Genomic DNA, 57,753 nt, shown 5'->3' on the forward strand with positions numbered 1-57,753 from the left:
TGCTATTGAGTTTTTTTAATGTATTTATTTTTGGGGGGCGCTTTGAGATCCACAAGCAGAGTGTGGATCTCAAGAAGGCAGACATTGGAGAGAAGGCAGACATCTCTACACCCAATATCTCCATCACTTTGCAACTCACATGACAACAATGTTTATTGATAAACAGCACTACAGGTAAGAGCAGGGTGAATTGTCCCTTTAATCACTTTATATATTTAGAAATCTGTTAACCAAACCTCATGTGGAATGAAGCTTCCTCATTGTTTCTTTGTCTGTGCAGCCATAGTGTTTCTGACTGCCCATTCTAAGGTGAAGAAGTATGAATATTCAGTCTTTGTGTCAGAGGTTTGCAGAATATTAAAATGTCCTTTGCTGTCACTGCCATGCAGCTGCTACAACCACCGTTGCTCTTACGTCATCAGCTGTCATGCATGTGTGTAGTTATTATAAGTAGATTGGAAGCTTTACTTTAACCTTCAAATCCAAGCAAATATCAACGCAGATGCAAATTCCTGCTGAAGTCAAATCCAAAGTCAAACTTTTCAGTTAAGTGGGTGAATATCATTTTTTGTTTATGTGATCAAACACATCATAGATTTGGGCTTTAACCATTGGTGCTTCTATTTCACATTGAGTTAGATGGAATAATGCTGACTCACTAAACCTACCGACCTTTATTTTGACCCGTATTCATAACACGCCAGCCACATGTTGTTATGAGGGAGAACACAGAAGAGGTCTGGCTTTCCAGAAACTGTATGTACAGTAAGCACATTTGTAATCCTGTAAAAACACAACTCAGCCATGTGTTCAAAAATACATTGTGAAATCCACAGGGGAAAGAATCTCTGTGATTCTCAGTCATAAAAGGCGACCAGTCGACTGTGGTTGAGCGTTTAGCATGGGTTAGAAGGGCGGCAGCAGCAATCTTGTTTTGACAGTAAATGACGTGACGTGAAACTGCATTTAATGACACGAGGTATATTACAGCTCCAACTCTGTTTTATGTTTTATTTGGCGTTGGATGATTGTTTTTGAACTGACCTTGAGGGACAATTTCTGTGATATTCAGAGAGACAAAACGTGTTTTATGTCTCAAACAGAACAAATTTCTGTTGACAGGGCTAATTGTTAAGTGTGTGGTTGCTGATCTCAAGGCCAAAGAACCACTTTTGGTCGTTCCACTGAAATTTGTATAACTTACACAGAACCACAAGGTTTTTCTCTACATTGACGCTGCTTTTCTTGTCATACTGTATCCATTGTGCACAGTTTGAGCGTGCTGGGATTTTCTAATAATAGAATATAAACTACTTGGCAATGGAAGATTCCACCTCCTCCTGAAAAGGGGCTGGGCCGTGCAAAAGGGAATCCTATGTTTCATTTTGAAGTTATTGGTCCAGTTCCAAGACCATCTAGCCTCCAATGATCAAAGGTTGAGTCAGAGAAAAGCCTAGCGGGAGGCTTATGCAAAATGTCGTCTCCTTATTGCGAATCGGCCGACACGTTGGAAACCATCGGCGCTCGTTTAAATGTCAATATAACCAGATGCAGTTTGGCTGTGCTTGGTCAAGTTTGAAGTATGTGGATGAAAAAAAAAAGAAAAAAAAGAAAAGCTTCTCACTCGCATTAATAGAATTTGGAGGGTTTCAAAAGTTGCATTGATTAAATTCCTTGACGGAGGCTGATTTATACTCCCAGTCCTTCAGAACACCAAAGTAGACAGTGATGCATGAGACAACACTTTAGCAATTTAAACAGAAAAGAATGTCCTAAAAGTTTTTATTTCTACTTTGTTACAACACATTAAAATACATATTCACGTTTGTGAATTGCCGTTTTTTGCAGCAAATCTTCTTTTCCTCTCAATAACATAATCAATGTTATACAGAATGAATAATAAACAGTTAAAAAGAGATAATGACAAGATAAAGGGACATTCCTTGACATCCTGCAGTCATCTGAGCTTCTTCCCCCATTTCTCCCCCTCCCCAGACATGCAGGACCGTCAGCGCTGATCCATTATGTTAATGTTGAATTACTGGGTCACACATCAAGCACTATGTTTCCACCTTTTAAAAGCAGACCAGACGTCCAAAATCCCATGACGGAACGGGGGACTTCTGGGTCCGTTGGAGGTAACTACCGGAGTGGAGGGGGGGCTGATAGCATCGCTAGGAATTTAAACAAAAGTATTTTTTTTTTCTCCCCCAAAGCCGCCATCTTTCAGTCTGACGGTTACTGTAAACATCATTCCAGCACACGGCATTATAAGACATGCTACTCCACATTCCTTTAGCGCTTTTTACAAAGATGGAAAAAATTTCTAAAATATTGTGTGTTTACTGGTCTGGAGGATGGATCTTCAACATGAAAGTGAGTTGTGTTCTAAGTGCTCAGAGGTCAGCAAAGGTACATCTCAGATCATCCTCTTATATCTCAACAGATAATATGAATTTTATGTTTTTGGGGGATTGTTAATTTTTTTGCCACTCAATTAGGCACTGATGTGGTTAATGATGCAATATTAAATCCCATTTTATTAATACATTTGTATCTGAAAAAAAGAAGCAATACAAAGATAAAAATGATAACTTTCTTTTTACCAAAAATACTTTATATAATTCTGTTATGATATCAGTGTTTAAAAAAAGCACAAGCTGTCCTTTGCTGGGATATAAAAAGCATTCAGAGATGTTGCAATAGGCCTTTCTCAATATAAAAAGCACTGACCTTAAAAGCAGTCCTCACACTTTGGGTTTGTATATAAAAATGCATACCTTGGCAGTATGCAGAGAAGGGAATGTACTCTATGTCCAACCAATCGCTACCTGCAGAATTTCTCTTTTAGGCAGTATGATATTCAACGTGCACATCAGAAAATTCCAGTCTGAACCAGGACATAGAAGCGCTTTTCTCCACAATGCAATAAAGACGTAAAATAGTTCTTTTTTTAAAATATAGTCCTCATTTTATTAACAGAGGCCAAATAAAACTCATCACATTTTATTTACAAAGGGAGGCAATAAATATCTTAATAATAGTCATAAAATTATTTTTGCTTACATTTGTTTAAAAAAAAAAAAAAGATCATAAATGTGTCATGTTGTTAGTAGCGACTCATACAAAAAAACCTGCCAGTGGACAGGTGATTACATACTACAGGTGAAAAGAGGCTGGAGTTGGTCGTCAGTGAGAGAAGGAATGATTGAAGCACAGACTTTTCCCTTTTTTTTTTTTTTTTTTTTTTTTTAACGATTCAGACACAAACTCGTGTCGTTGAAAATGTTCCTGTAATCCGGGACAAGTTGGTCATCTGGATTTCTGGGGAGAAGTCTTAAATTGTCAAAATGTGGAGTCATGAAGTGATCAGGGGTCGTCAAAGCGACAGTATTCCTGTCTGTGGATCACTGATCTGAAACAAGCACAGTGATAAGCTTTCCCCAGAGAGCATCTTTGAGACTTTCATCCAGTGAGAGTGAAATGGAGCAAAGATGAGCTCAAAGTCAAAAGATGATTGTGGAAGAGAGAAGAAAAAAAACAAAACAGAAGAGCTGAGTTCAGCTCAGCGTCGTGTCGACTGAAAGGTTCTTGAGATTAACTGAACACAGACAGTCAGACTAGGTGAAGATAAACAAAAAAAAGAACAAGGAGGTAGAGGAAGTCTGCATCACCCGCCCCGAAATATCAGCGAGCTCACACTCGAAAGAATCAAGGCATCCTTTTCTGGAGCGACTTTAAAAAAACACGTGTGAGGAAGAGCGTGAATCCAAGGGGACACGAGAGGGATTAACATCCGTCTCCAAAATGTGATGAAGCTGGAAGACTTTGTGGAATTCTGAATCACATGAGCTGTAATATTTTTGTTTGTATTGTTTTTCTTTTTTTTGTCTTTTTTAAGGTGTTTAAACAAGAATAAAGCCACGGCTGGTGCCCGACTAGTCAAAGCATGTCGTGTTTTAGCTGAATCACACGCTGCATGGAAATGTCAAGGAAATCACACACAGCACTTGGGAGGCTTCGGCGCATTCCAGGAGCCACGAGTGGAGCTGAGAGACATATGGAAAGAAAAAATGAAAAAAAAAAAGAAAGAGAGAGAGAGAGGAAGAGAAAGAGAAAGAGAGAGACCTGTAAAATATTGCACTCAAAGCTACACAGTTATCCCGGCAGCACAGTGTCACCTGCGAACTGCCACCTCTCTCCGTTTCATCTCCATGGTGTCCGATTCCAGTGGAAAGTATGGGGTCCTCGTTGTCAGGGGCAACACAAACAAAAAACCGACAGGTATTCCAAGAAATCTCTAGTTGGCTGATTTTTATAACGTTGCGTCAGCTTTGCACTTCAGCCCCCATTGTCAAAAAAAAGAAAGAAGGCCTTCAGGCTGCAGTTCAAAACGTAGCTGAGGACGACGGCGACAGGAAGTTCTCTCAGAGGTCCTTTAGTTTATCCAGTATAAATAACATGACAGACACGTTAGCACAATGACATCAACCCAGAAGAATCCAAGAGTTAGGAAATATTCAGTCATCCTGAAATACAAAAATAAAAACATCTTTGACTTTTTTTTTTTGTTCTTTTTTGTCCGTCTTTCTTTAACAGAAGTGAAGTCTTTAAGGTGATTCTTTTAAGACAAGAAGCTTGAGATTTTTCAGTTACAGTTTTTTTTTTGTTTTGTCACCCCCCCCCCACCCGCCCCAGCCCTCTCTCCCCACGAGGACTATTAGTGCTGTCCCATTGGTCCCATCAGTTCCTCTGGGGGTTGAGTTTTAACCGCCGAGCCCTTCGTGTCCGCTTAGTCACTGGGGTGAACCGGAATTCCTCCAGCGGGTCCAGCCTGCCCTTCGGCGGGCGCTTCATGAAGTGGACTTCCTGTTGCCTCTGCGTGGTCCGCGAGCCTTTCTTGGGCCGCCCCTTCCTGTTGAAGCCGAGGTACCATCCTTTGTACTTGGCCGACACCAGAGCCGTGTAGTTGTTCTCCAGGAATTCCTCGACGAAGACGCACTCCTGCTTCCTTCCATCGGGCTGGGAGAAGGGAGGAAGTAGGACATTAATTAATTAGTAACACAGCAGCACGACCTCTAACTAACAGTCAGATTTATTTCCTGTTTATCAGGGTGTTCAGGCTCACACTGGTTTGCTTTTAAGGTGTTGTTTTTTCTAGTTTAGTGGAACAGCAGTAAAAAGTTAAGTGTTAAGAACATGTTTTTAATACTGAAAAGGTAACATGCATTTAGGGCAACATGTCATTGAAGGATAGCATGAAGTTTGAATAATGATTGAAAAACAAAAACGGTTTAATAGAAAAGGTTAATACTAAACTAAAGTTAAATATATTTCACATGACTAGTGCCCTCACCTGCACGCCTTTACTCTTTACTGCACTAATACACTCCTGTAATATGAAACTACTTCCTGTCTAGTTGTTCCTTTTCACGGTCCTTCACTATTGTACCACTGGTACCACATTACAGTAGTGGATGTAAAGGAATAGTTTGACATTGTAGATTCCATGTCTGCATGCTAACTATGTAGCGAGAGCAAGGAGACAGTTAGCTTAGCTTAGCATAAAGACTTGATTCTTAGTTAACTGAATGCAAAAGGAGTGGTATCGATCTTCTCATCTTACTCTCAGCAAGAAAGCGAGTCTAACCATTTGTCAAACTATTGCTTAAAGTAACTGAGCTATATATTTATGAAAATTAGAAAGATCTAGCTTTTTTTTTTTAAACATGCTGGTGACGAGTGAAATATAAAAAATCTAGAGGACTTTGAGCAAACTGGTCTGTACTATAGTCCCAGCGTACTGTTTATAAAGATAAAAACTAGAGATGTCATGTGATTCTACTACTGAATTTTCTTTGGAAGAAAGTAGTTCCACTGAAATGTCTTCACAGTGAGGTCTGTTGATGATCCGAGTTAACAGCACGGTGCTGCTGAACTTTTCAAATCGGGAGGTAGTATCTATCGCAGAATAATATCTCAAAAGATGGACCAATAAAAAACAAAGTATTTGCATGTCTTCGTAGCAATAGGGGGTAAGTCAGAAAAAAAAAAAAAAAAAGATTTTTAAATCTTGATGCCAACAGTTCAATTTATGTTTATCATTAAACAAGAGGAACACCGCCAGCGATCCATAATTCAAACATAATTTAATCCGATTGTTAAAATAATCCTTCGGTGGTTTAAAGGAGGAAGTCAAAGATCATTATTTTAAACAAATGAGGCCTCAACAACTAAAACGAGAAAATTAAATTCATGTTCCTAACAGATGACCTCGATGAGAGAGTGAAAACTTGTGTGTGAATGTCTGCAGCCCCTCGGATGCCGACAGTGTGAGTTATTAATGCAGACCGGTCACACGTGTGCTTTCGCAAATATCAACTTCTTTTCCATATCGCGAGCGGCCGTCCGCAGAGTCGCATGCAGTCATCCCGCGCTTGTGGCCACCTGGTGTGACTGAGTGATATAATTGCAATGGCATTCCTCCTAAGTGACCATTAGTCTCTCAATGCATTGTGGTGATTGCAGTCCGTAATTGACTGATCGAGTGTCAAAGGAGTAGGCCGATTACGTAATGGAAGAAGGGCTGCGAGTTATCAAAGGGGTTTTGTTAGGGTGTACAAAAACAGCAGGAGAAAGCAGATCTGAGGCCGCGTTCAATTCAGCCGGGATTAAGAGCTCCATTTAAAATATTCATTCTGATATTAAAGAGGCACTTTTATTCTTGCCAGTGAAATTATTGAGTCTTTTTTTTACAATATTCCTTAAAGTAAAACCAAAAGTTACTCACCCTTCCGACTATTTTGCCCTTATCGTTCATGCAAATGTAATGGTCGCTCTCTTTTCCTTTTATTCGAATGTGGCTCCCGAAGGTTTCCGTCTCGACAACGAGAAGAGCTGGAAAAGAGAAGAAAAAGTAGATCCTGTTAAGGGCAAGTCTTTACACTCACATACACATGCTTTAAGGATCCTCATACATTTTAACATATCTGGTAAGTTTATCTTACTTATGGTCAACATTGTCCGGTACTTTATTCAATACTGAATTTTTTGAGTTCCCACAAATTCAAAACCTAACAATCATTGTGTTTAATTTCTCGTCCTGTAAAACTCGGATAATAATAAATGAAAACTTGGATAATAAGCTATAATGATGATTGACTAATAAGTTACTATATTTCTTCATATATACCACCAGAAAACAGTCAACCACCAATATTGGTTTTACTGGAGATTAGATTCATTTTTATCACATCAAGGTTTATGGGAAATAATTTATTTTAATAGCTGAAAATACCAACCAAATACCAACCAAATTCTGGAAGATTCTGTACATATTAATTTTGGGCTGTATAAATGAATTGACTTGACACACACTTTAAATCATCTATTTTACATCATTTAAGCATCATTATTTCTGTGAATCTGAAAAAAATACGATGTTATGGCCTATATTTTTCGTACAAAGAATGAGCAAAAATAGATGAATTATTGGTCTCCAGAGCACAGAATTATTTTCAAGGTATATTAAGTGTATAACTTTCTTTACACAATACCATATATGCACCAAAGCAACAATGCCACGGCCACTTCAGCCTGACACAGCAGTAATCCACTCTCGAGACGCATCCCGGCGGCTCTTTTATCCCCCCCCCCATCTCTCCCCCCCCCCCTCCTCCTCCTCCTCCTCCTCCAAAATGTTAACCCCTGCGAGGTCACCTTTGTCTCTGCTCGCCCCTCGACCAGCCGAGAGATCTGCCAAACATTTGTGCAGCGGTTATGTGCCCCTCAGGATTAGGTTTCAAGTTCCCTTTAGTCTGTGCTCACTCAATCAAAAAGTTAAGATGATCCATTTGTTTAACACACAGGGCCATTCAGTGGCGCTCAAGGGAGCAGAGGAAGAATAGGCGAAGGGGATGGGACGGGCTGGAGGGCAGAAGTAACTCCCCCCCTCCCCCTCCTCCTCCTCCTCCTCCTCCTCCCTCACCCAAAAATCCAACCTTGGGAGGAAAGTGGTGGGAAGGAAACCTGTCTCAAAGGTAAACTTTAGAAGCTACTCCTTCTCTTGTTTTGAGAGATTTCTTTTTGTACGCCAAGATCAATCCGGACCTTTTCTTTTAGAGTCCTTGTGAAGGGAAAAAAATTGGATGTTTAAAAAAGATACTTCAGCTCTGCAAGTCAAATCAGGAGTCATTTGACGACACTTTGGCCTTCTCACCCTTTGCTGGTTTTGCACGGTGACCCAAAATGTAACCTCAGCTATGAAGCCTCGACCTCAGAACATCAGATAAAACAACATTTTCCTCCCTACTGTAAGTTATTCTCCATCTGTGACCCCTGATGGTAAAATAACAACAAGGAAATGGAGTAATTTCATTTTATCGGAACAACATCCACAAGGAAATATCTTCAGGAGTCAGAGAGTGGTCACCGTGATGTTTTGTATATTAACTCTGGGTGTTTTTCTCAGGCTCCGGACTCCGTTGGCAGCTATAGCTGGCATATAAAAATGAAAAAAATCAATTTTTTTTGAATATCTGATCAATGTTTTGACATTAAATACCAGTTGCAGTGAACTCTTAACCAGTGAAGTGTTTTTTCCTTCCTCGTTGCTGTATAAACAAGGGGCCACAGGCTTTTTTTAACCTCAGCATGGGGTCACCTGTCAAAATAGCTGAAACTCTCTTCTTTAATTCCACATTGCAGCATTCATCAGTTTAAAAGCCTTTTAAGTGACCCGCGGGGTCTGCTCCGAGTGGACAACAGGCATCAGTTATGACTGATTGTTCTGGAAAAGGATTGTTCTAGTCCCTTAAAAGTAATGAATATGCTACACTAATACCTAAGAAGAATGATAACACCTGCACTTTGGCTGCACAGATACAGACTTAGGGGTCATGAAGCTAAACATCCAAGCAATATATTTCTTCTGTGGTGTTTTGTGGAGCTCTCCGCCGTGAAGCTGCAGGGACTGAGAGTGGATCCGAGCGAGCGAGCAGAGTGTCTTCCCGAGCGTTAATAGTGAGTGCAAAGGAGTTCACAGGTGCCAGGTACTGCAGCTGGATGGGGAGGAGGAGGAGGAGGAGGAGGAAGAGGAGCGGGACGGGAGAAGGAGGGGCGGAGGGTAGAATTGGCAAGGGCTCATGGGAAAAAATTGGATCTGCTTCCACTCAAGCTCTAACAAGCAGTGAGGAAACTTCGCCTCGGCGCATCTGCGACTGAACACACTAACTTGGAGGCATTCAAGACCCGCAATTTCAGAGCCGTGAGTCAGCTGTTGTGAGCAATATCTGCAGGAAAAGCTCAAAACAAGTCCTGTTGTTTGTGCCGCCGCATCAAAGAGCGCTTCACCGGCCACACAAAGAGGATAAAGTTCATGATAGGAACAAAGCTGAAAATGAAAAAAACTAAATCTGTCCATTTTTTATGCTTAACATTGAATGTGACAATGACCGTCAAACCACTGTGGAGTTTAGAAAATGAAACATCATACATTTAACTTTCTCTTGCCCGTTCAGATTCAAGGACAATAAAGTTTTGGGACTTCACTTATTTCCGTTTCCAAATATGGACCTTCCCAATCCCATTCCTTGTGAATAACACCAACATGTTCTGATAAATTAAGAGACAGTAAAGTTGAGTAAAGCCAATAGTAAAGATATATATAAATATATATTATATAATAAACCAACAACTATTTAAGTTTTTAGTCAGGTTTTGGTCCATATTAGTCATCTGGCAAAATTCTCACCATTGGCCTATAAATCCATCAAAGTAAACATAGACTTGCTCTTGATACCCATATGCTTCAGTAAACATAATTTGCAAGGTCAGCCATTTCAAAATGTTTCCAGCCACCCCAACCAGTACTTGGTGGCTTACAAAAGGCACCATCCACTTTGCCCAAGCCAAAACACAGAGCATGGAAACCAACCTCCACACAATGGTTAGTAAACAGCCAAAGTGTCTGGAGGAGCGAGGGAAGTAAATCTAAAGAAGCACCAACATCTGGCAGGAAGGTGGCGCTGCTTTCTCATCCGCTTATAACAAACTAGCTAACGTGTCGGGTGAGATGCACAGGAGTTCTCCCATACCATACTTGCCCCCATCATCTCCGTTGGCGTTGACTTTCTTCCCCAAGATCTGGACGTGTTTTCCCGTGGTCCTGCTGTAGAGCTGGTAGATCCGGACCTGCTTGCGGCTCAGGTCGTCCGGGTTCCTCGTGTGGTTCTCGATGTAAAACCTGAAATCAGCAGTGGTCTGCTGGGATTCCTGCACAGAGGTGTGAGACAAGAGGAAACAGAGAGAGAAAGAGAGACGGAAAGACAAGACAGTGAGAGATCGTCCCGGCACAGGTGTTGATAGTAGTGTGTGCTGGAGCTTTTATGGGCCCTGTGTCAAAAATTTCAATTGTGCCTCTGGGGCTTAAAAACTGAGATACCAACCGGGAAATTGTGGATGATGCATTTTAGTGTTTTCCCTTCTCGCTTTTAACTGGCACACTTTTTATGCCTTGCATTTACAAGCTGATAACTATGTACGAGGTGTCTTAATGAAGTCACCGTAACCCACAGAACAAGTGCAGGGCCCACAGTGCAACCTTCTGTTGCTTCACACTGAGACAGCCGTATACTATGTGCCCCCAGCGATATTGGGAAACCTTTACTCCATTTCCACAAGCAAGCAAGCCACTAGCAATTATACACCTGAAGCATCCAGACCTGTTGCACTATCATCAAACAAATATCTGCCTGCAGGCCATGTAGGGTCCATAAATTAGGAAACGCAGCAGGCGGAAAGACAAGACTGAGAGGTGGCAAGAGGCACCCTGAACCACAAAAAACGCATTTTTAGGAGGACTTTCTGATCAATCCGTCCAAATCCACCTCTCAGAATTCCCTCGCCTGCTGTTTACAAGTCACCTTAGACCCGACCATAAAAAGAAAGGAAATCGCAGACGTCGACGGCATGTCAGGAAAGCAACCGTGTCACCCAACACGTGGAAGTGCGAGAGGGAAACGTATACTTTCAGAAGCCCTGGAATCTCTGTTCACGCCAAGATCCCATTTCCCCAGCTGTATGGCGTGGTAATTGCACAGTAATGGCTTTTTATGTGGCTGTTCTCAGGTGGCTAATTATATACACATTACATACCCCAAGTCCTTGTTATTCTAACTTCGGTGAATTAATGACATGTAGCAAACATGATGGGAAAATGTGGCTTTGGAAGAACAAATCCTTAAACTTAGAGAGAGAGGTGTCATACAATAATCCTCGGAAGAACAACGTCCGCGAAGATGAGTCCTTCAGGTACGACCTACGTGGCGCCCAACAAGCAATAGTTTGGATGTCAACTCGAGGACTTTGCTCTTGAATGCCTCATAGATTGTGAGATATAGGCAGCATTTCTGGGCGGAAGGACTTGTTGGCTCACCATGACGTAATCGGCCTAGAAATGTGGCCCCTCGGAGGAGCCAGCCCCCGAACTGGGACACAGCTTCTGTATCTTGACATTTAAGGAAACACGCCCATAATGTTACTTTTGGCATCAGGCGGTGTGGAAAATGAGAGGCTGGATATCGCAATGCATTACCTACTGATGCAACTAATTTGTGCTGTTAATATTGACTGCAAGGCATCAAAACCTACGAGCTGTGATGACTTTATATCACGCAATGGGATTTTATTTTGTCCAGTAAGCTATTCCTTAAAGCAAAAGTATCAGAATTTGCTGAAGCTCTGTTGGCTCATTTTTTTTACCCCCTTTGGTTTCAGCCCAACAACTTCTCTCTTAAGATAGGTCACTTTCATTTTTAATTTTCTCTAAGGAAGTCTTCCAACATGCAACACAACTTGCATGAAACTGCTCAGCATTGACAACCATGACGTAACATTGTCCTTTTATACATTAGTTTGACTACAGTGAACACAATATTGAAAAAAATGATTCAAGACCACAACTTTGTGGAGCCCTATAAAGATAACCTTATACCTAAAGTCGCCCTCAACCAGTTCCTTAATCCTATAAACTCAACCCAGACATAGAGATTTACAGTTTTAGCATCTTAACATTGGACCAGGGAACTGTTAACCCAATGCAACCAATTCAAGGAACTGTCAAGTCAATACACCAGTGTTCAGAACAATGCACGTCTGTGTCACCTCAAACTTAACTTAAACTGTATTTTTATCGTCACTTACATAAAGTTTGACCTCTGCATTTAACCCATCCTAAACCTTTAGGAGCAGTAGGATGATGTGTTGGGTTTTTAAGAGTCTCCCTCAAGGACACTTCAACATGCCGACAGGACGAGCCGGGGAATCGAACCGCAAATGACCCGCTACGTTTCCTGGACATTGAAATGAAATGGATTTTATTGGAGACAACGTTTTAACTTTTGCTCCAAACAGAGATTCACAGAAGCTTTCACATTTTATGCTCTAAACATTCAGTGTCATGTTAAATGCTCCCAATGGAAGCTCCAGAAAACGAGGAGCAGTTAGCACCTACAGCACTTTTTATCCAAGGAATAAAGACTCTAAATGGATGAAGTTATCACCGTCCTTCACAGAGTACTACTACAACGCTTGGAACCAAAGATGTTACTACAAAGACGCTGGATTACCACTGAACACATGCCGGTTTAAAAATAAACACTCATGCAACAGCAAAGTTCTCATTCAGAACTGCACACAAATGTGTTGAAAATGATGAATCCTTTTCAAAAGCCAAACATCAGCATTTGTCAACTTTCTCTCAGAATGAACCTCAAAGCTGACGAGCAAGAAAAGAAAAAAAACTAAAAAAAAAAACTGAACACACAACAAAACTTGGCCTAACTGGGCTGCTGAGGGATTTATCCCAAATCTCCCCCATCTCTAAACAAACATAAAGGTGTGTTTGGTAGACAGTTGCATTTTGCATCAAGGGAAAGGCAAGCCTAAGCACATGGCCGGGGCTAACGCTAGCGACAACAGTTTTTTTTTTTTGTTTTTTTTATCACGCTGTCTCCTTTCTTCAAAGACACAGCATGAAAACGGATATGGTTGAAACTTCAAAAGTCTGGCACTCATCTTCACCCAGGAAGCGGAGTTGTCGCATCCATCTAAGATACACCTTGCTATCTGCTCGACACACAAACAGGGTCACACACACACACACAACTAGGGAGAAACACACACTCCCATGCTGGCAGTGCATTGAAAGTTTCCTTCCAACTGTGGTCGCTTCTGTTGTCTTTCCTCGTGAAAATCACAACCACAGCATGACATGTAAGAGCCATTAGCCGTACGTAGCGGCGCTGAGAAGCAGAGTGGGCCAACAATACGGAGAGGCAAAGAGAAAGGAGGGCAGTAAAGGGCTATTCCTGCATTTCTTTAGTTTGATCTTTATCCTGGAAGCACTCAAGAGAGCCACGATGCATTTCCTTTGTCTGATAAATGCTTTAATCTAATCTGAATTTTTCTCTAAGCCACAACAAACATGGAAATCACATCTGAAAAAAAACATAAAACCTCATTCATCAGTGCACCTCATAGGTCTGTTGGGCCACACTGTGCATGAGGTTGATCCTCTCTGCATGTGAGGAGCGGTCAGTCGACACTATATCTTTGTTTGTGCCAGCTCTGTTGGAATAATCAGAGCACATAGACTTATATAACGTTGCAGTTTTTTTAGTTTTTTGGGGAGGTTTCAGGGTTTTATATTTTGTCTCTGAGACATTATTTTTTTTAAAAAGTCAGAGTCAGACTTGTAATTTTGTTGCTGAGAGCTACTGGCTCCCCGACCAGGACATGCTCATCCAAGCAGCTCTGAAGTAGTAAAATATCTGAACTGTGCAACCAATTAAATGTGTTTTATATTTGTCTACAAACAAACTTTCCATCAAACAAGGTCAAATGTCATTTTTCTTTTTATATGTTTTTGTAATCTATTAAAGATATAAATACATAAAAACTAGAATCAGCATGTTACATACTGTTGGATGCTTTTGTAGGGGAGGAAAAAAAAATGCATCCCAGAAGTGGATGAGAGATGAAAACATAACCTTCTCTTTTTTTCTTTCTCATTCAGTCAATGCTGTTTTAATATTCAAGATAAGAGAGCATAATCTGAAACAACAGCACGTGGGACATTACGATCAAACACGTCATAGGGCCATAAAGTGATCAGATGGCTTTATGGGGTTAGGAGCGTGCTCTCCGCATCTTATCTGAATCACAGCGCGCAATTAGGTGAGTGGAAGCCTGCAAATCATTACTGTTCAAAGTGAGACGCGACTCATAAAAGAAACCAAAGGCAACCAGCGCCAAACCAGCCCATCTGTTCAGAGAACAACTCCTAACCCCGGGGATCTAAACATTTACTACACTATTCTGTTGTAAAACACCGAACCTGCTACTTGAAGTCCAGATTAAAAACAACTGGTTTTAATTAATATCTGCCAGATTGATGGTAGCCTTCTGATCGGAGGTATTTATTGATTCGTCTGGATGCAAAGCAGCTGATAGTCTGCAGATCAGAGTCGAAAATCCCCTCTGATATTTATGTATCAGTGCAGGTTGTATTATTTTTTGCATTAGTCATTTTAAAGGGGAATTGCATTTATATCTCGCGATGTTCCTGCTGTAATATAAATCAAAGTGCTTAATATTGAGTGTGGTAAATTGTTCTTACATTTGTGGGACCTTTCCCCATTCTGTATCTCTATAATAGCACTATGACTTCACATCTCTTCAGTTCATTTACTTATTTTTTTGCAATATTCTTTTTGATTTTAATAGTTGATTTTCTGCAAAGCAAATGCTTTCCTAAAACATCATAGGCCGATTTCTTAGCTCCTCATTAATATGAATGAATATGGATTCAATACAAGCAGGTCAATCCTGAATTTGTTGGGGACGACATTGTAAATAACCCCTAACCCATCATCAGCACTATTCACAGACATCAGAAGAGGAAAAAAATAAATAAACTGCACAGTGACATGCAAACACACACATACAAAAGGAGACCATCGAGGGGGTAAACATACCTGTAGCTGGAAATAGAGTACCAGAAAATGTAAACACCTATGTGGAGAGAGAAACACAGAGAAGGCAGAAGGAAGGGAGTGAATCAAACAGGCAATTACATGAGCAAAACACAGCCTACCTGGATGAAACCAGCGCGTAAACATGGAGCTTTTTGGCGACTTCTATTGGTAAGAATGCATGATCTGATGTGGAGCAAGAGAAGAGAAAACGGAGAACACTTACAGGTATATGAACCTCGAAGGCAGCACAGACATCTTGACTCGCAGAAATACACCTGCTTCCACAGATTTAAGAGCCCCAAAGGAAAGGTTGGCGAGGTCGCCCCCCCTCTCTTTCGCTCCCCTGCGCGTCCTTTACGCACACAACTCCGGGGGTAAGTAGGAGATTGAATCCCAGCGTGAGGATAGATCACTGGAGAGCAGCAGCAGAGTCATGGAGTGCAACATTAGGTGTTTCCTTGTTGGGGGTGGAGGGGGGTGGTGTGGGGAATTATCCAGAAGATTATTATTATATTATTTCTTTTTTTTTTCTCAGCTCAGTTTTTCTCCTGCGCTCCCCCGAAATCCCGAAACGTCTCCAATCGGTGCCAAGTGTGTGTGTTTTGGGGAGAGGAGGGGGGGGGGGCAAAATTGGAAAAAATTGAAAAATTCAACCTAATCTAGAGGAAAAAAAAGAAATAAAATCTCCTCGCAACAAAAAAAAAAAAAAAAAAAAAAATATCCTTAAGAGTTTTTGCGCCCCCAAGAACCGAACCAAGTTCCCCCACAATCCCAGTCAGTGCTCCGGAGATCACAGGCTCCTCAGCTCCGTCCGTACCTGCGGGGGTTTCTACACCTTGCATGGGTCATTTTTTTTTTTTTTTTTTTATTCTACTCAAGCACTGAATAACCAAACGCTTCTTTTTCTTTTTTTTTTCTCTCTCCACCAAGACATACAAGTCGCTTTAAAAGTGGACAAAACAAACTTCCAGACATACACACCAAATTACAAAAAAAAAAAAAAAAAAAAAAAAAAAAAAAAAAGAAAAAGCAAGTGTGGAAGAATCGCAGCGGATCCCTGGAGAGGCTCTGGGGGCTGGTGATGGCGCAGCAGTGCCTGTCAGTGGTGTTTGTGCGTCTGCGGCTTGAGATTTGGGCACAGAGAGGCTTTTTTGTTGTTGGTGGGTGGAAACATGTCAGCGGTTTGCACCTGATAGGGTAATCTTGGAGAGACCATCAGCTTGCTTTTTTTTTTTTTTTTTTTTTTTTGTTCTTCCTTCTGTCGGAGGGCAAAGCGCAGCGCAGAAGGAGATGAAGAACACCAGACAAGATGCGTTTAGAAATTAATAACACATTTTTATTTTTATTATTTTTTTTTTTTGTAAAGTAAGTTTGGGAAATTATTTATTGGTTTTCGGATATGAACAAAGACTACGTCTAATTGGAGGCATGGGGTGATATAAATACGCCAAAAAAATGAGTTTTTTTATTAGATCATTAATTTATTTATCTTGATTTTAACACAAAGCACATTTTCAGTGTCTATTACTTGACAGGCCTTTATAATATATTATAATGATGCACACACTAACACGTATTGGTATTGTCACTATGAGCAGAGCTGCTGTGTGGAACAGCTACAGAAACTGTCTCTGCCTCTCTGTTATTCCTGCTTTTTAAACTGCTGCTATGTGTATTGGCCTCGGCTCCTCCAGACACCATTCAAATGCAGGTTGTTGTCGACCTCGATTTCTTTCTTTTTTTTTTTTTTTTTTTTTTTTTTTTTTTTTTTTTTTTTTCAATAATGTGCTATAACTTATCCCGCATTTAAATGAAAGAGAGGTGTGAATGCGTTTACGAGCTGGCAGCAGTAAAGCGAGCCCACATCCCCGCTGCCATTAAACAAAAAAAAAAAAAAAGAGGGTTTGCCTTTATTGTCCCATTAAAACTGGATCCTCGGCATTCCTGTCCCATTGATATTCAAAATAAATCTAAATGATTACATAGAAAACTTCCCATGTTGGGGATTTCAAAGGGCCTCCTGCAGTGACTTCAGTGGGGAATGAAAGGGAGTGTTTGACTAAGAGCTCCAGCTGCAGATCAACATCAGCAAAACAGAACCCCAAATCAACAAAAATCTGTTATTTATCCGGAAAAATAAAATGAAATTATGGCTTTTCTTAAAGAAGACTTAATCTGAGTGTTTATGATTTACACCAACAGGTTAAAGCGTTTGTGTTGCGAGCAGCAAATGTGGATAAAGTGGGTTGATGTGGGTTTACCCAGTGATTCATGGCCGTCTGCCTAACAAGAAGGCTTGATCCTGTCAACCACAGTGCTCTCTAATAAGCCCTGTAACACAACCGATGTATAATGTCAATTCAAGCATGACTAATTTTCTCTGCCTAAGGGAGGGAAATCACAGCAAAAAAAGTTGTGGTAAATAGTAATTATCGAGGAAGATAATTTGACGATTTCTTGACAAAACGTAAAATGCTCTCGGTTCCGTTTGATCAAATGTGGCTTACATTAGCTGCCGCTCGCCACCGAGCAAAGAAATGAAAAAAAAAAATGGAAATAAAAGCACCTGACAACTGATTTAAAGAAAACAGCGCGATAAACAGCAATTACCACACTGACTGTGATGGAGCCAGCACTGTGGAGTCACTCAACGCCTCTTAAGCACATGTTTGTGACAAAACTTCTCGGAGCATGACTGTAAATCCACAACTGAGGAAAGAGCGCGCAGCAGCAGGCTTGATGTTGCCACCTGTGAGTCACCAGGAGGAGGAAACGTATCTCTGCTCGTGGCAACAGTTGTTTTCAAGAGGACTTTTGTCAGTGTATCGGTCTAAGGAGTATGGGAAATAAGCAATGGCTACAGGCCAAATCTTGGATGGTTTCTGCCATGCACTTGTCTGGACAACCAGTCACTGTTGGCAGTCGGCCAATCAGGAGCCAGAGGGACAGATTTATTCTAGAAATGTAAACTTATATGTGGCACTAAAGTAAGCAAAGTGGTCTAAGAAACACTTTCCTGCCTGGAACATAAACCTGACTATAATAATGACTTAAACTAAAGGACTTTATTTGCTATGTCATGCAATGTCCACTTCTATGTCTACCACTTCTATCACCATCTATATCTTTCTCTGTTTCATTTTTAAGCTGCTGAAGTTTCTGCACCAAATCCACCAGAGGAAACCTCCTGTGTGAGTGTTGCATCTGGAGAGAAAAGTGACACGGGGTCTAATGCAAGGTGCAAGTAAATAAACATCATCTGTAGGACATACTGCAGAGTTGAAGGGTCGGTTCACATAATTTATATATAAACATTTTTTTTTTTTTAGAAATCAGCTAGACTGTTTTATTTACTAGTTTTTTTAACTTTACAATATACAAGTATTTCTAGAGTAAGTGGGACTCTGTTTTTGCTGTTGAATTCTTTTGAAATGTATTATTTAAATTCCATTGACCTCAATTAAAATGGTGTGGTGGCAAAAAATCTTAAAACCTAAGCAACTAAAAGCCAAACTATCTGAACGAAATGATACTGTCTGAAGTAACTGACAAAATTCAAAATGTATTTATTGATATATACACACACATTTTTGAATTTGGGTGAAGTGACCCTTTAAAAAGGAGCGCCCTAACATGTGGATTGAAAACTACATTTTCACACCATCAGTCAAAAGAGTTGGTGCTCAGACAAATTGCCCGCTGACACTATATGAAAAAGTAAAAGAGATAAAACAGCAAGAATCAATCAAGTGCAGTTTGCTGCTGGTCGAGCAATAACAAGAGTGAGCTTTATGAATGGGGAGAGCTGTTTCACAGTCCAGTTTCTGAGGCTCGGAGGAGGGGACGAGTGGGTGGGGGGTCGGGGGTGGGGGCAGCCACTCAAGAGTTGGGATAAGGTTACCCACAGAGATTAGCTGACAGGAGTGAGGGAGTGAGAAAAAACAAGCAAGCAAGTTAAAGGTCTTAGTTTACCTGGCTGGCTGTGCTTGGCAGCCAATGAAAGTGCTTTGGAAACCGCAGATTCAAACGGGGCCCGAAACGATCCTCCGCCGCCACATTCACCCATTCAATTTCAATTTGGATGAAAACAAATTTCACTTTTAAGTCGAGTCGGCGAATGATTTTATTTGGACGGCTCCCGGGCCTTCCTTTCAAGCCCCCTTTTGAACTCGAACCTCGACCGCGTCCCCGTGCAGCTATGCGTGTCTTTTCCGCAGCGACGGGACTGTGGGAACGTCACCGAGGATATCTCATCGGGGCCGAAGGAGGAGGCATCTGAAGGCGGGCGAGCGCTCGGCGGTTCAAAGGGCCCTAGCAGGCATTTAGGGCTTGACAAAAGAACTTGGCAGATCAGTAAGTGAAGCCCAATGTACTACATTAGTGTCAGGACCCCCTCCGCGTCCCTCCCACTTTGCACTTTCATCTCTGACACGGACATATTGACTTAAAGGAAAGGAGGGGTGCCAGGGCCGCCGAGGGGGTGGGTAGTTGGGGTGTGTGTGTCGGAGGGGGTATATGTGTGTATGTGTGTGTGTGTGTGTGTCCCATTCAATTCCCAAGGTGAGGCGATTGAAGCAGAGGGGTGACCACCGACTCATATAAAGCCACCCAGAAGCCCCCTTTTTTTTTTTTTTTTTTTTTTTTTAACTAGAAGTCACAGGCCGACAAGCGTGTGAGACCTAAACGGGACGGCCCTCTTCCTCTCCTCTCACTGGAATCAGCCTCACCCCATTAGGATATGCTGACCCCGCACCCCCTCCCCCCTCCTTCCTCCAAACACACATCCCTTTTCACACTGCGGGCCGTGCCCTTCTGCTGGCTACTGAAGTCCAACGGCTAACGTGGGGTTTGGGTCGTAACGGGGTCGCGACACCTTGACATTGTGGAGGGGTGACAGAGAGAGGAGCCAGAGGAGGGAGGGAGGGAGGGAGGGAGGGAGGGGGAGGGTGAAGCTACAGACGGCTACTTCGGAGACCTTTCAAGTGTCACCTGAAGAAGAAGAAGGAAAAAAAAGCGGGGAAGTGTTTTGGTAATTTGTCCCCCGTCACACGTTGTTTGCATGGAGTCATTAAGGGCCATTTAGGTTTTGCCTCGCAGGGAGGAGGCCAGAGAATTTGGGTGCGGGAGCTCTTTTTTTGGGGGGGGGGTGGTAGGGGGAGGCCGTGGGAGTGAAGGGTGAAAATGAAAGCGTCGCTCTTCGACAAATCATCCCAGAGCGTCGGGGCTGCATGCAGAACATATTAACGTTTCCCACTGAATCCAGTCGCCTGTTTGACATTAATGACGACTTCGCTCCGTCCCGGTCCAGCGGGGAGTCGAGAGTTGTTGCTCTCTTGTTGCTAGTTGCTAACACGTGAAATAACTTTGTGACTGCATGCATTTTGAAGACATCGCTAAACTATTCTTGCTTGGACGAATTCTTTGGCCGTCGCTCAATGGTGAGAAAACTGCCAGAATGTGTCACAGTGCAACAAGTGAATAACAACCAGCCGACGGACCCCATGTGTTCCAGGTTTTTTGGCCCGTGGTTGACAGATAAATGTCAGGTCCCTTGGACGAGCCGAGGTAATCAAAAAGTCTTTGCTTCTCAGACTTTTGCTGAACAATGTGAGGGCCTTAATGACATAATAAGCCTTCAGAGCTGGGTGGACTGGTGGTGAAAGACTGGGAAGTCAAATGATGTAAGTGTTTTTTTGTCAGCTCTTTAATTTGTTTTTCCTCCCTGAATTGAACGACCCCGTAATTGTTTTCTTGGATTGCCATAATTACCTAATTAAGGGGCTGGTTGTTTGCTATGTGGCATTAAATTGCTCTGAGACTCACAAACTGGCCAGAAGGTTTGACTCATTCACACAAAATGTTTGATTATTTGACAACTTATGTTATTAACACAACACCTAGCTGCACTGCTGCGTTTCTTTTACATGCATCTTCAGCCCTTGATGAATGGCACTTTACAGATCTCATTAATGAGCACAAAGGCCGGCGGTAAATTAAAAAACGGCTTAAAACCAGCTTTGAAAAGGTGATGCTTTGCAATCAAAAGGATGTTGAAGCCCACCAAGAGTGTGACCCGGACTCACCCACATAATTTGATGAGGACTTTGATTTTAAGTCATTACCCTTCATGTTAGGGGTGAGAAGTACTAAGTGAGTGTTCAAAGGCGAAACCTGTCAGGCTAATGTTTATCTGATTACTGAGCTGTCTGAAAAGCACTTCCTCAGGTGCGACTGGTCTGTTGTGCGCTTGTTGTGGCAACACGCGAGAGATTGGTCTCATCTTGTGCAACTCTATCAAAATCGGGAACATTTTAATAATAACAATTGCATTTTGATAATTGTGGGAGACCTGTATTGTTTAAGTAAACACATCATTCTATCGTTATAACGACACCTTTTTGGACTTAATCCCATCATTTTTTCTCCTTTTTGTTCAAAACTTGTGTTGCATTTGAAAAAACATTTTTCTTATACCTATATTTCAGACTACAGTCTATGTTTTTAAAGCCAGATTCAGCAAGTTTGAGGCATTTTTTGGGGGGGGAAATTAGAAAAAGGAAATAGCATAAATAACCCCCCACTGCTTTTGCTTCTAATAAATCACTTCCTGTTTGCAGAACGCAGCCTCATTAATTAGGCAGTGAGGTGTTTTGCTTCACTGCTGGTCCTCTTCTTGTTTAAGGCTAAAATGTGCCGCTTTATGTTTGCTTTAAGGTTATAATGAGCATTTTACACCAAATTAAAGACAGAGGTTTCTGTTCTGCTTCATCTGGACCGAGGGACAACCCAAATCCAGAGCAATTCAACGATTCAGTCCACCTCCCTCTTAAACTCCCGATGCTCTCCCTTACAATTTAACCTCAACAATAAGTCGCACTGGAGTGCAGCTGCCGCACACAAGTCCTCTTTTTCCCAGTCACGAAAGGTCCCACAGCAGTTGGAGTGGAGTCCCTCCTTGAGCGGTCTCTGCTCTGGTAAAGCTAGCCTGAACCTGCAGTTCCACTCATCCTAATCGCTGAGCCCAATCCATTCCCCTGTCTAGCACCTCTTCAGAGGCCGCTCGCCCCTTTGTTCTGACAATACACAAACGACCATTCAAATGGAAGGACTCTGTAATCAGTGAAATACTAGCCTCTGGGCTTTGTAGAATAGAAAAAAAAGGGAGGGAGAGAGGAACATAGAAAGAGAGGAGAGAGAGAGAGAGAGAGAAAATCCATCCATGACCAATCAACTCTAACTACCTGTCTGGGTTTTTAGCTGCAGATGTTATTTGGAAAAAGAGGGGAAAAAATGTGCCCGTTCCAGATGTAAGATGTACAAAGGGAAGGCAGGCTGGTACCTCCACCCACCGAGAAAAAGGCTGGACCCGTCCACACCCATCCAGCTTTTGATATGGCTGATGTTGTTTTTGCTCTTGCCTACGCCATTTCCTTCAAAGAACTATGTGATGAATTGCGTCACCTCACACTAAATTTAGACAGTATGAAAGATAAAGTAAAATATGATTGATGCAATCTCACTGTCAAAGCATGCTGAGATCTTACTGGAATATTTGGGGCTGAACTTCACCTGGGAATGTTTCTGGAATTATTCCTGTAAAACAAGAATATAAATATTCATATGAATGAGTTTATAGTGGGTAGAATCCATTTCTTTTAATGATTCAGAGCAATTTGTGAACTCTGAAATGTTATTTCCTTTTTTGGATCAAAATGTCTTAAGAAAACAAATCAAAGGTTTGCTTTAAATATTATTATATGTGTTTTTCTTTAAATCTTGAGCTGCCGCTCTCATCTAGAGCTACTTATAAGTGCAAACGCAGAACAAGCTTCAAGTGATGCATTACAATGCAATAGCCAGAAAAAGAAGCCGTTGCTCTGAACCAGGTGTGGAATAGTTTACTTTGTTGTATTTGTGTATTTGGTTCATTTAGTTTCACTCTGCACCACAATAAACAAACCATGGCCTGTAAACAAAACTCATTGGGTCAGTCATGCAGGTTGTTTATTGTGCAGAGCTTTCGTAACCTAACAGGGTGTTGTCGTCTGCAAAGAAACAGGTTTTTGCTTTTAATTGTAGGCCAGCAATTTAAAATCCTTATTGACGAATCAATGTGCCTTGATATTGAGTATGTGGTGATGTCTTAAGAATATCCCTGTTATCTTTTTCCCTAAAGAACTGAACATGTTTAAGGTTGTTAACGTTAAAGGGACCCTATTTTCCCATGGTTTTATATCTAAGTGACTAATGGGGACAACAATAAATGGGCTCCAATGTAACCCTTCCGTAAGTATCAGACATTATGGAAAGGACCCTATGGAGAAATATATTTTTTCTTTACCCTTCGTTGGTATCTGAAAATGTGTTAACTGGACTACCTGGTGGACTAGTGGACAGTTTTTATTGACAATTTGTGTCTCCTCATAATTGGTAGGATTAATAAATAAATTAAGAAAATAAAAAAGGAGTAGCTTAGTCAAATGAAAGCAGTTAAACCAGTAAATCAGGTTGAAGCCCAGAGTTGCCTTGTGTGGTAGGTCAAGAAATGCATCAGCCTAACCCAAATTAAGTGTGGGGTGTTTTGCATTGCCATTTGTATGTCTTCCCTCCTCCGCACTCCTCTTGTGAAATCCCTTTGTAAAAGTGAATCATAATTGTCTGTAGCCCTGCAGCTTTGCCTACCTGTGAGGGGGAGGAACACATGATTGAGTTTATGTGTGTGTTTTTTTCAAGAGGCACTTAGAACTTCTATAGGTTCAGACATTTATAGTGAAGTAACATCCTTTCCCTGAACTTCCTCCTACATTTGCAGATAAGGACTCAGTGACAATAGTTTGTGATGTATTACTTTATATTTATTGTTTCCCCCTTAAATTAATCAAGCATTGTAGTTAGGGTTAGCTTAAATGGAAGCCTACACCTTATTAAAATATTGTAGAGATTAAGGGAAGCTGGAGAAACGATGTCAAGTGAGAAAACATGCAAGGTGCATAACGGCCTCACACAGAGCTCCGGGGCTAAAGTCATTACAAGATATCAGCTTTTTGAAGTTTGGGGACTGACAAATTACCTTGTTGAACCACACTGGTGTGAGTGAGGCATGTCTGTCAAATATATGATAGAAGGGCTGCCTAAGGCTGCTGCTGATCTCGGACAGATAAGTGTGAAACAGATAAACGTGTGTTCGGTAAAGTAAACTTGTGTTGTAGTGTTGTAGTGGTATATTCAAATGTAAGATTAATTGAAATTTCTAGGTCCCCAAAAGGTAGCGGAAAATACATTTGTCAATCAGTACTATTAAGTAGAAAACATGTAACTCACCCCTCAATTGCTGGCAACTTGGGGTGCAGCGAAATTTGTTTGGTTGAAGTCCTTTATGGCAATAGGAGCAGTTGACGCTCAGACAGATTGCAGATTAACCCTACACATCAAAAATGTATGTTACAGATACATCAATAATGATTTAATTGACATATTGATCTAATATTGAACATTACTCATCTTGGTCCCAGTCATAGTGGTAGCAGGGTTAGCAAGGTGGCCAAGTCACGGCCTGCACCGTCTCTTGGAGGGGCAATCGACCATTGTAAACTCTGATTAAAAAAAATACAAAAAAAAAACTTTGACTATGACCTGGCATAAGGTTTCCTGGGCAGGCTGAAAAATGTGATACTACAATAATTGGCAAGTACTCCTTTTACAAAAAATAAGAATCACCACCTTAGTCTCATCGTTCATAAGCCCTGTTTTGACTTCAGTACAACAGTGGAAAGGTGTGTCAACCAAGGCAGCCACATCATATCCAAAGTCTTCAGCATCTCAGGGAGATTCTCATCCACAACAGCCACCTTGCTACTGCAGAGCTTTTGGACTGCCTTAGTGACCTCAGCCAGAAAGAAAGGCAAGATTTCTCTGCCCCTCCACAGTGGTCTTCTGGACCGGTATCAGTACTCAAGGTCAGTAGTTCTCGTCGGCTGAGAACAACCTGAGTTAGGACCGTTCTTCACATCTTAAATCATCTTACAGTTTGCCAGAGCTCCAGTGAGGCCGACCAAAACTCACTCTGTAAGTAACTAAACTTTGGTAACTTTGCTTCCGTAGTGTTGCTCAACCTTTCACATATACCACGCCTCAAAAGCCAGTTATCAATGTGGCACACCAAGGCCCCCCAGCTGTTCCTGCTACCAGATTTGCAACCAATCCAACACCCACACATGACCTCAAGGTAGCAGCCCCTTGGTGGTTCTTTAGGCTTGTAACGTCCTGGCTCCAAGAAGTGGCCCAGTTTTCACTGTTCTGAGTGAGCTTTACAAAGCTTGTGAACAGCCAAAGCTTCTTAGGACAATGACATCATGGTTAGCTTTTTCAAGGAGAGACTTAATAATGGTGTTATTATAAAAAGGTGGGAACATAACCAGTAATAAGTGAACTGTTAATAATTAAGACCGAGCTGGAGGCAATAGCTAGGATAACTTCCTTGAGGACGTAGAGGAAATAGAGTTTGAGCTACTGGCAGAAGGTTTCATAGGTGGCTCCGGTCCTGTTTAGACCTGGAATTAACATGTATCTTGAGTGAACCGATCACAAGTGGACAGCTCTAAGTGTGTGAATACACTTAAGACTCATTGGGGACATTGGGATCTGGTTGCATCATCAACTGCAGTGCATAACAGCCTAACTCCTTCCTTTCTCAATAAAACCTCTAGACATTTAGCTTTCACTGCATCAAGCAGCAACCCAATAAAACAACTTTATTCATAGTTATGACTTCATAGCTTGTCTGTGATGTCAGTGTTTTTCTTGCAGGCGACGGCGTTGGTGTCGGTGGTACGTAGGGCCATCCAGACCGCCGCTAGACAACATTACATAAATAACAAATTGTACCTGAATTCCCAATTATGTAGTATATTACTACTGCTGTCTACAATCAGTTAAAAACACATTTGATCTTTCCGAAAGCGAAAAGACGTATGCAACACTTTTATTCGCATACAGAACAGGGAAGTGACATCCAATTACAAGCGGTCACTCGAGACGCATGTGAAGACGCATTCTATGTCCGGTTGTGAATTGGCCGTCTTCTCGTTGGGTTGGATTTACAAAATAATATTTGGCAGTAATTATCTCAGAATCCTACAGAAGTCTCTTTAGAAGTTTCTGTAATATTTTGGTTGTATATAAACATAAGTTATTTTTAGCTTTCAGTAATCAGACGAAACCTTAAAAGAGTTCATATAGGTTTAAACAGATGGTTTGAATTGAATTATTCATCCTATGTGTTGGTTTAATTGGTTTTAAGTCAAGTGTTTCAGAGCATGGGACGTTCTAACAGTGAACAAAAGTCACTGTGATGGTAACCAGACCAAAAATAACACTGAGTCATATGTGATTTTAACATTTTACTGGAATTAGCTGCATAATGTCATTATTACTCTTAAGTTATATGTTATTTAGTTCAACCTTTACTGAACATGTGACATAAACATGTTTTCCCCACTATATATCGACACAGTTGTTGTTTTAGCCATTTTTTAGTCAAACGGGAACTAATAAAATGAAATGTACATTTCCAAAATCGTCAAGCAAGTATGATGTTAGAGAGATGAAAATGTGGGAGATGAAGCCACAGTAGAAAGTGAAGTGGAGTTCTCTTTAGCATAACTTCAGCTCTGAAACTCCCCCAGACCTGAGCCTAACTCTCAGGAGCCTCTCCTCTATGTTCGGAGGAGAAAAAAAGAAGCTCAGAGTCTGTGGGCAGAGGAATGCAGCTCACATCTTTGCCATTGCAGCCGTAGAGGTAATGCGCTCGCGTGTTGGCGCTTGTCGAGGTGAGCGCACCTCCCTCTTCTGTATTAATAACCGCATGTCCTATTGCTGTACCAACTGGGCTGTGTTTTACTAGGCCAGGTTTTTTTTTTTTTTTTTTTTTTTTTTTGCTTACGGGAAGATAGATGATGGACTCCCCCACCTCTTCCTCTAATTTAACACAATTACTTCCCCCCCGATGTCTGTTTTGTTGAAATGTTCCCAATCCCTGAATGAGCAGCCCTCACACATCCCCACCCTGTCATCCCCTCACAATGCCAAGAGCAGACGTCAGCTAAAATAATGTGAATACGGCATGAAAGAAATCCAACAATAGAGTACAAGGACTCCTTTTACAACTGAAAGACTTAAAAATAGCTCTGTTTAGTATTCCCACTTATCATGATAACGCCACAGAGTTCACAAATCCTGACAGGAAAAGAATTGCCTGCTTTTTTTTTTTTGTGTGCAGAAAAAATGTTTACATAAGCGCATCACCCGTGACAATTGACTTATACATAGAAGGAATTGTTATTAAGATACAGTCAACTGTCAAAATCTTGCCGTGAAAGAGAAAATCTCTGGTGATGACAATGATGGCTTCCTTTCCGTCTAATATAAACATACCAGCGTGATCACTTTTTCCCCCCAGGGCAAAGTCATTGTTCCATTTTGAAAGCTCTCTGTGATTGCTTGAAATGTTCCCTTGATATTTTTTCCCTCTGCTCGTTTATTTGCTTGTATCCAGGTGATGTGCCAACCTGTCACATCAAGCACAGACGGCCTTATTTCCTCAGAGCAAAGGTCAAAACAATTGTCATGGGAGGGATGGGCGTGTTCGTGTTCGTGTGTGTGTGTGTGTGTGTGTGTGTGTGTGTGTGTGTGTGTGTGTGTGTGTGTGTGTGTGTGTGTGTGTGTGTGTTGGAAGACCACACTCAGTAGTTTTAGTCTGACGTGTTACAAACTACCCGGGGAAACAGACATTGTTAACAACACACTCAAACGTGACAGAGGTTTTGACGCCTTCGCAGACTATTTCTGAGAGATCCATGTTTTTTTTTTGGATGAAAATACAGCATGCTTTATTTGTCTTAAATCACAATTTTGGCATGCACAAAAAAAGTTAACTGATCCCTTTTCCCTGGATTGATTAAGGACACAAAAAAATGATTCCGTCCACCTGCACAAATAACTATATGTCACAATACCTGGCCTCTAAAGGGTAATTAAGTTCAAACATCCAAGTTATCTTTCACTGCCACTTGGGGCCGCCAAAGTGCAGATCTGACAGTTCAGCTTTAAAAAAAAAGAATGCTTCTTTTTCAACACATCTGCATGTCCCATTTTAGAGGAAAAATACTGAGCTGCTGTCCAACTTTTTTCTTGATGACGCTCATCACCAGTTACAGCACTGACCACATGTTTTAACCCCAGAATTATTATATAGTATTAACACGTGTTAACAACACCTGTTGTCATAACATGAGTTTTTTTTTTTCAAAGACACACAGATGTGTTTAAAATCACACATCCCTTTGGGCCGTTAGAAGAAAAAAAAAGAAAGAGGGCGGAAATGTACATGCCTGCAGAGACATGACCTTACATTTCTTTCCAGCAGAGATGAGAATGAAAATATTGTCTTCAATTAGGCGTCCTGCAGGTAAACCCTAGAAAGACAAATTGACTGATACATGCTTTTGTAGGAACTTCCAATGCAGTAAAACACCAACACTTACATATATATTTATTTAAGGTCACATTACTTAAAGATAACAATAGTTACGGTAGGTTTAGCTGCCGTCCACCACTGCTTTTAGCTATCAAAACTGGAGCTGTAAGAATGCAGGCTGAGGCGTTGTGAGTGGAGTGATATAGTCAGTCTGACAGTGGTGTTAGCATTCCCCGAAGGCAGTTTAAAGAACAGTGTAGGGTGAGGTTGCATAATCTGTGCCTCGGATTTATGGAAAAGAGTGCCTGGTCTTTCAGAAACATATACTGACACTTCCAAGGACGTCTGGAGTAATACTCTTGGCAACAACACAGGCGATTGTATAAAAGGGAAATTTGTGGCTTAATTGATACTAGTTGCTACAAGCCATACTTACATAAGAAAGTTAAGAAGTGTTGACATAATGTGAATTTGAGAGTTTGTTTATCCAAGCACATGTGAACAGATTTCTAAGATTTATTTAGTTTATTCATAACAGACTTAACCGCAATGGGCGAAGACTTAAAGAGGTACTGCAAACTTAAATGTTATTCTTGCGCTGTAAACTAAATGATATGACTGTATTGTGATGAAAAACATAAATGATAGTTTATATATTGACATTTTCTTCCAAATTTATAGAAAATCTGCATTTCAGGGTTTGATAAATTGGCTCAACACACCTTTTACTGTTTTAAAGGGCCAGTTTGTAGGATTTGGTGGCATCTAATGGTGAGGTTGCAGATTGCAACAAACTGAAACTTCTCCCGTGTGTAAAGCAGGAGTAAGATGACTAGGACGGCTGATGTGAAAACATGAATGGGCCTATCTAGAGCCAGTGTTTGGTTTTGTTTGTTCTGGGCTACTGTAGAAATGTATGGAAATATAAAACGACACATTCTAAGCTAACGGAAAAACAACAATTCTTATTTCTAGGTGATTGTTCGCCAAAAAAATCCGACTTAATAACATTATATTCCATTTCTGCCAATAGATTCCCTTAAATGCTATATACTGGACTTTTAAATCAGCCTCTTATAAGAAGCCAGTGGATGTCACTGAGCAATTACTGCCTCACAATGACTCGCAGTGTAGAAGACGATGCATTTTGGTCAGAGTAAAATAATGTAAACATAACGTTTACAAGTTTATAAGGAAACTCCACAGGGCACCTTTAATTAGAAATGACTGTTACACCTATAACCTGAGGGAGTTTGATCATCATTACTAGAGTTCAGCTTTGGGTTAAACTCTAGTAAGGATCCCCTATCATTACATACGGCCCAAAACATTCTGGTTGATATAATATATTTGGATTTCATCTGCCAAAAAGCCAGTATTTGCAGCGTGTATATTTGCATATTTTCAGTGTTTCGCGAAGCATTCTGTCACGGCTCATTGACCAGGTAAATCCAGGTGAGGGCTGTAACACGGTGTTGCTTTCAGGAATTAAAGCATCCATCAACTGCAACCATCACACAGAGGAGACTGGAAAGAGAGGAAAGGTGGCAGTCTAGAGAAATAGATGGTATTAAATAGGGGGGAATTAAAAAAAACAAAAAATTGTGATCAAGAGGGACTTAAGGAAGGACTTAAAAAAAACAAGTTCTTAACTCCACTTCAGATTAGCATCTATCCTCAGTCATCTTTGAAAAGTGCTAGGAAGTGTTTTAAGACCAGGGAAAATGTTCTTTATGCTGATTTTGCTGCTTTTACTAAGTTGAACTAAGTTCTGTCAAAAACTATTATTTATCGTAATTTTATTTATTTTATTTTATTTCTTTGTTTATTTTGCAGTCATGACCATATAATAATAATCATGTCTGCTTTTTAGTTGTGTCTTTAAAAAGGCGCAATGTGTAAGAACTAGTATATATATAAATAAATAGGGTGCAATTCATCTCTAGCACTGGGGCCGTACAAATTTTTTCATCAGTTTTATATATATTTTTTTTTTTTTTTTTTTTTTTAAGCTAACTAACTAACGCAAAAGTGGCCTAACGAGAAAGGACGGGCCCGGGCGAGCAGGTTAGTGTGCTCATATCATATAACACAATACAAGGTTGTCTTTCACATGACGTCAACACTGTAAACTCTTTATGTTATAATTGATAATGTTTTAAATTAAAATTCAGGTCAGATTCTACACATTGCAGCTTTAAAGTTCTAATGACCACGGCATCCTCGGAAGTTTTCATGATTCAATTTAAAGAAAATTGCACCCAAATTATGTTTTGTTGTGCTTAAATGCTCCATGAACAGTACAGATGATTCACTATGGATGAAAGACTATTTAATCCACCCCCTCTCCCCTACAGACAGACAGACAGACAGACACACACACACACACACACACACACACACACACACCGGCTCCAGGCTTTTTAATAAGGCAGATGGCTGAACAAGGTGGTTTCAAAACAGCACAAACTGCCCGTCCGGTGCTTCACGAACACACTCTTCATAGGGGGTACAAACAAAACACATATGTTCTCCTGACACACACACACACACACACACACACACACACACACACACACACACACACACACACACACACACACACACACACACACACACACACACACACACACACACACACACACACACACACACACACACACAGGATGAAGAGCTTGTCCTCAGAAGTCATGACTGTCCTGTCCCATACCGTGTGACTGCTGGATTAGGGAAAAGGGCGATATTTCCCTAATGGCCTAATGTTGTGTTTGGCTGCACACACACAGACGTGGTTATACCTGCAGCCTCACAGCCTCACATGCACAGCACACCTGCCTTGTCCCTGTGTGGTTCTCCAGTTATAGCGAGGCACTAGCAGAATAAGGAGTACCATTAAAGGGTCAGGTCACCAAATTACAAAAGAAACCTATTCTGTCAGGTAGCTCTCATTGCGTCTAGTTTTATTTGCACAATTTGAATTAAACTCTGCACTGGAGCTACACAGAGCAACTAGGTCTACCATTCTTTATAGATATATATGTGTGTGTGTGTGTGTGTGTGTGTGTGTGTGTGTGTGTGTGTGTGTGTGTGTGCTTTGGGATTTTGGTGCATATGTTTGTGTCAATACCTCCAGGCTGGTTCAGTCAAACCCTGGACTGGAATTCAAGTCAACCACAGAGGGGGGATTTCCACGTGCCTCCAAGTCGTCTCTCGTGTGGAACACAGAATCGTGCGTCATCCCGCGGCCGCATCCGCCTGACTTCCTCGTGGCCAGGGGGCAAGAAAAAACAAAAAACACTTCAGCTGGCAGTGAAGTAATTCCTGACTCACACTTCAGGTAAAAGCTTCATCAATTTATATCATTACGAGGTATCGCTTTGAAGTCAACGCCTGGGCTTCAGTGCCATCCAGTGGTGGCATTAAAGATGGGTGGTGGGTACAATTAAAGGGACGGTTCAGATGTTCTCTTTTAAAACAGTACTCGCATGACCAAAAGTACTTTTCACTGCCATTTAGAGACGACACAGCAGGATAAACACAGGTAAAATTTGAAAAATCAAAGTCTTCTCTGTGAGTCAGCATGAACAAAACCAGGGTCCTGGCCTACCTAAATGGAACAGGGCCATGATTAAGGTTATTAATTGCACCTGTGTTTACCCATGAAATGTCAAAATGGCTGCTGTGTAAATTGCCTGTTGCTCCCCAGGTCCAAAAGTGGCTTTAATTTGAATGCCAGTGAGGAGGGAAACACAAAATCCAGTCTTATTTTAAGTCCAAAAAACAACTATTGTATACAGTATATTTTCTAAAACACAGTCACGTCCCATAACTTTTACTATTTCTGCGTTGCAGCCCAGCAAGTTAAAAAATTGGAAGATACACTTTGATTTAAACTCAAAGGTGTTTAAGCCTCATATCCTGAGCTGAAAGTGGATTTTGTTCCCCACACATTGAAATTGCTTTTGAACAAAAAAAGGGTTAATATACATTTCTACCAATAACTTTTCTCCTCTAGCGTTTGAGACAAATTTCTTTGACCATCCGTTCTCTGAATAGTCTGTGTATACATAAAACATGTAAATAAAAGGTTGGTTCCTGACGTTTCCCCTCGCAGAGAAAAACCAAACATCAAGTGATGTCACTGATCTGCTTCAACATTTAAGCCTTGTTGAACCAATATAGGTTTTCTTAGTAGATATTAACTGAACCGCATATATGGGTATTTGGGAAGTAAATTTCCATGACTTTTCCAGTTTTTTTTTATTTATTTCTCCAACACTTCTTATTCATTTTTTCAAATTCCATGACTTTTCCAGGAAATAAATAAACCCAAAGAGATTTGAACAAGTCATGGGAATTTGCTTCCCAAATAGAAAGTTTTGGAAAAGTAATTATTCAACCAATCTTAACTGAACCACATATCCAGGTACATATCATTTAAATAAAATTTCCCATGACTTTTCCAGATTTCTTTTGTGTGGAGATCGACATTTTCATAACAGCACAAACCCTAAAGTAATGGCTTGACTTCATTACAAACAGGAGGAACAATATCAGTGACACATAATGCTTTCAATGGACATGTTGTTTTGGAAGTTTTGTTTTTCATCAAATTGGAAAAAAATGTGAACTAATCCTTTTAGGAGGAAAAAGGATATTGTTGGATTTTGATAATGCGGGAAACATCACCAACATCCTGGTCTTTTATGTCTTCTTTAATAACCAGATGTTAGCTGATAATCCTGTGAACATAATGAGAACAGATTCTGCGTTGCAAACATGTTAAAGGTAAATGAAAACGTTTCAAAATCTCCTGGCAACTTTGGGCAATATCGACAGTTTTTTTTTTAAATGCTGCAGTCACACAGTCTTTGGAAGGTTTAACCACCGAAATGATGCAATCAAATATCTGACAAACTGCGAAACACCAGTGTTCAATTCAGGAAACTCAAAACAACTCACGTCATCTCACAACATAGACAAACATACAAAAGAATTACCGTTTCACTAATCTTTGTTCGAGACAAATACTTAAGGTTTCTTAAGTAGGAGTCAAATTATCCAGAGGACTAATATTTTGCATTGTAAAAAAAAAAATGTCAAATGTGTGACTCAAAATCAGCTGAGATTTACTTTATTCAGGTAAATGACACAGATAGATAAAAAAACAAAACAATGGATGGATATGTTCATCTCAACAGAATGAATGAATGAATATCCTCCATCAGCAGTCATGCATAAACTAATCAATAAAGTTGAACTAAATGGACAAAATGCACTTTCTTTCAACACATGTTGAGTCAGTCAATCCATCATCCACTAATACCAATATTTCAGTGTAATACAATTTCATTTGCATTGACGTATGCAGTAAATAGGTACGAGCCTTGTTTCTTGTCAATTCAAATTTGAAGTTCCCTCTCATCGCATGCTGATGTTTTACGGTAGGTTTTTTAGGTCACAGACAAAAAGCAATTAATATCACACAGAGGGGTCATTCATCGGATCCAAACAGTACGATCTCAGAGCTACTCTAGTCTGATACTACAGTAGATACTTACTCAACAGCCAAATTTCAACCACATTTTTTATAAAATGACTAAAAAAAGAATGAGCCCTAAACACACATCAGGTTATCAACAAAGAACACAATGTTTTTGTTTTTTCCCCCCACATGGACATATTCAGGTACTGGCTTCAAAATTACAGAATCAAAAGAAGCACAACTTAATAAAGACAAAACAATAGGACTAAAACAAAAAGTGAACAAAAACAGGTCATTTTAAAAAGGGGGGGGTTTTGTACTCATAAAACATTTCTATACCAAACTACAACACAACATTTCAATCAAAGATCATGAACACAGAGCCGAGCTGCAAAACCAGCTGTTAGCAAGGGCGGATTAAGCATACACGTTAAAATATAATTGTTCAGCTGCCGTGTTGGTAAATAAAAGCAATAGATTTGCTTACAGGAAAAAAAGATCATTAGGTTTGATACAACGGGAAGTATAAGATTTAAAAAAAAAAATCATTATTGAAGCTACAAAGAGGACATTACAGTAAAGATTACAGCTAAGGAATTTGAAATATCCTTTCTTAGACAACAGGAGGGTTAAACCAAGAAGTTTGATTGGTTAAAGATGGAATCTAACAGCCAACATTTGGCTCATAAAAGGCTCTTTAAGAGGATCTGGACCGGATACGGGATCATTAACACTTAAGCACAAAGCCATTGTATTCTCATTGTCATCAGAGCACTGATCTACAAGAGTGCTAACGATTATGGGGTTGAGCTCTTTATGGGGTTTCTGTAAAGGTGACGTGATGTCACTCTGATGTCATTTTATGACATAGACCTGATGATTATGTTCTGTGTTCATAGGCTTGTAACCAGCTTTTTAGTGCATTAGAGTTCATTGAAACACATTGAAAACTGTGTTAATATTACAACATACTCCTGGAGCTAGTCAACAATCTATTTGCTGTTTATTTTAACTTTTTTGTTTGCACTGTAAATAACTTTAAAACCAAAAAAATAAACATTTTAGTCAGAGCAGCTGTGTTGGTTTTATAGCGCTCATAATATTCTTCAGAACTGTTTCTTATGATAATTGCTTTTGATTTTGTAATCACGGTAATAAGAAATCTCTCAAGTCATCACAGATGTTGATGGGTTTGATATGAATTCATTCTGCAAAAAAAACACCATCATACCAGCAAATGTCTCTCCAGTAAAAACATGGACACAAAACTGCACACATCCATGTACGTATATGGATGTTACCGTTTCTAGATTATTATTTTTTTTAAAGTGAAATATTTCATAAACGTTTGAATCATTTGTCGTTGGCCAACTTGTTAAAGAATACAAATACGGCTGTTCTGACCAAACTGAGGGTCAAGACTTAAAAAAACGGATCTCGACTGGCTCTGATGAATTCCTGAACAACATGTATAAAGCAATTATGCCAGACAAATTAAAAGTACAATCTGTAAGCGTTTTTTTTTTTTTTTTTTGCAAGCTTAAAATGCTTAGTAAAGCCAGACAGAACATAAAAATATCAACGCAACACTTTGGAGGAAAAACACATCGTCATCGTCCCCCTACATCAGCTGTCTCAACCATCCTTGTATATTCTTCTCGAATTCACACGACTCTGATTTCACTCGGTTTACAGTAGATATTTAAAGGCACACTCTGCAATATCTCCTATTGCATTGTTGACTTAACAAGGACACACGCTGTCATGGATGCGAAGCACCTGAAGCCAGACTCGGCCGATATCAGAACACTGAAGGAAGTCGGATGTCCTCATGCCGATCTCACCTTCTACCGGGTAGGAGAGGAGCAGCTTCTGTAAGTTGACAGTTACACCACCTGCAGCTACGAGCATTTTTATAGCTGATGCTTAAGGATATTTATTTTACATCATGTCTAAGATCAGAAATGTGCTAAAAAAAAAAGATACTGTTGAGAAAATACAGACGGACCATATAGAAATTTTAGCAATAACTAACTTAACTAGGTTCTGTCTGGTCTGTCCTTTGCTCTGAATACTTGTTATGTTGCCAATTTACATATCTGTTATTTATGGCAGCTATAAAAAAAATCTGCAGGTGCGACATTTATTGCCTGCAGGTGGCGCAAGTGTTAAGACAGCAGCAGCTATTTTTTTTTTTTCCTGCAGGAAGGCCAACAGACATCTGCGGGTCCTAATTGGTGGTGCTATGAGCTCCCTTCCCTATAGGTGGTGCGATGAAGTGGACAGCGTCCCCCTTGCGGAAAACGTGAATACGCGAGTTTGTGAGTGGAGTACGAACGAGCTCCAGGAGGTGCTTCGCATCTAGCAAAAAAAAACAAAAACAATGACACCTGCATCATTAATGGCTTCACCCATTTTCTTTTTAGCATTCTGGCCCTTCTGTTCACTCCATGTTAGCAATGATGACCCAATAAGGCCAAGTAGGAAATGTCGCTGACTGTGCCTTTAAATGTCTTGCAGGATGCAAAACATACAAGGGTTGTTACTTCTTCTCGATCTTCAAGGTTTGTACAAAACTCCAAAGGTCCTTGACCACCTGAGGAAGGTACAGAGAGAGGAGAGAGAGAGAGGGAGAGAGAGAGAGAGGGAGGGATAACAACAGGAGAGGAAAAGAAAGAGACAGAAATTATAAATCTTCCAAATGAAGTGCTATACAGCATTAGACATATATGACTCACTTTTACTACAGCATGCTTTTGTACGTCTCGCCTGTGGGAACGCCGAGTTTAGACGGGGGCTGCTGGGGGAACGACGAGGGGTTGGGTGGGGGCAGCAGTGCATACCAGAGTGTATGACTAGGTGCTCCAGGTCTGACAGATCTCAGACCTTGGCTGATGAAACCAAAGCACTTCCACAGATGTTTCTACACACTGGGATCAACAAGCTCTCCCCGACCCAAACTCCACCCCCCCCGACTCTTTTCCTTATCCACCCAGCCCTAGTGCCGGTCTACAGAGCTTTCACCTGCTCTCATAACTGTACAGTTAACGTTTTAACACTGCATAACGATCACAAATGAATGTTTAAATAGCGTTTTTATAAGTGACCGCCTTCTTACAGATGTGGTAATACAGAAAACACAGCTTTTCTATGTGACACACCGTCCAGGATCATTTGGTCCGTGGTGATAATCTAAAAGGGTTCTGGGTGATTAATTCCTGCTCCATCAAACAAGCAGGGGGCTGTTTGTTTTTCTTCTAGAATGACAAGCAGCATTAGAGAAGATTTAAGTCCTGCATTGAGAAAGAAAAAAACCCTCTTTTGGGTTAGTCAAAAGGCCTTGAATGCGAAAGAGACTGGTACCATCCAGATACCCCTAGTCGCTTCATTAAGGCTACAAAAGACACTCCAGTAAATCACAGAGAAAGAGTTCGCCTTGGCAGGTGTACTCCCATTCCATCCTGAAAAAAGGAGCCTGCTGACACAAAAATAATATAATTCAAAGTGAACACACTGTGCTGGAGAGGCAGAATGGACAGAGTGTGGTATCAGGACAGTGTGAACAACAATAATGGATTCCTCCGTTTCTATCAAGGCAAAAATCTCTTTCAGCTCAAAGGTTGATGTCAATGTGACCCTGGCTACAAACCAACAACCTCTAAGTGTTTATGAGACGAAATGCATAGATCGCAAAAACTAAAAAAGCTGGAAATTGATATAAATGCACATTTGATGTAGGAGCAAAACATTAAAAAAAAAATCTTGGATGCCTTGTAATCAAGGCTCTGAAAACCATGCGCAATCAATAATTATGTAAGCTGCATAATTCATCAAATGGCTCCTGATTACTTACTTTTTTGTCCGAGATTTTAAAAGAACTCCTCACGTAATTCTCAAACTTCTGCTCGGTCTTCGGCAGCGGTTTTCCCTGATAAAAAAAAAAAAGCATATTAAATCATCAGCTTAACCGCGCATCAGACATTCAATTAAGAATTATGAGAGGCAATTTGCAAAAAAAAAAAAAAAAAAAAAAAAAAAGAGGATGACAGCCTTACCTCCTTGGCTGCCGTTGACAACTTGCTCTTAATCTCAGTCAGAGGGGGAGATTTAGACGGGCCGGCCTGGGCTTTGTCTTTTCCTGGGGCAGGTGTCTTGAAAAAATATATATCAACTAGATAAGAAACACTGATGATATGTCAAATAGAGGAGGATTTATAGAGTTGTAGATAAAAAGATAACTTCATATTAGGCCACGATATATCTTCTTTTACTCAGTTTCAGCTTTTGCTATTACCGTTGGTTTTTTTTCTCCTGTGATCTCATTCACTGACCAACGGGTCTGGACTACAGCCCTAACATGACCCATTTAGTCTGGGTCTGTGTTTACAAGGCTTGGCGTTGGTAACCAGCTGGAAGAAGATAAAAAGAACTAGAGAGGACAACAAATTCTAGCCTAATTACACCATCTCCTTTTTAACAAATGCATCAGGTACAAATTATGTTTTTTATTGTTTGCAAGCCGGAGAGGGCATGCCCTGACTCTCCAATGAGTAATAGAGATGGTTTGTCAAATGTGTTTTTCCCTTGATGTCAAATCCTAACGACTGGACTAAAGGAACATTACTAGGAAGTGTAAGTAATGTTGAGCTGTGTATTTAATTAAAGTTATGTGCAAATGAATGACTTCCACGAGAAAAGATTACACTTTTTTCTGTTCAACATTTATGGATGGTCAAGACAAAAACAATACAATTACAAGCCCTCTTTTATCATTTCTGCAGACATTCTCGGTGCTATCTCAACACATAAAGAGCAGCGTGAAGGAGCCGGCCCACAGGTGTGTTCAGACCTGGCCAGTCGAGGCCCCAGCGGTCCCTCAATTAGGAAAGTGTCTGAATGTGACACAACAACACACTCACACACACGCCATCGCCGTGACTACTTGTTACACAAGCCACGGAGCTTGTCCCTACATGTAAAGCCGGAGTGGAATCCAGTGAAATTGCAGGGTTTCATTGATAGCCAGAGACGCATTCGAAAGAGGAAAAAAAGCAGCTCTTTAGCCGGCGAGTGGAAAAACAGAAAGAAAAAAAACGCATAGGCAAATGGACAGTTGTCCACGAATTGATTATCTATTTGGTTACTGATTGCTTCTACTTCAGAAAGAAATGATAATTTTACAGTGCAGTTTAGGAGCTCAGGGGGTGGGAGAATAGCACGGATAATTTCAGGGTAAAGGTCACCGTTCCTAAAGTAAACTGCACGCATTGTAAGTAGGTTTGAATATCGTTATTTGTATCAGTTTTTCACAATTATTTATGCAGATTTCTACTTACTGGTTCCAATTTTCCATATTGTTTTCTGAGTCAGAACCAAAATATGTTGAAAGCAAAAACTGTGTTTATTTTAAGAAGACAAACACAGATCTGTCATACATGTAAGATGTAGGTTGAAGTGCGGTAGGACAAAATATTGGGGTCAGTAAAGGACAAGTGAAATCGAAAAAGCGGGTTTTTAAAATCGCTCACGTTAACGGTTGTTTGGATAAAAGCACACATCAAATGTCATGTGTTACTTCTTCTTACTTCAAACACCTTTAACAACTAAAAAAACAGGGCGAGACTTGAAATAGTTAAAAACAGGTGGAATGTTATGGAGAAAATTCTCTCTCTCTCTCCGGTTTAGAAAAAAAAAGCAAAGCAATCATCTGTCCCTGTCCCCAAGAGAGCAGCATTTTATAGCACAGATCAAAAGGTATAAAGGGAGGAAAACCTTGACGCACACATACCACACTACAAAAGAAACGGCACATATGCTGCTGGCTCCCGGCCAAACAAATGTACTACGTATTTATTATTTATGGGAAGCTCTCGACTTCCAAGGGACAGCTGTGGACCTGAAACAGCTGATAAACACGGCACAAGCTTTTTCATCTGGACCAGACGCTGATTACAGATGCCACGAGACACGGAACTTAATCACAAGCACACTATCATTTTGATGCAGTGTTTTGTCTTCAATCCAGCGCAAACACATGGTGTGACACCTTTGCTCATCGTGGTCTAAACAGAGATGTCATTTGACATTTTATTGGAATGAGAGCTTTGGAGGCCTGTAGTCTGGGGAAAAACCTCAGCTCACTGCAAAGTGTGACTTTAATCTTATGACTTGTGGATGTAAATAAATAAGCTGGTTTTATGGAATCTTTTCATGCACAACAGGTCCAGTTGGTCAAGACATAGTTAGAACCCAGCGTCCTTCCACTCACGGGAAAAAAGTCAATAAACACGAACAACAAAAGCACCTGCTGCAACACATGTCAATCAGTCGCTAAAACAATGACTCACACCCTTTTGGGATTAGCCTGACACAAGTGGTATACACTTTACGAGTGTGACGTGTGCTTGAAGGCATCGTCTTCGCCCCAACCCATCAATCAAAAGACACCAGCTGCAAAGATAAAGTGACTTCAGATCAGTTCGCCGGTTCTCGCGTCGAGCCTGTTACACAAGAAGGTGCAGCTCCACGCTGGGCCGAGAGAGGTGAGAACTGCGCCACTGGCAGCAGATCTGACGAGCCGATCTAATGACTGGTCACCTGCGTTTTAGCAGGGAGAAAAAAAAAAAAACAGACATCCACGCCCGCTTCCTCGCTGCTCAGGGGCATCTGGAAGCGCAAAGCTGCACCAGACATCAAACGCTGGTAATGGGGAGCAATTGGGAGAAGGTGTGTCCAGGAAGTGAGGGGTGTGAAGAGGTTGTCGAGAGGGAAAAACAGTTGTTGTGGAGAGGTGGGGAGGGGATGGAGGGGGGCAGTTGGAGCTCCAAAGGCCAGAGGGTTAAACTGGCGGGAGGGTTTCGGCGGCTCGACTGCCCATCGGCTAATCCCCCCGAGCATTTCAAGAGCCACTGTGTTATGTCTGGACAACGGCCACGAAAGAAGTAGCTGCACTCTCCAACACACACACACACACACACACACACACACACACACACACACACACACACACACACACACACACACACACACACACACACACACACACACACACACACACACACACACACACACAACTCTGGCCCTGAGGGGATTCGCTTTATCGCCTCAGCAAATTCCGCAATCCAGAAGCTCAGCGTTCAACTATATAAAAATTACAAAGCTTTCTATCAAGACGTCAAATAAGAAATGATGATTTTCTAACGTGCTCTGGGTGTGGATGGATGTTGTATCTTCAGCATATGTTTCATCACACAAGCAGGCAGCCTTTGCATGCCGACACATAACGCCTTATCAGAACGGAGTCTCTGCCCAAGTCCTTTTTTTAAATCACACTAACATAACTTGTGAAATGTGTAAACTTGCAGAGGCGCTTGCCAATTTGTATTTCCCTCGTGTGCATCAGGGAGTTGGAGGGGGCATCAAAGAGGGGGTGGGGGTGGTGGGGGTGGGGGGTGGGGGTGGGTTGACAGGGGTCACGGGTTTAAACCTTGCCCCAGGAAACCCGTTTGGAGGTCAGGTGTGTTTGCTTAAAGAGAGGCAGAGTTCAAGCTGTGGGTTTTCAGAGGCGGCCGTCCAAGACATTCCATCCAAGAAATTAACTATCAGGTTGAGCTAATTGCAATGTGCATTTATCACATTCCTCGGCTGTGGCGACCAAAGGGTTTTTTTTTTTGGGGGGGGGGGGGGCATGTTTTAATTCTGAAAGCCAATAAATGCAGATAATTACCTGAAGAGACACCTTTTATCTTCTCAGCCTCACGTTACACCAGAATTCATTTAACACAAAAAGCAGTTTGTTTTTAGATGGTTGTTTTTTTTTGAAGTGCACTACATTATGTAATGCATTTTGCTTGCAGGCCTCTTGAGGTTTTCACTTCAAACAAACTGTTATAAGGGGAAGGTCCGTCACCGTTTGCATAGAGGTGCAAGGTTTTACATGTATTGCTCTGCACTGATTTATTCTGTGAATATGTATTTATTTTTTTGCTATATGTTAAGTAACACCATATCCATCTATCAAAGCTGCTTCTTTATAATCCAGTAAATGCATTCTTCTTTGTCTAATCTTCTTTAAAACTCCCATTTTAATGATCCACCATTACTTTACATACTTTTGAGAGTGACATGATGTATTTTATTAGGAATAGAATTGTTGGGTTTGACTGGTTTGTCTGGCATAACTGAATACATAATTAATCAGTCAGATAATCCTCTGAACAAATCTGGCAATATTATCAGAGGGTCGGTGGTTCGATACCCGGCTTCAGTCGATGTGTCCTTGGGCAAGACACTTAACCCCAAGTTGCTCCTGAAGGCTTGCCATCGGTGTGGACTGGATGTTGAATGTTAGTTAGAGTCTGATGGTGGCACCTTGCATGGTAGCCTGTCATCAGTGTGTGAATGGGTGAATGATATGTAATATACTACTGACTGTAAGTCGCTTTGGATAAAAGCGTCTGCTAAATGACTGTAATGTAATGTAATATTTCCAAAGAAGTTTCTAAAATAATATAAACAAACAAATGCCTATGAATAGGGTGCAATATAGATTTTTTTTTCCAGATATCACTCATTAGCTTTCTGTGTGGCTAAACAAACATCACATTATGTTGTTTAAATTTGAAAAAAAGAGAAACAAAAACAGAAAAAGTGGCCCTAATAGCTGACTCCTGTTCTGCAGTTTAAAGGCTGTCAGTCAACTTATTAAATAAGCACAGGACCAACCACAGGTAATCAAAGCTGAGCAGGTGATTCAACCTTTCCTACCTTGATCTGAGGTTTGACTGCTGATCCGGATGGTTTTCCTGCGGGGCCGTTTTGTTTCTGCGGAGTCTTGTTTGGCTTCTTTGCTGGAAACTAAGAAACACAACAACAATTTATGAATAAGACATCCCCAGTGTGACATCCCTATGTTTTCAGGAAACTGCTCAGATCCCATGTAAATAAATGTGTTCATGTAAATAAGGATAACAAGAAAACTAGCACCACTTATACATATATTGTCATAAACCTGTTGGTTGGTTTCAAACTGTGGTTCCTTTTTATGAATAATTACTTTCAGACTGTTCCTCTTGATATTTTATGTTGAATATTAAAAAAAGCTTTTGGGGCTTTGATCGTTTGAGCTGACTAATTATATTTGGCATGCAATATAATGTGAACCACATTCGTTGAAGTGTTTGCAATTGTGGTTAATTTTCTTCGGTCTTTTGCCATGATGTGTTCACGTTATGTTCACTCACCCATGTAAAGTCGTAATAATACCAATGCTGCATTATTAGACTATTACAAAAAGCCCATGAAGACAAAAGTTTATATTCTACAACAGAAAACAACAAGGTCAGCACTGTTGCCGTTCTTTGCGCTGTTTGTTTGGTCTGTTAGCACCGTTAGCTCCTAGCCGCCGGCTCAGTTATCAATCATTGATATGCTCTGAATTTGGAATTTAGCACCTTTAAGAATTAATAGTTTATCTGATTAAGTATCTCAGTAAAAAAAAAAATTGATATGTAAGTATATGAAATGACAGAGAAAGCACGAGACACACTCGGTAATTTGTCCCTGATCAGATACTCGTCATTGCTCTCCACTCTGGAGACCTTCCTGTCAGGTTTCCATTGCTCTCAGTCACCTGTGTAATTACCTTGTAATAGCCAAGGCAAGTACCTGCATTTCCTGAGCACCAACCCTTTCCTTGGAATGGGCTACAAGTGTAATTGCCTGTGTTGACATAACTGCTACAAGGCAATTACACATGTTATTTCCTAGAGCAATGCCTGGTAGTAGAAAGATGCTCTAAAGCGGTTCCAGTGTGGTTGCCAAACTTTTTTTTTTTGGTTTCCAAATCAGAGGGATATTAATACACAAATGACACAAACTCAATCAAGTAGAGGAACATTGTGCATTCTTCAAATCCTTCACAGATGCACATCAGTGTATGTGATCGTAATCTTAACTCAGAACGGCCCAGAATTTTTGATAAAACGATCTCCTTGGGTTTTAGTCTCTTTAAGACTCTATTTACGACCATTTGTTGACAAGATAGCAACAAAGTAATTGTGCTGTTCATGTGATGTTTGGATAGAGAAGTTCAGAAGTGGAAAGATTTGAAACAAAGGTTGGCCACCTGCTTATTTGACTCCTTTAACTCATAACCACATTGAAACAATTAGCAAAACAAACTAGTTAGACTAGTTGGAGGTCAGATGCATGACTCCATGAGTGATGAAAACAAGGCGTAGCAGTCTCAATTCTCATGTTGGAGCAGTCTGAGATGTTCAGCTCGTCTTTTTGCCAGGAGTCCTCTTAAATACAAGTTAACTCAGCCTTTTCTTGTCCTTTCCTTGTCCTTAACATTGTCTGTGTTGTGTTGAAAACGCCAACACTGGCACTGTAAGGCTTCTCTGTCTATCAAAATTATGATAATTATCTCAATAGAGGATGTGAGATTTAGTTGTCACGGCAATGCTGTCAAATTGCACTTCAAACATCTAAATACAAGGCACACGCAGGCCACATGCCCTCAGGCTCTTCATTTTGTAACACACATCCAATGTGGTCCAAAACAGAACTGAAAGCAACGCGACTCCATAAACAGGTTTTATCTTCACAATATGCAGAAAAAACATAAACATCATGCAACCAACAGAAATCAACACAAGCACACTTTCATTTGATTGCAGTTGAACTTAAATTGAGCTCCAATCATGGGCTTGAATATTTGTCGATACCAGTGTCACTGTAATATTGGACAAAAATAAAAAAGTTAGATTATTTGATTCTAAAATTAACAATATATCCCAATTTCCTGTTATAATATTTCTGATCAAAGAACTGGTAAACTAGATTAAAGAATCTCACCAAGCATTTGATGCTAACTCTCCAAACACAATGCTAGACACATTCTGGTTGGTACTTTAAAAAGTAATGACGTTCAGTACCACTAAAAAAAGATATAAAAAAACCACTACATTGACATATTGCTGATTTAGCAGCCCAAAACATGATAATTGCTCCCAGCCCTACTTTGTGAAGTTTAGTTCTTTCATTACTAAAGAATGACACAGGATAACTAAAGAAAGAAAGGGTGAGGAAGAGGATTAAGGTCATGGGGGGGGGGGGGGGGGGGTTTAAGAGAAGACGGGAGGTGGAGGTATTGGAGGAGAAGACAACAGAATAAATCAACAGGTGACAGAAATGCTCAGCTGTCATCTGACCCTGAGGCAAGGATCGGCGCTCACGTCGCAGGTATGCGCATCTGCCCTGCTTTGATCTTTTGCCTGGCACAGTTTGCACTTGGATGTTTAAAAAAAAAAAAAGGGAAAAAAAGGTAAAAGAAATCACAAACAGACACCGACGTTAAATACGAGGCAGATACACACATGCACCCACACACTTGCAAATGATTGTGGTAACACGCAAAACAAGTGTTCAAAGGCAGAGGCCAGGTGCAACGCTGAAATGGCATGAGAGACGATAAAAAGGAGCAATCATATTAACAGTGGGATGACAGAGGGACAAAGATATGCAGTGTTACAGAAAAATGGGGGAAGAGGTTTCCCATAACTGGTGAGTGTGTGTGTGTGTGTGTGTGTGTGTGTGTGTGTGTGTGTGTGTGTGTGAGTGAGTGAGCTTCCCTGCATATGTATTGTCGATAAATACTCTAAATGTTTGCAGACCGTGTGCATTTTTGCAAGTATGCATGTGTGCTTAAACACTTACAGTGTACATGTCTACAGAATATAAATATACTGTGTGTGTGTGTGTGTGTGTGTGTGTGCGTGCGTGTGTGTGTATGTACAGGATAACATAGTGCCGTCTTGTTGGTGAGACGGTGAGAATTCAAGCAGATTACAGAGGAGAAATCCGATCATTACGCCACACAGACCCTGTGTTTTACTCGGGGAAAACAGGTGGGTACATGAGCGAACAGGATGGAAAAAAAAGTTCCATGTTTTGTCTCCTAGAAAAAGGTGGACGGTCAGTGAGTGCAAGAATGGGAAGGGCCTGCTGAAGTGAAATGCTACTATAGGATACAGGCTGTGGGAGTTTGCATGATGTGGTAGAAACAGAAGGGGAGCGGGGCGACTGCAGCAGCACAGAGAAATTCCTTTTACACAAAAAAAAGAACTGAGGGCGAGCCCTTGGCTACCCTGACACCTGGTGGACAACAACGGACTGGAGACACCCCAAACTGATTTAATCTGCTGTTTAAATTAAAGTTCAGTGACCTGCAAGGACATTTAGTTTGGTTTTAGCAAGGATTCAAAATGAGTTACAAACACTGCAAATATTTTCAAAGACACACATCTCAAAGCACAAAAAATGGAATATCATTCAATCTATATAACTTTATTCAAACACAATCTAAATGTACAAATGCAATTTTAATTCTTTGGTGTTCATAAGCCAACAGAGCAGTTGAAGACTTAGCTAAAAAAGGAGCATCTGTTCAGGCTCATTTTCTTACTATAGGTGTTTAAAACATGTGGTGTCTATCAAATGTAAACTTCATCCTCTTAAACCTATAGCCAAGTTGCATGTTTTATTAAACAAGGACAGAAACGTATCCTTTAGTCTGTCTTGGTATGATTATTTGGTTCAATTTAAGTCTAAATAACATTGTTTCATCTGCCCAGATGAACTAAACTGGGCATCAAAAAAACAGAAGCTCTAGATTGGCACGCTGCATCTTCAATAAATTCAGATTTGATGTCATTGCGATCAGACCGAGTTGTGCAGGTCATAGATTGGGGATATTACAAGTGCTTGATAATGGGTGATGTTTGCTTCTAAGATACCCAAGTTTTTGCTGTATGTAATGTAATTCATAATACATCCTGCCATAAGACGAAAAACATTTATAGTACCACTTCCAGCTCATCACTACACAACACGTGGTTTGAAACTATCACATATTTGTATTCATTGCACCTCCCCAAAAATTCGACATTGATTATTGGACGTTTTTACAGAATTGACATCGGAATCATTATTCTTTTATCTGCTCACCTGTGAAGCACTTTGAAATTGCCAAAATGTAAGAATTGTTCTATACAAATAAACTATTTTTGCCTAATAAAAAAGACAGAGCTTACTTTTTTGAGCTCTTTTCCTGCATTCTTCTGAGGCTTCACATCATTTTCATCACTGTATTCATCTTCGTCATCACTACAAACAATGAGGAAGAGAAAAAAAAACATGAACTCAGGTCAAAAGCAATAAGACATGCACAATGAATTGGTGAATAAAATTATTATTTGTGCATATAACTTAAATTTAAGGGAGATACATGTGTTTTGGTTTTTTAGGCATACACCATGACAGGAAAAATCAGCATTAAAAAACATACTCGTCATCGTCGTCGTCACTGTCGTCTTCATCATCATCGGAATCCATCTTTAGTTTTTTCTACAAGGAAAATGAATCATGATTTCATCAGAAACATCATTTTACAAAGGAGCTAAGGGCTCATTACCCTCTAGGGTATTAGCACTGGATGACAAAATAACAAAACACCTTTTTTTATATTGTTTAGAAGGCTGAAGCAAACAAATAACGACCACTACAACAGATTTGTTTTATAAACTTATTTAAATCTTGCTATCATGTAAACTTCCGAATTGAAGCAGCTCTGTAGCTGAATGAAAACATTGAGGTAGCTACCAACGGAGGCTTCTTCCCCGACATCAGGTTCGCTGGCCGCTTCACCGGCGAGCTGTTGTTCTCCTCCTCTTCATCGTCTGAATCCTTCACGCCTACAAAGCAAACAATGGTTACTATTCTGTTTCACTGTGATTTACCGGGACAGCTCTTGTTTGGACTAAAACATAATTAGAAACAGAGAGTGATATTTTGTCATAAGTGAAATGCAAAGATTCTAACAATTAGAAAATACAACGCTTAATTCCTTATTAATCACTGGAGTAGCATTTGAAGCAAAGCTATTTGTAAAACCATTGTTTGAGATTAGTTATAATAAAAAGAGTAGCACTGCTTTCTATTTGAAAAACTTTCTCTTATTAATTTGTCCCACCAAACCAAACTGTAAAGAAGCAAATCAATAAATATAATGAACACTTTTGTGGGTCTAGTATATGAAGCTAACTTCACTGTCAAGGAAGGTGGAGCTAACCTGCTACTTTTGACTGTTTTAGTATAAAGTAGGTTAGTACTTTACAACCGGGTGAAATTTTGTAGGCGTGTGTCTATAATTCTAGAGGAAGAAACGTCAGTAACAGCTGTTGTCCCAAATACTCACTGACAAAATGCTGCCCGCTGATGTGAACTGGTCCAGAGCCAGACTGGAGACGGAAGGTAACTGGAGGTGTGATCTCAAATCCACCTAAACTCATCTGGACAAGAAAAAAGAGAACGATCAAAATATGCAAATAAATCATTTTTAATATAATTTTTTTACATCCTTTAATCAGTTATAGAATTTTCATTTACATTCTTCACTTCTGGTTTTCTGCATATAATATGTTTTTCTTTTTAAGCTTTTCATTTACCTCGAAAAAGGGTGAATGCTATTATACTTATACTAGTACTATATATTCACCACTGTTATAGATTATGCATATCATATAATAATTTTAATACATATAGACCATTGAGTAGCCCCTTAAATACTTCACAAAATGATTGGATTTACTCACAGAGGGCAGGACGGACGGTTTCAGGACAACCAGTGGCACTTTGGTCGACTTCCCATCATAAGTGAGGCCTTCGATTTCCACCATGTGGAACTTATCGTCAGCCTCGGCTCCCAGACACACCTGGAAAAGCAGCACAGCTGACTCTGTAAATCACCACCTCTAAGTCTTAACATTTTTCAGGATTGAACTTGATACCCTTTGACTGACCTGATGCAGTGCAACAAGCTGAAACTATTTGTTAAACTATTCTATGATGAGTTTTCAGGCTTTATGACCCTGCATAATAATGAATAACTTTATTTTTCTATAAGGAGAAGAACAAGAATACTGTATGACTATAAACTCATGTTGTTTATCAGCTGCCACAAGTCAACAAAGGATAACAAATGACACACACACACACACATATGTATAATGTATCACACATTGTTATATATGTAATATCTACTTCATATATGTATATAATGTATCACACATTGTTATGTATGTAATAACTACTTCACATATGTATATAATGTATCACACATTGTTATGTATATAATAACTACTTCATATATGTATAATGTATCACACATTGTTATGTATGTAATAACTACTTCATATATGTATAATGTATCACACATTATATATGTAATAACTACTTCATATATGTATAATGCTCACACATTGTTATGTATATAATAACTACTTCATATATGTATATAATTATGTATAACACACATATGTATATATGTACACATGTATGTATGTAATAACTACTTCACATATTATATATGTATAATGTTATGTATGTAATAACTACTTCATATATGTATAATGTATCAATATACTAATAACTTTCATATATGTATATAATGTATCACACATTGTTATGTATGTAATAACTACTTCATATATGTATAATGCATCACACATTATGTATATAATAACTACTTCACATATGTATAATGCATCACACATTGTTATGTATGTAATAACTCTACTTCATATATGTATATAATGCATCACACATTATATATATAATAACTACTTCATATATGTATATAATGCATCACACATTATATATATAATAACTACTTCATATATGTATATAATGTATCACACATTATGTATATAATAACTACTTCACATATGTATAATGTATCACACATTGTTATGTATGTAATAACTACTTCATATATGTATAATGTATCACACATTGTTATGTATGTAATAACTACTTCACATATGTATATAATGTATCACACATTGTTATGTATGTAATAACTACTTCATATATGTATAATGTATCACACATTGTTATGTATGTAATAACTACTTCATATATGTATAAATGTATCACACATTGTTATATATGTAATAACTACTTCATATATGTATATAATGCATCACACATTGTTATGTATGTAATAACTACTTCATATATGTATAATGTATCACACATTATATATAACTAATATATGTATAATGCTACTTCATATATGTATAATGCATCACACATTGTTATGTATGTAAAAACTCTACTTCACATATATGTATAATGTATCACACATTATGTATCACACATTGTTATGTATGTAATAACTACTTCATATGTATATAATGTATCACACATTATGTATGTAATAACTACTTCATATATGTATAATGCATCACACATTATGTATATAATAACTACTTCATATATGTATATCACTCATGTTATATTATAATAACTATTCATATATGTATATAATGTATCACACATTATATATATAATAACTACTTCATATATGTATATAATGCATAACACATTGTTATATATGTAATAACTCTACTTCACACATGTAATAAGCACTCTCTTCAGCCTGTTATTACATGTGCATTACAACAGTGTGTCTTCTTACTGCTTTGAGTGACAGCTGCTGCTCAGTGTCATCGTCGTCTACGTCAACTCTGAACTCCCTCCTGTCCGACTTCAGGGTGCAACCTGCAGAAACACACACACACACACATGCATGAAACAGTCTGCATGTAACACGTGTTGGGATTGACTCCATGCTAACAAAAGAGCAGCCATTTAGCTTCACTTCCTGCTGCTAAAAATAGATTAATGTCTATTTATGCAAAGCTATTAATAATATAGTCAATTAAAACTGATTGTGTGACATGTTTTTTTCAAGTTTGTCAGAATAAACGAGCTCACCAAACAAGTACATTTGTGGTCTGCTCAAATCTGAGATATCGTCCTCCATCTTTGTTGTGGGGTTGGTGACACTTCCGCATACGGGTGTGAGTGACACGTCGCAGAGCCAATGGGGAAGCAGAACGTGTCGGAAGTTCGTAAACGGTGGAGCCAATAGGATTAAAGAAGAGGGGCGGGACAAGTTAAAGTGTTTGTTCTCATGGTTGAACACTAGGTGGAGCTCTCGTAATAGAGATTGAGGTAACTCTACAAGTAAATAACCTACAGTACAAGTCAAAAGTTTGGACACACCTTAATTGTAGATTAATATTGAAGACATTAAAACTATGAAGGGACACATATGGAATTATGTCTATTTATCAATTATAATATTTCATTAAAAATACTCATTATACAGTACCAGTCAAAAGTTCTCATTCAATGGTTTTTCTTTATTTTTATTTTTATTTGTTTCTACATTGTTGATTAATATTGAAGACATCAAAACTATGAAGGAACACATATGGAATTATGTCTATTCATCAATTATAATATTTCATTAAAAATACTCATTATACAGTACCAGTCAAAAGTTTGGACACACCTTCTCATTCAATGTTGTTTCTTTATTTTTATTTTTATTTTTTTCTACATTGTAGATTAAGATTGAAGACATCAAAACTATGAAGGAACACATATGGAATTATGTCTATTTATCAATTATAATATTTCATTAAAAATACTCATTATACAGTACCAGTCAAAAGTTTGGACACACCTTCTCATTCAATGTTTTTTCTTTATTTTTATTTTTATTTTTTTCTACATTGTAGATTAATATTGAAGACATCAAAACTATGAAGGGACACATATGGAATTATGTCTATTTATCAATTATAATATTTCATTAAAAATACTCATTATACAGTACCAGTCAAAAGTTTGGACACACCTTCTCATTCAATGTTGTTTCTTTATTTTTATTTTTATTTTTTTCTACATTGTAGATTAAGATTGAAGACATCAAAACTATGAAGGGACACATATGGAATTATGTCTATTTATCAATTATAATATTTCATTAAAAAATACTCATTATACAGTACCAGTCAAAAGTTTGGACACACCTTCTCATTCAATGTTGTTTCTTTATTTTTATATAAAAATGTTTCTACATTGTAGATTAATATTGAAGACATCAAAACTATGAAGGGACACATATGGAATTATGTCTAGTACCAGTCAAAAGTTTGGACACACCTTCTCATTCAGTGGTTTTTCTTTATTTTTTTTGCATGAGAAGGTGTGTCCAAACTTTTGACTGGTACTGTATAAACAAAAATATGGAACAAGTGATAATCAGAGAGGATGAAGTTATGCATTATCTTTCAAAAGTTGCTTTTACAATACTATAATTATTTACATATGTGGTCGTTAGGTGCTTACTCACATAAAAATGTGCAAGAAAGATAAAATAAGATAATCCTTTCTTAGTCCCGCAGCGGGGAAATTTACAGGATTACAGCAGCATAGGGGATAGTGCAAACAAGACACATAAAAAAAAAAACAAGATAAAAAATATGTATTATAAATAGCAAATAAGCAATAAAAACAGTAAGGAATCCACAATAACTGAAATATTATATAAACAGACAAAATAACTATTATATAAGGAATAGCAATACTCATCATGACAGTCAACAAGAAGGCAGCAGAGATGCAAATAATCTTGACATGGTTGTTTATCAAGTAGATTATAAAATTAGATAAGAATAGATATATTTGTTCTTTGCACGACCATCATTATCTCCAATGGCTTCCTCAAATAAGCTTTGCAGCTTTTATATTAAGATTGGGATATTCTCCCTTATGTCTATCACTTAATGTGCTGTTTGGACTAAATAAAAGAGGCCTTTGGTCAGTAATATTAAAAGGGCAGCCCAGGGGGCAGTTGCAGCCTTAAAAGAGTCTTCTGTGGTTGTTAAAAATATTGATAATAAAGCGGAGACCCGTTAAAGTCTCAGATATTACAGAGAAGAGAAATGAACCAAGTATAAAACTCACCAAACCGCACGCAAAATATGTTTTATCTATATACAGCTTGTGCATGAAGGCATTTTTCTTTCTGGTTTGTGAATTTTATACTCTTTTAAGGAGTATAATATAAATCAGATGATTAAATATACATGTGGCTGAAAGACTTAGGATGTCAGTTGTACCACTCCTTTTTTGTGAAGACTTCCTTTTCGTACTCTCAATACTAGAATTGAAGATTCAATATTTTGCTCTTAGCAGGGGTTTGGATCAATGACACTCAGAAGTTGGACAGTCTACTTACTCAATGTGTGCTACAAGCTTCTGACCTTCCAGTTCAGCACTGACAGGTTATTTTGGAGTGTGGCATTTCCCCTTGACTCCCTGACGACTTGACTTTGATTAATTTATGTTGCATGACAGAACTCCTCAGGATAAATACACTAAAAATTGTGCAACAGCAGCTGAGTCGCTTAATTGTGAAACGTCTTTCTAACCTTAATGAGTGCAACATAGTGATAGCCGGCCAGTATTGAGCAGGTGTTGAGTCAATGATCGGCAGTGCCAGTATATTGCACCCAAATGGAATGAGTTGTCTTCATGCATGCCTGAAAGCTTGAGCAGCCATTAATGTGTCACACACTGCCAGGACACGTCTGCAGATTCATTCTCATGGCAGATATGATGTTGTTGCACTTGGACTTGGCTAACACGTTTACTTCAGTACAGATTCCTGAAGGTGAAGGGGTGTAAGAAGTTCCATTTGATATATTTGTGATTGCATAGTCATCTTCTATCACCACATAGCATGTTTATATATTTATATAATCTTTATTTGCATTTTTTCTTTAAGTATTTTGTTCCTAAACTCACTGTCAGTGTCAGAGCAAAATGACTCATCATATTTACCTAACCACTAACAGTATTAACTTTCCACTTTGCACTACTGTCAATAGGAAGACGTTCATATCTCTGTGTGTATATGCACCTTTTGTCCCTCTATGTCCTCTTGTATGCAAACATGCATCACTGTTTGTACATTTTAATGCGAGCGAGCAGTGCACTTTGTGAGCGTGTGCACGTGTGTGTGACTGAAATAGTGTGAAAGATAGTCGTGACAGAGCGTCATGTTGACAGGTTGAGTTAGCTCTGAAGTCTCTGTCATGCTGTCGGACTGCAGAAAGAGTTCCTCATTCTTCACCCGACTCAGATGGACGTGACTCAATGCTCCAGGATTTTCCTGCTACAACACATAATGGATATGTTTTTATATTATTTTGTTTTAAAGGGCCTTGCTAAAGGAGAGGATTGATTTCAAGTTGTCGCATTAATAACAATTCTTACAGGCAGTTACAGATTAACTCTAGGCTCCCAGATTTGTTTCTTGGTGCCCTCTTCTTCAGAAACCAAAAGTTAATCCATCTAGCCAAACCAGTTCGCATCATTTGAAAGAAACAGTCTCCAGTCAGGAGGAATTAAAGGAAGTGCCATGACATCCTGAAGTGTCATATTTGTTTCCTGAGCAATTTAAAAACCTGTTGACAAAATAACAAAACTAAATAACGTGAGAGCATAACATGCATCTCTAGAACATTGTTCTGGAACCAAATCATTGATGAACCAACATTAGGAATGATTTGTCAACAAAGAGCTCTGAAGAAATCAGTTGTGAATAACTCATTAGATGTATTTACTTTGTTCACATCTAATCAAACAAAATTTGTTTCTCATTTCCATTTGTGCCCTTTTGAAGATTTTCACAACTCTTGTTACGCCCACACGTAAAAAAAAAAACCTGTTTTATATTTCCAGAGTGCTTCACACTTGACCAAACTTCAGAGGGAAACTGTACGGATGGTTACACGTCATACTGGACGCCTGCTCAATACTCGCCTCTCTACAGCAGAATTTCAAAACTCAAACTAAAGGGCCGTGGTCAGCAACCTTTTGATAACAAAGCCTCACATGTCAACACATCAGCATTCATATAATAGAGTTTGGCAATCTGAGGCTCACCTCCAAAATCTGGTGGCTTCAGCAGCTGTCATGGCCTGAAAATGGTTGTTAGGAATGTGAACTGATATTAATATATATGGTATCAAGAGGACAAAATATAATCATTTTAATATCAGGCTTAGGCTCGTATTCGTCAGTGGTGGAAGAGGTGTTCTGATCCTTTACTTAATTATCAATACTTATACCACATTGGGAAAATACTCCATTACGAATTAAAAGCCTGCATTCAAAATCTTACTTGAATAAAAATATCAGCAAAATGTAGTAAGTGCAGTTAAATGCTATTATATATTATGTTTCTGGATTAATATTACTGCTGCATTAATGTGTATTTACTGCTGTAGATGTGTAAGGTTGTGCAAATTCTTTACTTTTGGCCACTTAAACAGCAGCACTGCTTCATATTCTATAACATCATCATATGCTCGTAGCATCGCTGTCCTATGAGAACCATGTGTCTCTGAAAAGTCCACTTTTCATGAGGTCACAGAAACAGGCCTGTTGCCAGCTTTGTGACAATAAATGTTCCAGCTGATCCAACAAGGTATTTTAAATAGTTTATTTAGATTTTCTCTCAACACATAAAGGACAAGGAGATACATGGTTTTCACCGGACAGGAAGGGGGTGAAAAACTGCAAACTGAAAAGCTGCATTAAAGAGTGCAAGTATCTTGAATATATACTTAAGTACAGTACTTAAGTAAATGTACTTAGTACTTACCACCAGTATTAGTCATGTGTTGTACAAACGTGGAGGCTCTGAAGATAATCCTTTGGACATCAAGCCACAGTTAAAAAAACAGTATTATAACAAGACTAATGTTTATTCTGACAGTCTTATTCTTGTGATCTTTGCTTTGTATTAAATGTTATATTAGTCACGGAAAACACTCTTGGATTATGTTAGTGCTACTTTGTTCCAAGTAAGGGCGAGCACATGAGTTGTCTTCTGGTTTGACTTGCTTTTGTAAAAACAATCTTGCCTACTGAAGTCTCATATTGTTAAAATGAACTGTTTTAAGTTGTAGTCGTATTTGTGTGAGGGAATCTGTGGGAATGCAGCACATGATAAGTGATTGCACACCTTGCTTGTTAGTATTAATATCATAATAGTGTGATTTTAACTGCTACAAAAATGATTGAAAGTGACCATTTAATATAAAACTTGACATCTGCTGGAGGCTTTACCAGAATAAATTAAACCTGTCTGCTCTCCGCTCTCCATGAACGTTAAAAACTTAAATGTCGACTCTGTTTCTCCAGAATGGAAACAGCTGATGGGAGCAGACGGAGCGTGACACGGAGCACATCACAGCGCACGTTGGTGAATAGTTTTTGTTTGTGGCCCTGGTCAAAACAGAGGTGCTTGATAGGAAGTCTGATATACCCTGAGCCTCTCTTGTTCATCTTGTGTGGTGACATTTTATTGGATAAGGACAGGGCCCTTTGGCGGTGAGAGAGAGAGAGAGAGAGAGAGATATGGGGGTTGAGAGAATAAAAAGCCATGACAGGAGAGGAGGAGAAGAAAAAAAATCTTTAAGCACCTGTAGTAAAACACAATGCACGGTTTTGAAAACAGTAATGGGGAGGAATTTTTCTAAAATGGGCCAAGTCACGTCTTCAAGGCATCCGAGACAGAGAGATGAAAGCAGAAGGGAAATGGGGGTGGAGAGGCGTCACCTGGAGAACTGCCTGCTATTGACAGGATCCCAACCAGGCGAGACGCCCTTAAAAACCTGACTGAACATAGGAGCTGTGTTTTTGAAGAAGGTTGGAGAGGTTGTCGGGGGTGACTGCAGCTGCAGACAGCTGTTTCGAACCAGATCATCAACCTGCTGTGAGCAACAACTCTAATGCTCGAGCAGCCAGATGCCGTTGAAAAACACTACAAAAGGTGCAAGATGTTTACACTGGAGTTTTGCAAACCTGAGCATGTCATGACGGTGAAAGATATTTTTCATCAGCAAGCACGGCCAAGATTAACACGATGCTGCCATCACGCTCACGGCCCAACGAAATGCAGTGGTTCAATGTCGAGGAGAGGACCTGGACCCAGAGCGAGGCCTGTTTTCTGTGACGTTCCTAGTGGAGAAGGGTCATTTACGGACAATGAACATGTATGGTGTGTTTCCTGTGCTTCTAGATAGGTCGTTTTTTGTTATGACTTTGCCGATAAGCATTTTTCCTGATAAGGTGGATGCGCTGATAACCAATGTTTACGGCTGTCTGGTGTCTATGTTGCCACGATTCACCTAGACAACAATGGAAGCCAATACCAAAAATGTGGTGGGCGCTAGCATTCAAAAATGGGTGTGTTTTTTTTTTCTGTTTCTAAAGATAAGGCTGGTGTCATTTAGGATTATACTTGGTTTACATTTTTCCCCAGCATTTAAAAAAAAACAGAAAACGTGGTTTACCCAACTCAAAAGAAACTCCTGTCCCAACATCAACCTTCACGAAAAAAATAAAGATGTGATGATAAAGTTTCGTAAGGTGACAGGTAGAGAGGGATCGTTTCCATTCCTCCTCTGGGCGTCAGCTGAGTGACTGGAAGCAGAGCTTAACGTGATGCGAAAAAAAATAGAGGAGCTTCTTTCGTACTATGACTAATAATCCGACTCTTGAGATAGCTGTTTTTCACACGATCCAGGAACAAAGGCAGCAATAAAGGGCACGGCCAGGAAGAAAGTCAGCCTGTGGATATAAACTTAAACCCTGTGTTGGCTGTGTGCAAACTCTGACAGGAAAAAGAAAGTAGAAAGCTGAGGTACAACCATGACATAACAAACTTAAAGTACTAAAAATTACGGGAACATAACAGAAACATAAATAAAAAAACCAGGCCGCTGCATTTAAAGCGTTCCCTTGGCAGCTGCACAACCTGCACT

At 39.6% G+C, this 57,753-nt stretch overlaps 2 protein-coding genes across 2 annotated transcripts; both read right to left on the minus strand.

Annotated features, from left to right (window-relative positions):
- Positions 1-4,743: 4,743 nt before the first annotated feature.
- On the minus strand, positions 4,744-15,877 carry fgf24 (fibroblast growth factor 24). Its single transcript, XM_054597142.1, has 5 exons — positions 15,853-15,877; positions 15,036-15,154; positions 10,095-10,272; positions 6,791-6,897; positions 4,744-5,022 (listed from the first exon to the last, which is right to left on the minus strand). Exons 1-5 carry the CDS (start codon positions 15,875-15,877, stop codon positions 4,744-4,746), a joined length of 708 nt encoding a protein of 235 aa, XP_054453117.1.
- Positions 15,878-33,633: 17,756 nt separating this feature from the next.
- npm1b (nucleophosmin 1b) lies at positions 33,634-50,908 on the minus strand. The gene is made up of 11 exons (XM_054597428.1): positions 50,837-50,908; positions 50,538-50,620; positions 48,652-48,771; positions 48,255-48,348; positions 47,660-47,751; positions 47,346-47,404; positions 47,092-47,164; positions 42,761-42,850; positions 38,050-38,145; positions 37,848-37,922; positions 33,634-36,590 (listed from the first exon to the last, which is right to left on the minus strand). The coding sequence occupies exons 1-11, from the start codon at positions 50,883-50,885 to the stop codon at positions 36,537-36,539; spliced, it is 885 nt and encodes a 294-aa protein (XP_054453403.1). The 5' UTR covers positions 50,886-50,908; the 3' UTR covers positions 33,634-36,536.
- Positions 50,909-57,753: the final 6,845 nt, after the last annotated feature.

This window comes from Anoplopoma fimbria, chromosome 4 (assembly GCF_027596085.1).
Source record: "Anoplopoma fimbria isolate UVic2021 breed Golden Eagle Sablefish chromosome 4, Afim_UVic_2022, whole genome shotgun sequence".
Taxonomy (NCBI): domain Eukaryota; kingdom Metazoa; phylum Chordata; class Actinopteri; order Perciformes; family Anoplopomatidae; genus Anoplopoma; species Anoplopoma fimbria.

Excerpts from the sequence above, each read along its gene's own strand:
- npm1b (XM_054597428.1), bottom strand. The coding sequence starts at position 50,885 with ATGGAGGACGATATCTCAGATTTGAGCAGACCACAAATGTACTTGTTT. Across the intron at positions 48,349-48,651 it reads AACCGTCCGTCCTGCCCTCT|ATGAGTTTAGGTGGATTTGA; the intron begins GTGAGTAAATCC and ends TTTCTTGTCCAG. Across the intron at positions 47,405-47,659 it reads CGGGGAAGAAGCCTCCGTTG|AAAAAACTAAAGATGGATTC; the intron begins GTAGCTACCTCA and ends TTTTCCTTGTAG.
- fgf24 (XM_054597142.1), bottom strand. The coding sequence starts at position 15,877 with ATGCAAGGTGTAGAAACCCCCGCAG. Across the intron at positions 15,155-15,852 it reads AGGTGTAGAAACCCCCGCAG|GTAGGCTGTGTTTTGCTCAT; the intron begins GTACGGACGGAG and ends GGTTTCATCCAG. Across the intron at positions 6,898-10,094 it reads AGATGATGGGGGCAAGTATG|CTCTTCTCGTTGTCGAGACG; the intron begins GTATGGGAGAAC and ends TCTCTTTTCCAG.